This window comes from Takifugu rubripes, chromosome 18 (assembly GCF_901000725.2).
Source record: "Takifugu rubripes chromosome 18, fTakRub1.2, whole genome shotgun sequence".
NCBI lineage: Eukaryota > Metazoa > Chordata > Actinopteri > Tetraodontiformes > Tetraodontidae > Takifugu > Takifugu rubripes.
This window is the reverse complement of record NC_042302.1, coordinates 9,331,402-9,394,614: the sequence shown is the minus strand read 5'-3', so window position 1 is coordinate 9,394,614 and position 63,213 is coordinate 9,331,402. Positions and strand designations below refer to the sequence as shown.

Below are 63,213 nucleotides of genomic sequence, written 5' to 3'. Positions count from 1 at the left end.
CACCGAGGGAAAGTGCAAACAATGACCCATCAGCGTGACCGTACGTCCTCATTTCCCTTTTCCTGCCTGTGTGCGTGCGCGTGCGCGAGATAGAGAGAGAGCGAGGCGGAAGGACGGTAGAACCGTCTCTTTGTCTAAATGAAGACTTCCTGTCATTCAGTGTGTGGGGCGTCTTCCCGGAGAAAGGCCTTCCCTCTCCGGGAGGTAGGACGTCCTGTTACCGGGAATTACCAGGAACACAAACACACACGCACGCACATGTGCTCGCATCCTCTCTCGCGCGCGCGCACACACGCACGCGTCTGGAGAATGCATCTATTCCTGATCCTAAACCACCGTGTTCACCCGCCAACCTCACTAATTTGCTCTAGAGGAAAAATTCATTTCCAAATAAAAGCAAAGCAGGAATCGCGCGTGCGCACACACACGCGCGCACGTACTTAGTGTCACAGGTCTGTCATGTTTACACTCTAAAAGTAGACGTTCAAGGTTTTCATTCCTAAAGAAACAAATTAAACCACAACAGGATTTCACATCCTTTAACCGAGTTGATTGTGGTGCGTGTGTGTTTATAATGGGGGGGGGGGTGGTTCTGTTGGACCTCAAACAGTTCTTTGTTTTGTACCACTGAGTCATTTTTAAAACGTTGTCTTCTGCCAGCTTCAATCCGGAAGCACATGGCAATTAAACTGCGAAGTCCAGACAAACCACTAAGTCCACGATGATGTTTTTAAAGGAGCCGCGACTCACTTTTTCCACACGAGCTGGTGCACTAACCTATTTTCTGCGCGCCCGTGTGCTCAAGAAGAAGCATATTCATGGCTTCAGATTTTACGCACGGTTTTAGCGACTTTTACGCACATGTTACTCCGCTTTACGCGCAGTCAAAACCTGTTTTTCCAATTGACGGCTGCAAGGCGAAGATACCAGTTCCCCAAAAAGCAAAGATTAGATGATTTTACTTTTGAATCTTTGGTAAACAAATCTCTTGGAAGTGGTAAATATCCGGAAACCAGAAGTTGCACCTACCCCTCTGTCGGACGGCCGCCGCTCTTTCGTTTCTCTCCGCTCGGAACTGTATGTTTGCGTTTTACAGCAGTGCGAGTTCCTTACGACGGGGGCTCCATGTCGTTGCTGCTGCCGCCGCCGTCTGAAGGGGGTTCTGTCCGCTGCCTCGGAGGAAGTCAGGACGCGCAGACGGAGAACCCGCGCACTTCCTCCTCTGGCGCAGTGTCGCGACTCTCTCTCTCTCTCTCTCTCTCTCTCTCTCACTCTCACACACACACACACACACACACACACACACAAATATTGTATGTCCGCCTAGCGGGTTGACCCGATCCACATTGACGTCACTTCTTCCTGCAGAGCAAAGAGGGTTTCCTTTTCCTACACACATACACACACACACACACGTACACACACATGCACGCAAAATGATAGAAGGGTGCAAGATACATTTTTTACATTACGTTTGAGACAATGGTTCGAGCCGAGCACGTCGTATAAATAGATAAACACGCGCAACTTATCAGTGGAACATGTCTAAATAGTTATTGTAAATACAAAGCACATGGAGACCAAGAGTAAGACGTAACTTTTTAAATTGACTTCTTGCAGATTGTGACAAATTTTATTTCTGCACCTCGATATCGGACCATCACTTCAAAATCGGCGATTATCCTAAAACTGAATCCAAATCTCACTCCTTTCATCGTGCGTTGCTACAAAATTGCACAAAAATAATAAATATTTGAACCTTTGAATCGTGGGTTGCGCGCCTTTTCTAATTATGTTTGATTTTCATCCTAATAAATGAGTTTCGACAGTTTTCCTTTCCTCTCGTGAAAATCCCGCAGAGTGAGCTGTCACACCTCGTTTGACCTCTTTGGCTGAGCTTCCTTCGCCCCGCCCACACCATTGAAACGTCAACAGCGCCAAACTTCAGGATCCCAACAGGAAAATGAGCGCAGACGTCGAGGATCCGCAATGGAGGAAAGTCCATTCGGTTTCAGGAGTGACACCGCGGTCCAGACACGGTCACCGCGCTGTTGCTGTACGTGAGCTGATCATTGTGTTCGGCGGCGGGAACGAAGGGATAGAGGAACACCTCCATGTCTACAACACCGGTGAGCTAACGTTAGCTGGTAGCTAAAGAACTTTAGCCGCATAGGAGCTAATGTTTTTAGCATGTAAAGCAGCGACTGCAAACAAAAGGGGCTTTTACCCCGAGTGTTTGTTGTTAATTTTGTGGTCTGTGGCGAACATTGGTTTTGTTTTACCGCTATGCATTATTTATAAGTCCCATGTTGACTCCAAAAGTCCGTTTGCTAGCTAGCACCTGTACGGTCGAGTTTGCTTTGTCAAAAACATACGTTAACTTGCTATCTGAGATGCATATTCAAATTCAACGGTGCACATTTTGCAGTTTTGTGCATTCTGCACCAGTTTTAAAGTGAGGAACTATGTGAGAAGAGCAGGACTGAGTCTTTAAATGTCTGAAGCAGAGTCTAACCACGATGTTTTGTCTATTTTTCTAGTTTCAAAGCAGTGGTTTCTGCCAGCGGTGAGAGGTGACATCCCGCCGGGCTGTGCTGCCCACGGCTTTGTGTGTGAAGGTACTCGTATTCTGGTTTTTGGTGGCATGGTTGAGTTTGGGAAGTACAGCAACAGCCTGTATGAACTTCAGGTAATGTTATCACACGTCTGGAGCTCCGATTCTGGTCCAGGTGCCTTTGTGGACTTTTTTTGCTTTATCGCTCAGGCGAGTCGCTGGCTGTGGAAAAAGCTGAAGCCCAAAGCACCCAGGACCGGCGCGCCTCCCTGCCCTCGGATCGGACACAGCTTCACCCTTGTTGGTAACAAGTGTTACGTCTTTGGAGGCCTGGCCAATGACAGTGAAGACCCCAACGGCAATATCCCGAGGTCGGTCAAATATTTCATGTTTTTGGGGAGATTTCATACAAGACGTCCCCTCTTTAACAAGTAACTTTCATCAGTTTTCCCAGTAAAAGGTTTAATTAGGACGTATAGATTAAGAGTTGGAGCAAATAAAATGTAGCAAATGATTTAATCTCATTTTTCAGCACAACCATGAATGTAAATCACATGATTCTCTCTGCGGTTTACTGTCAAATAGTTTGGGTATAATCTGTACGCCGTTACGTTTGTAAAGCTTCAGAATTAAATAAGTGAGATTTTTCTTCATCCTCAGATACTTGGACGACTTTTACGAGTTAGAGCTGCAGGCAGCATCGGGGGTGAGAGGCTGGAGCATCCCAGAAACCAAGGGTGGCGGTCCCTCGGCCCGGGAGTCTCACACCACCGTCTCCTCCACCGGCCTCGGCTCTCCAAAACTCTACGTCTTTGGTGGGATGCAAGGATGCCGGTTAAACGACCTGTGGCAGCTGGACCTTGGTAGGCCTGTTATCAGCCTGTTATCAGCCTGTTATCAGCCTGTTATCAGCCTGTTATCAGCCTGTTATCAGCATTAACGAGGAACATTTGAAAAACCTTTCATCTTTTCTCCAGACTCGATGGTTTGGTCGGCCGTCCCAGCCAGAGGCTCGCCTCCGACTCCCAGAAGTCTCCACTCGGCCACCGTCGTTGGAAACAAGTGAGGCACTTCGGCGCGGTCGGTCTCCGTGGGTCCGAGTTTTGATCACGACGCCGTCTTTGTCTGCAGGATGTACGTGTTCGGAGGCTGGATTCCTGCTCCAGAACCAGAGCGGATCGACGATTTAGAAACGAAATGGATCTGCACCAAATCCTTGAGTGTGCTGCATTTGGGTCAGTGCAGCAACCGGCTTCTCTTGTGCGATGCTCCCGGAGTATTTGGACTTTTCATCCTGAGCTCATGTGTTCCCGCCACAGACACCCTGATCTGGCAGAATCTGGGCCCAGAGCAGCACGACGACACCGAATCCCAGCTGCACAGCCAGGGGCCACAGAGCGAAGACCCATATGCCTCCAGTCCCCGAGCCAGAGCCGGCCACTGCGCTGTCCCTGTCGGCTCCAGAATTTACATCTGGAGCGGCCGCGACGGGTACCGCAAGAGCTGGAACCACCCAGGTGTGACCCAGGTGTGCTGCAAAGACCTGTGGTACCTGGAGACAGGTGGGGAGGAGCTTTTCACACCCTCAATTCATCGCTGAAGATCGAGGACGCGTGAGAATCGTTTCCTGATTGTCGCCTTCAGACCGACCAGCAACCCCAGAGTCGGTGCTGCTCATCAGATCTACCGTCAGCATGCTGCACGTCGCGTGGCGCCCCCTGGCGGCAGCGGACTGCTACCTGCTTCAGGCCCAACCGGCGTGTCCCCCCAGGGCCGCAACCACCGAGCCGTCAGACAAACCAGTCAGTTCAAGTGGAGCAGAGGGGAAGGATGAGCACCCTGCAGGTGGGAGGGGGGGGGGGGCACATTTCAGGGTAATGCCTGTCAGGTCCTGTTTAATGGAACCTTTTCTCTGATCTTTCAGATTTGCAGATGCAGCCTGAAGGAAACGCAAATAAAGATGCCAAAAAACACGCAGAGGTAAATGTGAAACCTTAGAAAATCCCTAAATCCATGTTCGGTTATAAGAGCGAATAGAGCTGAGCGCTAACCGCCCCCGTGAGCCGGGGTTCTCTAACCTTACGGACACGCTGTCGCGGCAGGAAGCGCCAGTAAAATCCTCCAACGGCTCAGCGGAGATTCGAGCCCAGGGAGGGAAGAGCGGCGGGAGGGGGGCAGCGGAGGGCCGCGACACGCACCTCAGCGGTAAGTGGATCCACAAACCGAAGCGGAGTGAAAAAAGCTTCCTGTTGCGCTGGGTCTGACTGAGCCGTCTGTGCAGGCGGCGGCCAGCCGGCGGGCGCCAGCGGCTCTGCGCAGCAGCAGCAGTCAGGCGGTAATGACCAGTGTCGATGCCTCACCTGGCCTGTTGCTGCACGGTTAACCCGGCTCTCGCTCTGCTTCTACAGACGCGCTGCCGCCTCCAGCTGGGAAGAGAGCGGACCTCCGCCCCGACACGGACCAGGTCTGGAGCTCATCTGCCGACTCTCATGACTAATTTGTCCCGACCGGGGCTGTAAACTTCCCTCCGTGTCCCTCAGACTCCCGGTGAGGTGGTTTGGTTTGACGTGGGCGTCTTCAAGGCGCTGTACTCGCAGGTCAGCCACTACTTCTTTCCCGCTCCCGGCGACCAAACCGGCGCGGTCCCCAGCGGCCGGCCCTCACACACCAAAGAGGTGAGCTCGCGGCGCTGCCGCAGGCGCGTCGTCGCCCGCCTCTTCCGTCTCACTGTCTCGGCTTTGCTGCGCTGCAGAGGAGGCTGCCTGGGCCGCAGGACTACCGGGGCAGAGAGAAGCAGGAGCTGGCTCCAGGGCAGACCTACAGGTTCAGGGTCGCGGGCATCAACTGCTTTGGCCGCGGCAACTTTAGCCCCGTCAGCGAGTTCAAGACCTGCCAGCCTGGTTTCCCCGGAGCGCCCTCTGCTGTTAAAATCACAAAGGTGCGGATGTGAGCGGCGTTCCCGCCGGGATCTGATGATGGAATGATCGGTGCAGCAGAATCCAGTGATAACTTTCTTTTGACAGGTTAAAAGGTCTAGATGGTGCTAAATTGATAAGGTCCCTTTAAATTGGATATCATAAATGGTCGATAGGCTCGTTTAGAGTGGAGCAATCCTTCATCGTGTCTTCTTTCGTTCCCTGGACAGGCGAATGATTCGGTCCAAATCACATGGGAAGCTCCGTCCTCTCCCTCCGGCCGAATCCTGGAATATTCCATGTACATGGCTGTGAAGAAGAGTCGCTCCAGCAGCCAGGAGAGCCCGGGGCAGATGGCCTTTATTAGGATCTATCGCGGCACAAAGACTTCCTGCTCCGTCGGCCAGGCTCACCTGGACAACGCCCACATCGACTGCTCCGCCTCCAACCGACCCGCTGTCGTCTTCCGAATAGCCGCAAAGAACGAGCTGGGCTACGGCCCGGCCACCCAGATCCGCTGGGTTCAAGGTAGATGAATTTTCTCCGTTTCATCCTCTCGTTCCGGGTGTTTTTCCCAGCCTTCTCTTTTTTCTTCTAAGATCCCACCAAATTGCGCGGATCCGCGTCCAAAGCCGACGTCGGCGCCGAGGCCGACCCGGACGCCGCCGACAGGTAACCGCGATACCTGTCAGCTGAATTTTACGCCGTTTTTTCCCCTGTGAATTAATCTCGTCTCACTTTCTTGCAGCTCCAGTTGAAAAAGGAACCCGAGAACGATAATTCACCCACTCAGGAAGTTGGCCTCGTTCGCCATTCAGATGTTTATAGCCTTGATATTTTTTAATTTATTTTTTTATGTATTTAATCGTACCTGTGAAGGATCAACCTTTTTATAGGGATTTCATTGGGGAGGTGTTTTCTTGACTAATATGCCCACTGTTAAAGCTTAACCTTTGATAATAACTGATCTCTGCTGCCATTCTCTCACGGATCGTGATGACACTTTCGGGCTTTGCTGCAGTTTTACTTCACATTAACTCCGTTTAAAAAATCTGTTTGCCGACTTTTGTTTGGGTTTGAGTTTGTGTCACCCGAATCCAAACCGTTCACGTGTTTGGCGCCGCTCCCCATTTTATGAGCCTGAACTACGGTATGTCCGTCAGGCTTTTATTAAAGGCATCGCTCATATGAGACTACTGTTCCTGGAATGTAACACTGGTCTTTGTTTCTAATCCCACTGAAAATCTTAATTTGCAAAATTGTTGTGAAACAGTTGAAAATGCAGAATAGAATTATCTTTGACTCTTTCTCTTTTTAAACAATAACACAAACCAATAACGATTAACAAACCATAACTATTTGCAACCTGGAATGTAGCTTGAAACTGATGTCTGAGAGATGTATGATCTGAAATGCTTCATATTTTGTCCAAGTAATAAAATTTAGTTATGGACGTGAGTGGTCACCAGTGTAAGTTGTGCTGCGCCTCCAGCCAGCAGGGGGCGGAAGTGCTGTCGGTGGCGTCTACAGTACCGGAAGAATAGAAAGCGTAGAAGAAGAGTAATTCGGTGACAATACGAAGTTTAAACTGGCAACATTTATGTAATTATGCTGCGGTTTACATTTATAAACGAGAGCGTGAAGACATTTATAGATGTGTAAAATAATAATCCCCACGTCGGTAATAAAACGGTGTCCTTGCTGCTGTAAACAGGAACCAACTGGAATTATGGAGCCTCATTAATTTGCACTTTTATTCCCGCCTGGATTTGAAATCACGGCGCCATGATCAGGAAACATTTGGCGTTGAACACTTTCAGCGGATTCAAATCAAATAATTTCAGCTGTGAGGTGACAGGCTGCGTTTGGAGGCCCATCATGATGGTGAGCGGAGGAATCATTCCACTGTTTACTGACTGTTTACACTTGCAACCTGCTCATGCAGATGTTGCTTCACCGCGCTCGTTGCACTTTGTTCTCACTATTTGAAATGTTATTAAATCACTCAGCCGCTCATCTAGTTTTTACTCGGTGTTCAACTTCTTTCAGTCCTAAAAATTCTCCCGTTTAATCCAGCTGCTTCTGATCCAGGAGCACCGGTTGGTAAATGTGGTGCCGAGGAGCATTAAAGAGGATCTTTGGCAGCTGTTCAGAGATCGGAGGGAATCACTTGAGCTTGATTGAGCTCCTTGCTTGTGGTTGCAACAAGTGGCTGGGGCCCTCTGGGAGCCTCCATAGTAACTGACAACAGAGCAACGGGGCAGTCTGTTCTTTGACTGAGCTTTCATGCACCGCTGTTTGATTTCGGTGCAGGTTTCCAGTTTGGTTTCCTCGGATTTTCCTTCCCTGGAGATTTGACATGTCTTCGACCGCTCCGAACCAGTCCGCCCAGAACATGCAGCCTGGCCTGGGGCGGACTGCAGCCATGCTGGGCTTGTCTGCTCAGTTGGGGGGCAGAGAAGGAGAGCTTCAGAAGATGCTCATCGATGAGAGGATTAAGTCTGAAAACTTTAGGACTCAGTACCAGAGCTTAAAGGAGGAAACGACCAGGTAGAGCAAAACTGACCGGTATCTATCAGGATTTCTGTGGGTGGAATTTTTAATGTGGATCTTCAGAAGGTGACTCTTTGCTGTTTGGTATCAGGCTGCAGGATGAGTTCCTCCAGGCTCAGAATGAAATCAGACACCTCCTCAGTGACAAACAGACCCTGCAGCACCAGATGAAGCTGCAGGCAGCGGACTTCCAAAAAAGCCTCCTGGCCAAATCAAAGCGGCTGGAAGAGCTCCAGCAGCAGGTGAGTGAAGCTGGGAGACGTCTCCAAGACGACTCCTGTGAACAAAGTTCTGCTGACACCTGTTGTGGTGCTGCTCTGTAACCTAGACGATGAGCCCCCTGCAGCAGGAGATGCTCAAAGCTCAGATGCAGCAGGAGATGGACGCTCCAGTCAGGGAGATGCGTCTTCAACTGGAAGAGGTCAGCGCCTCTCCCTCGGCATCACATTCACAATGAAGCGTGGCTGGTTGTCATGGCAACCGCGGCAGGCCAACAACACGGGAAGAACCTCATCACTTAAAACGCACCCTTGTGTCCGTCTCTTCAGGAGATAGAGAAGTACAAAGCAGAGTACTATAAACTGCGCTACGAGTGCCTCCGCCTGCAGTCCCAGGCAGACCAGCAGAGGGAGGAACATGCTCGTGCACTGGAGTCCCAGAGGCTTCGCTATCAGGCTGAGGTATCCTTGTTGGAGCAGGAAGCATTTAGTTGTCTTCTCCAACACTTAATGAGCCTCTTCTGTTGTGTTCTTCTGTTGCAGATGTCCTGTCTGCAGACAGATAAGGAGGCGCTGGCGGCTCGCCTCCAGAGTTCAGATCAAAGGTCTAATGACAAAAAACTGGAGGCTCTGATGAAGGAAAGAGTCCAGCTGAAGGTGCGAATCCAGGGCCTGGAGGCCGAGGTGGCCGAGCTTCTCGCTCAGAAAGAGTCTTTGAGCCAACAAGCAGAGAAGACTCAATCCATCCAGAACAGGCGGCTCACAGAGTCTCAGGCAGCACTGAAATCTCTGGAGGTGAAGCTGTCGCTGCTTGGATTCTTTGACTGAGAGATTTGTTTTAGCATTCTTGAGCTGATCAGTCGTTTATGTGCAGGCAGAGCGCGAGTCGGTGCGTCTGCAGCTGGAAAAGATGCAGAAAGAGCTCCAGTTGAGCAATGAGGAGAGCTGCCAACTCACCAAACGGCTGCACGGAGCAGAGAGACAGGTCACCTCGCTCACCTGCCAGGTACCCTCATGCTGTCTCGCCAGGATTTTGCCTTCCTGCCATTTACTTCACATTATGGTGGTTGATTTTTTTTGGCTTTCAGGTCGAAAGCCTCAAGTTTTCCCACAAACAGGAGGTGAACAACATTAAACTGGAATTTACGCTCTCTCAAGGGGAGTTAGAGAAGGAAAGAAACAAACTTCAGGCTCTGATTGAAGGTAAGAATAAACTGTCACACAAAGTTTTTAGGTATATTTAGAGTTTATAGAACCACCAATGTTTCCCACCTATCACACGTGTGTGTGTGTGTGTGTGTGTGTGTGTGTGTGTGTCAGGGTTCCAGACAGAAGTGGAGCTGCTGAGAGCAGAAATAACCCAACTCAAGGCAGCCCTGGTGGAGAAGGAGAGGGAGATGTGCAGGAAGGTGCAGTCGGTCCGCGACGAGGAGTTCCGTAGAACTGTAGAGTTACAGGAAGAGAAGTCAGTCTTGTTCCCAGGGAGCTGCGCTCCACTGTTCCAGCCTCCCTGTTGGGCTCTGTGAAAAGCCTTTCTCCGTCGTCAGGTTGGAGCTGGAGCACCATCTTTCTTCGACGCAGCAGCAGACGTCGCTGAAGGAGGCTGCAGCGAGGGAACAAATGGCCGACTGGGAGGAGCGGCTCTCCAGCGCCAAACTCAGAGAAGAGTCGGCCTCCGGAGAGCTGCAGCGCCTCCGGCAAGTGTTCAGGGTGCTGCTGAGCTGACACCTGAAGAAGGAACAGACAGCAATGTTTGAGTGGAATGTCATGTTCAATGAGCCTTTTGGGTCTTCCAGAACCGAACTGCAGCAGCAGCGTTCACAGATTCTGGAACATCAAAGCCATAAAGTCCAGATGGGTGAGCTGCAGCAGGTAAAAGCACACGAGCAAAAAAAAGCAAACGAGCTTGGACGCCTGTAATCACGGCGCTTCACCTCACAGCGCAACAACAAGCTGGAGGAAGAGCTGAGAAACGTGTCCAACAGCCAAGAACAGCTGAGAGAGACCAACAAGCAGCTACAGGGAAGCTTGGAGAGAGTCAGGGAGGAGCTGAGGACCACACAGGTCCAGGCTGAGAGGAGCCAGCAGGAGGCTGAGAGGAGCCAGCAGGAGGCTGAGAGGTACCCTGGCTGCTCTGGTCACACACACCAGCGCAGCCACAGTCACACACACCAGCGCAGCCACACTCACACACACACCAGCGCAGCCACACTCACACACACCAGCGTAGCCACAGTCACACACACCAGCGCAGCCACACTCACACACACCAGCGCAGCCACACTCACACACACCAGCGCAGCCACACTCACACACACCAGCGCAGCCACACTCACACACACCAGCGCAGCCACACTCACACACACCAGCGTAGCCACAGTCACACAGCGTAGCCACACTCACACACACCAGCGCAGCCACACTCACACACACCAGCGTAGCCACAGTCACACAGCGTAGCCACACTCACACACACCAGCGCAGCCACACTCACACACACCAGCGTAGCCACACTCACACAGCGTAGCCACACTCACACACACCAGCGTAGCCACACTCACACACACACCAGCGCAGCCACACTCACACACTGCTTGCCCCCCCCCCCCCCCCCCCCCCCCCCCCCCCCCTCAGGCTGCTGCAGCACAGCCAGAACCAGAGTCTGGAGGAGAAGAGGAAGCTGCAGCAGAAATATGCTGAGGCCAAAGAGAAGATGCAGCGAGCAGCAGCCGCTCAGAAGAAGGTAGAGTTTCTTCATAAATGAGAATTGAAATGAACCAGCGAGAGAAGCCGCACGACGATTTAAGCCTATTAAAAACAGCCTCCAGACCCGTCTGGAGAAACCGGGTCATCTTTTGATGTGTTGTCCCAGAGAATGTCCCCCCCTCTAAAGCTCTAGAGCTGCTGACCCGCTACAACCTTCAAAGACATTTGCTTGTGTGACCTGCAGAGGAAGACGATGACGGAGACCAAGGAGAGGAAACTTCAGAATAAAGTCCAGCTGCTGGAGGCCAAGCTGGAAACGCTGGAGCTGGAAGTTTCTGCAGCCAAGAAGTAAAACTTTGTCTCTTCGCCACAATCGTGTCTGAATATTTTTGGGCTCCTCAGTCTTTTGTTTTGGACGTTTCACATGTTGCTCTGCGACGGTAGAATTTCACCCAACTGAACAACAATCTTCTCCCTGTTCAGAACTTTGTCCTTCTGTGAACAAGCTCATAAGAGGAAGCTGAAGGATCTGCTGCGAAGACATGGGGAATTTCAACGTGTCCTGTTTGAGGGGGGCTACAGCGAAGCCCCCGGGGTCGTGACCTCCACCGCAGCCTTTGTCTCCAGAGCCGAGGAGCTTCTAGCCAACATGCCAGTGAGCACGTCTGCATAGTTCTGCACCGATGATTGACTAGACCTGCCCCAGCCTCTGATGGGACTCAGAACATCTGGTTCAATTAATAGATAGAAAACTTTATTGTTTCTACTCCACGCGTTTGTTGTGCAGGCGGAGCAGCATCAGGACACGTCTGAGCTCTGGAGGAGGATGGAGGACCTGGAGCACGAGCAGCAGCAGCTGAAGGAGCTGAAGGCCTCAGCAGGAAACCTGTGACCGCCCCTCAGCAGGACCTCTGACCTCTGACATTTTCCTGCAGACGCCTCGTCGAGGTTGGAGGTCCTGACCCAGCCAGAGATTGGTGATGGTGGAACCACCCCAAAACGGGCCCAGGATCCTTCAGTGATGATGCAAGCAGCACCTCCCTTACGATTGCTACCAGACTCATAAAACAGATGCTTTCTGATGGACAAGAACTGTTTAATCTGGAGGAGGAACGCAGCTCTGATCAGAGCAAAACGTCCAGTTTGATGTTTAAATTACAGCCTTATTTATTTTGTTGTGGAACATTTCAGGTGAAAGTGTTATTATATGTTTGTCTGAAAGTTTGCTCAGTTTCAGATGTACAAGTTTGTTTTGTCAGTATATGGATGCCTTCCTCCAAAAAGTCAAATAAAAGGCCTCAGTGGAAGATGATTTTACTTCTATAACTCAACATAATCAAAATTCTCCTTTTGTAATCATGCTATGCGTTAATTTAACTTAATCAACTCCCAGTAAAACTCCAGCCGTTGCCCCTCACATGGTCCATAACACCATCCATTTATGGACCCGGGCTTCGGGAGGGGGCCGTGTCCCCTCCCGAAGCCCATCAGGCACAGACGGGACTCGAACCAGACGCGGCACCACTGGCGACTTACGGTCGCGCTCTTTCCACCACCAGGCTGTCAGGGCACGGGAGCTGATGTCCTCATGGGACTTTTGACATTCAAGTTGGACACTCGTTACTCTAAAAGTAGGAAGAGGGATTTGAACCGGGAACCTTCAGAAGCGCAGCCGTATGTTTAAACACCTGAGCTACACGCTCACGATGGTCCTCACCCCCCTGAGAGACTCTGACACCAGCTTTCTTCACAAGACTTCGGCTCCTTCCAGCAGCTTCAGCCTAACGACACATCTGGACAACTTCCTGTCCCACATCTGAACACATTTGAAAGTGATTCTTAACACGGTTGTTGTTCCTTAAATATTCACCCAAGTGCATCTTGCTTTGACGGGACGTGGACGGAATATTGATCGCAGCTCCATCGGAGGGAGAAAAGACATGAACCCGTTTTAATGGAACTCAGAGGGAATATGACAGCAGCATGGGGCGATTTTAAAACACTCATGTTTAAGACGTTTGTTCCAGGATAAAGCAAAGCAAAGGATTTTCTTTTTGTTAACTGAGGTCAAAGGTCAAGTCCTGAACGAGATAAAAGTGGAGGTTTTGTGGGAGCAGAGCCGACCGGGCCGCTTCCTCCTCTCCTTTGGTTTTTGTAAGATCCCGTTCACGAGTCCAGTGAACCCGGCGCCGCCCTTCTCTTCTGGATGAGGAGGGCCTCGACCAAAGGCAGCCGCTGGGGCGGATCCTCCCGCAGCTTCCTGTTGGCGTCCTGCAGGTGCAGGCGCATCCACGTTGACCCAAAGCATTTTGTTGGCTGTGATGGTGAAGATGGCAGACCGACCGACTTCTCTTTGGATCGTTTGGCCAGGAACCTGCAGATCTTCGTCGCTGTCTCGACTCCTCGTCATGGTTGAACTCTTCCACGTCCAACGTGATCTCGCCCGCGTTTGACATGCGCGGCGAGCCGAGGACCCGTTCCAGCTGCTCGTGAAACCTGTACTCCATCTTGGAGTTGGCTCTTTAGATCCCAGAAAGAGGAAAGAAAAACATTTTAGGGAATCCGAGGGCGACTCGACGCAAACGTGTGGTCCGTTTGACACCCACCTGTGGTTCTGACACGGCTCCACGCTCCGCATGTCGCCTCGCTCTGACATCTTCTGCGTGATCTGCGATCTTCAGGCAGCCCTTCAGAGCCCTCTGCACCGTGTCCTCCCCAGATGTCCAGCAGGTGGAGCGTCTCCTCCTCAGACCTCCAGCAGGTGGAGCGTCTCCTCGTCAGACCTCCAGCAGGTGGAGCGTCTCCTCCTCAGACCTCCAGCAGGTGGAGCGTCTCCTCGTCAGGCCTCCAGCAGGTGGAGCGTCTCCTCATCAGACCAGGGAACTTTAGCATCCTTAATGACGGAGCAAGATCCTTCCTGGGGGTCTAACACAGGAACAGGGAGATTAAGATAAAAAACAAAGATTAAAATCTGCTTTTTAGCCAATTTTACCCACAAATACAGCAGGTCAGCGGCACTTTTGGATTGTTTTTGACGTCTTTCTGCAACTGAAGTGACTTTTTTAGGTGTATTACTTGCACATGAGATTCAGTGGACTGGCTGTCAGATTACCACCCTGTACACTCTCCCCATATGAGATCAGAGCAGATTCGCCAGAATTCTCGTCATCCAGGGACGGATCTCTGCAATGGAGGGGGAAATAAATGACAGATTATTTCACTATCGATGCAGATTCCCCAGGTTTATTTGCAGTTGGGTTTAACTAAATGATGGCAGCAACGCTCCACGGTTTATATGGGATTCAATTTTCATGGTACAAAGAATAATCCAGGCAAAATTAGCATCTGAATTTCATTTTGAGCCAAATCCTTGAGAGCAGAAATATTCAACACAACAGCAACGAGCGCACCAGCTCCACAAAGTTCACCTCAGGTTCCTCCACCTGGTTAATGGTGTCCTGTCCTTCATCAAGGGAGGAGCAGGTCCAGAGGCAAGCTTTTGTCTTTACAGTCCACAACATCAAAGGGAAAAAGATAAATGTTTTAATGCACCATTTCCAATAATTCTAAGATTCCAACAAAGCCATTTTAACCTGTACGGGATTCTGCTTCTCAGCCCAGCTCCCAACACACTGAGCTACCAGCAGCACCAGTATTATACGATTAGTGGTGATACTGGAGCCACTCCTGGGCTGAGAGCAACTCTGTCAAGTTAAAATAAGCTCCTGGATTGAATGATGGCTTCAGGTCCTCCCAACAAGCCCAGAAATGTGGCTTCAAGGGGGGGAGCAGGCCCAGAAGGCAAGATCTGGGACACAAAGCACCCTCAGCTTTGGCCTTTGAAGTCCACAACATCAAAGTGAAAAGACATCAAGACAGCATAAAGTAACCTCCAGGTCTTTGTTACTCAACACCAGTGACTCTTTATTCGATTGATAAATGTCAAACAGTCAGGAAGCTAATAACTGAGTGGTGGAATTGCAGTTAACTGTTGGAGGGTTCAGGTTTAGTTTGGTTTATGTTGATTTTGATCTTAGCGTTGACCTTCATGATGTCATCTCAACCTCCACAAATCCTGCACCATGGCACGAGGACCGAGTGGACGAGTTTAACTGGTCACTTCAGGCTGAGAGAACAGGAGCTGCAGAAGCTGCTAAATGAGGAGAGACACAACTACAGAACCTTGAAGGAGCTAACTACCAGGTAGCACCAACGACCATCAACACTGGAATTATCATTGTTGCACATTAAAAGAATATATTGAAATTCAGTTTTTTCCCACCATGTTAGTACAAAAATCTGGGCAAATATTTCCTCTGGTAACTTAGAGCCTATATTTGGCTTTAGAAAATAAAATAACTTCCACTTTTATTAATTTTCATCCTTATAGTCCTAATTTCCCATCTGGGCTTTGATAAGAAACTGAAGAACCCAGAGAAAACATGCAAATGTGGCCATCCGTCAGTTTTAGGGGATCATTTGTGAGGGACGTTTATATGAGTCTGTTCATCAATTGTTCAGGCTGCAGGATGAGTTCCTCCAGGCTCAGAATGAAATCAGACACCTCCTCAGTGACAAACAGACCCTGCAGCACCAGATGAAGCTGCAGGCAGCGGACTTCCAAAAAAGCCTCCTGGCCAAATCAAAGCGGCTGGAAGAGCTCCAGCAGCAGGTGAGTGAAGCTGGGAGACGTCTCCAATGGGGCAGAACGAACCTTCTGGATCTGAGGACTCCTGTGAACAAAGTTCTGCTGACACCTGTTGTGGTGCTGCTCTGTAACCTAGACGATGAGCCCCCTGCAGCAGGAGATGCTCAAAGCTCAGATGCAGCAGGAGATGGACGCTCCAGTCAGGGAGATGCGTCTTCAACTGGAAGAGGTCGGCGTCTCTCCCTCGGCATCACATTCACAATGAAGCGTGGCCCGTTGTCATGGCAACCGCGGCAGGCCAACAACACGGGAAGAACCTCATCACTTAAAACGCACCCTTGTGTCCGTCTCTTCAGGAGATAGAGAAGTACAAAGCAGAGTACTATAAACTGCGCTACGAGTGCCTCCGCCTGCAGTCCCAGGCAGACCAGCAGAGGGAGGAACATGCTCGTGCACTGGAGTCCCAGAGGCTTCGCTATCAGGCTGAGGTATCCTTGTTGGACCAGGAAGCATTTAGTTGTCTTCTCCAACACTTAATGAGCCTCTTCTGTTGTGTTCTTCTGTTGCAGATGTCCTGTCTGCAGACAGATAAGGAGGCGCTGGCGGCTCGCCTCCAGAGTTCAGATCAAAGGTCTAATGACAAAAAACTGGAGGCTCTGATGAAGGAAAGAGTCCAGCTGAAGGTGCGAAACCAGGGCCTGGAGGCCGAGGTGGCCGAGCTTCTCGCTCAGAGAGAGACGAAGAGACAGCAAGCAGACAACGTTGCAAAAGTTCTGAACAAACAGCTCACAGATTCTCAGGACCTGGCGAGATCTCTGGGGGTGAGGCTGCAGCGGCGTCATCTGGGCTCGGCCTGGTTGTTCCCTCAACTCAACCGCTTGTGTTTTCTGCCAGACACAGCTGGAGTCAGCGCGCCAACAGCTGGAAACGAAGCAGAAAGAGCTGCAGCTGAGCTGCGAGGAGAACAGCAGGCTCTGCAAACAGCTACACGGAGCTGGGAGGCAGATCACGACAATCACCTGCCAGGTAGGCTGAGCACCTGCCACTTCCTGCCACTTCCTGTTGGGGCTGGCAGGCAGAAGAAGCAAACTTTGCTTTTTTCTCTTTCCAGATGGAAACCTTGAAGTCTTCCCACAAACAGGATGTGAACAGCCTCCAGCTGGAGTTTATGCTCTCTCAACAGGAGTTGGAGAAGGAGAAAGAGGCCTACAAGGGTCAAACAGAAGGTAACGAGCATGTTCATGTCTGGAGTCTTTCCAATGGGATTAAAACCAATGATCATTTCCTCCGTATGTGTGCGTCAGTGTTGCGGACAGAAGTGGAGCTGCTGAGAGCTGAAATAACCCAACTCCGGGAAGTCCTGATGGAGAAGGAGGAGGAGATGTGCAGGAAGGTGCACTGGGTCCACGAAGAGGGGCTGCATAAAGCTGCACAGGTGCAGAAGGAACGGTGAGTCTTGGTTTGGGCGAGCGTCACCAGCCAAACGCTCTTTACGCACCACCGTCGCCGTTGTCAGGTTAGAGTTGGAGAAGCACATGACCCAAACGGACGCTGCAGTGAAGGACCAACTAGGGAAGTGGCTGGAATGTCTTAACCAGGCTAAACACAGGGAGGAGTCGATGTCCAAAGAGCTGAAGGACCTCAGGTGCAGTTAGTCTTTCCCTAAGAACCTGGCTGTGGCTTAATTGTATTCCTAGAATTTCCCAAATGACAATAACCTGGAAATCTTTTGGGTCTTCCAGAACCGAACTGCAGCAGCAGCGTTCACAGATTCTGGAACATCAAAGCCATAAAGTCCAGATGGGTGAGCTGCAGCAGGTAAAAGCACACGAACCACCTCAGAGGCTCCACCTGAAAAGCAACACGAGCTTGGACGCCTGTAATCACGGCGCTTCACCTCACAGCGCAACAACAAGCTGGAGGAAGAGCTGAGAAACGTGTCCAACAGCCAAGAACAGCTGAGAGAGACCAACAAGCAGCTACAGGGAAGCTTGGAGAGAGTCAGGGAGGAGCTGAGGACCACACAGGTCCAGGCTGAGAGGAGCCAGCAGGAGGCTGAGAGGTACCCTGGCTGCTCTGGTCACACACACCAGCGCAGCCACAGTCACACACACCAGCGCAGCCACAGTCACACACACCAGCGCAGCCACACTCACACACACACCAGCGACAGTCTCACACACCAGCGCAGCCACAGTCACACACACCAGCGCAGCCACACTCACACACACACCAGCGACAGTCTCACACACCAGCGTAGCCACACTCACACACACACCAGCGACAGTCTCACACACCAGCGCAGCCACACTCACACACACACCAGCGACAGTCTCACACACCAGCGCAGCCACAGTCACACACACCAGCGCAGCCACACTCACACACACACCAGCGACAGTCTCACACACCAGCGTAGCCACACTCACACACACACCAGCGACAGTCTCACACACCAGCGTAGCCACACTCACACACACACCAGCGACAGTCTCACACACCAGCGCAGCCACACTCACACACACACCAGCGACAGTCTCACACACCAGCGCAGCCACACTCACACACACACCAGCGACAGTCTCACACACCAGCGTAGCCACACTCACACACACCAGCGTAGCCACAGTCACACACACCAGCGTAGCCACACTCACACACACCAGCGTAGCCACAGTCACACACACCAGCGTAGCCACACTCACACACACACACCAGCGTAGCCACACTCACACACACAGCAGCGTAGCCACACTCACACACACCAGCGTAGCCACACTCACACACACACACCAGCGTAGCAACACACACACACACACCAGCGCAGCCACAGTCACACACACACCAGCGTAGCCACACTCACACACACACCAGCGTAGCCACACTCACACACACACCAGCGTAGCCACACTCACACACACACACCAGCGTAGCAACACACACACACACCAGCGTAGCCACACTCACACACACAGCAGCGCAGCCACACTCTCACACACAGCAGCGCAGCCACACTCACACACACAGCAGCGCAGCCACACTCACACACACCAGCGCAGCCACACTCACACACACCAGCGCAGCCACACTCACACACACAGCAGCGCAGCCACACTCACACACACCAGCGTAGCCACACACACACACACACCAGCGCAGCCACAGTCACACACACCAGCGCAGCCACACTCTCACACACCAGCGTAGCCACACACACACACACACCAGCGCAGCCACTCTCACACACACCAGCGCAGCCACAGTCACACACACCAGCGCAGCCACACTCTCACACACCAGCGCAGCCACACTCACACACACCAGCGCAGCCACACTCACACACACCAGCGTAGCCACACTCACACACACCAGCGCAGCCACACTCACACACACCAGCGCAGCCACACTCACACACACCAGCGCAGCCACACTCACACACTGCTTGCCCCCCCCCCCTCAGGCTGCTGCAGCACAGCCAGAACCAGAGTCTGGAGGAGAAGAGGAAGCTGCAGCAGAAATATGCTGAGGCCAAAGAGAAGATGCAGCGAGCAGCAGCCGCTCAGAAGAAGGTAGAGTTAATGAGGGTAACGCGTTCATCTGCCTCCAGTCCTTCATCCCTGTGTGTCCTGTGTCCTCCAGAGGAAGACGATGACAGAACACAAGGAGAAGAAGCTCCGGAACAAAATCGAGCTGCTGGAGGCCAAAACCGAGGAGCTGCAACTCGAGGTTTCTTTCGTCAAAAAGTAATCCCTCGTTAACGTTAAAGTCAGTGGCGGCGTCGAGCGACGGCTTGTGTCTGAACGACCTTCCGTCTCCTCTCCTCCCTTCAGGAATTTGTCCGACTGTGAGAAAATGTACGAGATGAAAACGAAGACTCTGCTGCGAGCCAGGAAAGACTTTGAAAGTGTTCTGTTTGGGGACCCCCGCAGCAGCGATGTCAGGATCCTGGCCTCCTACACCGCTCCGTTCGCCTCCGCCGCTGAGCTGAGGAGTAAAGATTTCATTCCGATGCTTTATCCAACATCCGTCTGACTTTACATGAGCTAAATTAATTCAGATTCTGTGTCTGCAGCCATAAAGTGAAGGCTGAGCCGCATCAGGAGAGGGCGGAAGTCTGAAGGAGGCTGGATGATCGGGAGACCTCCAGCAGCAGCTGAGGGACCCCTGTGGTCTGAACAGCCCTGAACAGCCCCCACCTCACCAAGACCTCACCTCACCTCCACCTTCCTTACTAACAAAGCTCAACTGTACATCACAGTTATCGTCATTTATGACTTCATTTTATCAAGTTTGTCCTTCAGTGCACGTTTAACCGGGATTCTTCAATCATGACTCACTGTAAGTGGAGAAAAGAACATTTTAAAAAACCTAATTCTTCTGGTCTCGCTACTCGAACAGGCCGCGGAACCCTGGAGGGACCGCCAGGGGGCGCTTTGGGGCTTTTGAGAAAAATTCGATTAAAAAAGGAAAAATCATTTCTCAGCATTATATTAAAATAAAATTCTTAACAATATAATGTCCGAGCTGTCATGTTCCTTCTCATTACCTGCCTGTGAAAACACTTCTGACATTATAATCTGCATTGACCTGGTGGTTCGTTCCCACCGTCAAGCTTTATTGTTTGGGGGGGGAGAGAACCAAGGAGCCTCCAAACAGCCCTGGAAGACAGAGAGAAACCACTCAGAACATCTGGGCATAGAACCAAGCCGTGATCAGCCTTTGACCAATTTCCTGTAAAAAACAAAACAAAAAAACAACCTCAGGCTCCAAAGATCACCATAAATGAATAATACCCCGGTTGGGAAATGAAAGATGACGCTTTGAATAACATGAATACATATTTACCATATTAGAATGCAGCTTTTAATCCAGCTTGTGTTCCATGAGCTGGAACTACACACTACAAATTATTCAACATTGACAGCATAAACGTGTCTCTGAAAAGCTCTACAACGCATATTAATGCCGCTCGATGATTAGCACAAGTCAGCTATGTGATAAAGCATCAGCACCGACGCCACCAACACGTGTTTTCCCCTTTAACAGTTGCGTCGTAACACTCAAATACGTCACATAACTGTTAAAACATTGTCCACAACACATTCGCTTATTTAACATCGGCTTCTAATGAGAGGTGTGATTTTTCATTCTATTTCACAAACAAGCGAGAAACATGGCGACACCTCAGTTTAATTTCTGGGGCCAAACTCGGGGACCCAGAACCGGAAGCTGCAGCCTGCGTTTCTCCGGTTTCTCTTGTTCTGATTCCGTTTGTTTGCATTTTTCCTTCTGCTGCTGCAGCTGTTGCATCTGTGTTGAACAGCAGCATGGTTCCTCTCCACCAGTGGCCTCGCTACTTTTCCATATTGCTCTGTAGATTAATATCTATGTTTACGGCTCGCATTTTAAACGGTTTTATACCTCTTTGTTTAATACCGAGGGTGACCAGTAGGGGCGACATTTACAGCCCTTAATGTATTTGCTGCGTAATCAAATAATCCAAATGAGCAATAATCACTTTTTTTTAAAAAAAGGAATGTTTAACCAACATGTCATATCCAAAAGTATAAATCATAATTTCGATAGATTATTGTTTTTTCTAATTTGATTTTAAAATAATTACTATTTAAATAATGACTTTTCACAGTCAACATACCAGAATATCTAAAAAGAGTTAAATCTTTCTGCACTATAATGATTAACTGCACTATATAGTAAAAGACATGGGTTTAAAAGCTTTCACTTTTGCTTACACATTCAAGCTTTTTGTAAACTCGAGTTCAATCTAAATTTAACATCAGCAGTATCAACTGTGCTGTTCCGCTATGTTGAACAGCAATATCCAAAAATATGTATGTTGGGGACTTAGAATCATAGCAGATGTCATTTCATGTTTTTCTTTATTAGACAATCATACAGTGGAGATTTTTGCAGATATTTTTACAGCCTCCGTTCTGGAGAATGTGTTGCCTTCACTGACTTGAGCTGATGTAGATCTAAAATATGGGGCTGTTGTCTGGCTGGGTACACACACCCTCACACATACACACACCCTCACACATACACACACGCTTTGACAGACTGGGGTCCCATTCGGCCGGGCTTCCTGCCTCTTGCCCCAGTGACTGCTGGGATACATCGTGGTCAAACTCTCCTCTGACCCACGGAATAACTGGCGCTGGGCTTCCCGTCTGAGCCTTTATTTACCTAATTAAATACAATCCAGCCGCTCAGTTCCAGGAGCAGCTTTGCAGTCCATCAAAAGAGTTTCTAACATGATGCAGCTGCTCCACCAGCTCACTCGGTGCTCCGTTTTTGTCCAGTTTTTCTTTTATCTGCGGAGGAAAGATGGAGAAAGTGGGAAAGCGTTAAAGGTGACTGGACTCTAGAAGGCAGGGCTCCATAGTGGCCTCAACGCCCTTGGCTGACCTCAGTGAAGTACTGACGGATGAACTTGTAGAGCTCTCTGAGCGCGACCGAATCGTCAAACTCGTTTTCATGTTTCTGAAATGACAAAGAGAAATCAGCACCTGCCGATTCCTGCGGCGCCGCTTCCCCTCAAATGTTGCCCTGAAACGGGCGCGACCTTTGACTCCTGCTGCAGGAAGTCCTTGAACTCCGAGGCCGTGACTGCCGGCTGCTCCCTGACCTGCTTGTAGTAAGCCTTCACTTCCTGTTTGAAAATGGGGATGTCTCTGGCGTAGAGAAGCTTGTTGGTGGGTGCGTACTGGAAGAAGGTCACATTTAAGGAACTGTGGCACTCTCACCTGCGCTCCTGTGGTTTTGGGTGAGTATCTGGTGCCACGTTACCTTCCCCAGTTGAGTCTCGCTGAGAGAGAAAGAATCCATGAAAGCCTGAGCGATGACCGACAAGCAGCCGTCCAGATTTGGGGTCTTCTCCATATCGAACATGAACTGGGGGTTCTTGATGATGTTGACCCAGAAGCGGAGGGGCAAACTGTACCGAAGCAGAGAAAAGGGACTTTAGACTTCAAATGATCGGCTCGATCCACATCCTGCGAGGGCCCAGCCGCGCCTGTTGGTCTTCCAGATGTGAAGCACGTCTGGCTCGGTGATCCTCATGGCGTCCGCCTGCCTGTCCAGAAAGTCGAAGAAGTACTTGATGGCGTGCGGCGCCTTGGTGTAGGGCATCCCCCATATGGATCGGAAGAGGTTCTCCACAAACGAATGCAGCGCCACCTTAAAGAGTTAAAACCAGGATGCGTGATGATTAGATCAGAGGGTCAGAGACAAACATCAAAGCATCTGATTTGGAGAGTTTTATCTTCTATTGCACAAGCTGAGGCCCAATTTGCGATCTTTAGGAGCCATTTTGGGTGGGTTATTTTCAACTTTAGTGGCAGCCTGCTCGTGTTGCACGAGGAGGATATGGAAGGTGTTGCTGCTTTTAAAAGAACAGAACTGTCTTGAGGTTTGGCTAAACTTCTGTGAGCGGTTCCTCTTGCCTTTGTGGAGAGCAGCTTGGTCAGGTGCACTTCCTTTAGCTTCAACTTCTTCCTCTCCGGGTTCTTTCTTTTGTCCTCGTCGACATCTGGGTCAATCTACAGTAAAACAGAAAAAACGAAGTCATGATCGTCACAAGCGTGCAGCAATAGATGAGGTAAATAAACCACATTACTCCTCCACCAGGGTAAAACCTACCAAGTGGAAGTATTTCCCAGAAAAGTTCTCATCATCTGAATGAAGACATATCAAAAGAGCAGAAGTAGAAGTTGACACTGAATACATTAAAGTACAAAGAAAGCAAATAAGTTGCTGCTCTGTGGTGGAACATTCTGCTCGTCTCTCTATGACCTGAAGACGAACTTCCCCCCATTTGTGGTGTAAATGCTGAGCTGATGGTGTGTTTGGAGCCCAGATCTGAGCCTCTTACCCCTCACGCTTTTCTGTGGATGGAGGATGAGAGGATGAGTCTTCCCTGAGAGCACTTTGACGGTCGCTCCGTCGGGAACCTGCACACACGAGCGCAGAGACATTTGAGATGCAGAAATGTCAGTCTTGATACTCCCCCATTAGAAGGAACCATTGAAACATGCGCCTCAATTCTTATAATGTGTAAATTAGAAGATAAGATTGTCAAGTCGCTCCATGTTTTGAACATACAGATGAACTTAAATACCGTTTCTCTTCTCTCTAGCTTATTGTGCTTTAAAACTGAAATGAAAAATTAAAAAAATAATAGAATAACATAAAATAAAAATATAAATAAGGCAAAAAAGGGTAAATAAGTTGCCAAAAACATGAATGTACAGACAGTGCAATACAATGAAGTGAGGCAGGTGGCTAGAACAACAGTCAGTAATACAGAAATGTCCCTCTATGTGCTAATTTCAAGGGTTTGTGGAGTGCAATTGTATTTATCAGAGTTAAGGTCCTGGGGCAGTGGGCAGGAGCTGGGGGAGGTAGTGGATGGAGCTCAGCATCCTCACAGTCTGGTGGAGCGGGCCCGAAGGCCTCGGCACCTCCTCCCTGAAGGCAGGAGGCTGAAGTCGGGGTGTGAGGGGTGGGAGTCATCCTCAACAATGCTGATGGCTCTTCGGGTGAGGCGGGTGTGCAACATGTTTGTGAGGGAGAGCAGAGGAGCATTCACGATGCGTGGCAGAGCTTTACGGCAGGAGGCGCTGCAGCCTCCAGACCACACAGTAATGCCAGTGATGATGCTCCCAATGGTGCCTCTGAAGAAGGAGCCCATGATGGGGGGGTGGGGCATATAGGCGTGCCTGAGCTTTCCTGGCCAGCTGTGTTGTGTTAGTTGTCCAGGTAGATATGTGTAACCCCAGGAACTTGGAAACAGTTTCTCCTGGGGTGACTGAAATAATCTGTGTCCGTTTTAAGACGCTGCTCCTTGATTTAAATTAACTTTACGGAACAGGAAGACTGTCAGCAAGGCAGCTGAAGGTCTTTCTGGACTAGACTTGGTTAGTCTGCTGCTGACTAGACACCATTTTTAGTTTGAGAAGCACATCTGTGATGTGTTCCAGGCCCGTCTGAAATAATCAATAATCTCCTCTCGCTGTGATGCTCCCAAAAACAACTGATCAAATTATCAAGCAGTTACAAACCAATTTTCCTCCAGAAACTTCACTTCTATGGAAAAAAAAACTCACTGAAATGAATCATGTTGGTCCAAATTTGATTCTGGCCAGAGGAAATGTTGTGTAGAAAAATAACAGCCGTTGTCTTGTCCATCTCGGGGACAAGACAACGCTGAACAGATGATGTGATGCAGGAAACGTGAAAGGATCTGGATCTGGGCGTCTTCCGACCTAAATATTGGGTACCAGCAGACGAGATCCAGAAACTAAAACGTATATTAATCATGTGTTGGCCAGGGAAGCGCCAGTGTTGGCAGGAACAAACCTCCTGCGGAGCACAACTCCACCCCTGCAGGACTGCAGCAGGCCGACCAGCTGGTCATGTGACGCCACTGGTCACAACCCCCCGCGTCTCACCTTATAGTGCTTGAGCGTGTTCAGCATCGTCACGTCCCCAATCACCTCCGAGCTCGCGTCCACTTCTTGCAGAGGTACAAAGGACCCGTTTTTCTCATATTCTGGATGAGAAGGATAAAGGACATGAAATGGTTGAAGAGACGATCCGCAGCAACAGTCTTCACGAGCGTTGCTATTAGCTGCTGCTACTATTTCAGGGCTCGTTTGGAGAACCTGGCCTGTTCCTTACCCAGACAGAGATCCCTGAAGGTGGTGCTGTAGGAGAAACCAAACTTGGCCTTAAAGGTGGAGAGGATCTTCTCCTTGACCTGCTCCACCGTGTCACAGCTGAGGGCCTTGACCTCCAGAGGCTCGCTCACCTCTCCATCGTTGCCCACTGCAAACAGCACCTTCAGCTTCTGCCCCCAGAGAACAGAAAGACCAGATGTTTGGGCTTTGATGCCGAACTCGGTCATTGCCACAAGCATAAAAACCTTCTAAAAAGACTTCATTTCTGTTCTTTTCACAGTCACAATGGTTCAAACAAGAGATGATACAGGAGTGAAGGTGCGGCTGAGGCAAAACAACAGCATCAGTCTCCATCTTGTTTCTGCCACTAATGGAGGCTCTAATGGAAACATGCGATGGCGGTTAGCTTTAGCTCAGTTGTTTATAGGGTTAGGGTTGAGAGGAAACTGGCTTCTAATGGCCAACTGATGAAGGCGGACGCCTCGCACCTGCAGGTTGACAGCTTTTTTGAAGGAGTCGATAAACTATAAATATACACGTATTTGTAGTGTTTAACCTCCAAACACATGGTGGGAGTTACACTGAGTATTCTTCTTTGTGTGGTTATGAGGTCTATCTCATAACCACTCTGCTACTAAATGAGGTCTTGCCTATTGATGACATAAATATCTTATGGAATATTAACTTTTAAGTGCCTGGCAACAATACTTAATCAACCAAACTTGTTTTCACTCATTCTAGGCCATTTTAATTTGATTAAGTCACCTAGCTACACTCAAAAGACTCAAAAGATTCTTAAAATTCTGACTGCAACAAAACATGAGGCATCATTTTATTCCACCTCCAAACATCAAAAACACACACCTTAAAGTGGCATGTGTGTCAATGCATCACTTTGATACGTCGAAAGCAGGTGGATTTTTTTAAATAGTAGCATTTTCAGCCACCAAAAAGGGTCCCATCACATGCAGGACAGCAAGAAATAAGAGCACTGGACTTTGGTTTTAGGGCGCTCATGGCCTCGTTCCAGGGACCCCCCGGTGGACTGACTATCATGTTAGTGAGCAAAACACTGAAAACGCAACTGCTTTAAAGGACAAAGAGGGTGAACAAAAAGAGGAAGTGGTTAAGCACCAGTTGCGGCAACTCTCAGCTTGCCAATGTGTCTCGAACAAGGCGTCATAAAGGTGTCTGAGACTGACATTTTCTTTTCTTACTACTGTTGAGCAGTCATGGAAGGCTCGATGTTGCCTATATTGTTGTACCCAGATGCCCATGGGGCATCGGAACCTGTTACCTGTTAGATCAAAGACAAATCTGAGTGTCTGGGAAATGTGAAGATGTGTGTGTACCAGTGAGCTGAAGTCCTGGGCCTGCCACAGCAGCCAGTCCTCACTGAGGGTGTACAGCGCCTTCTCCGTCACACAGTCCACTGGGCCCTTTGCAATCTGCTGCGTGAGAGCGCTCACCATCAGGAACAACTGCTGGCCGACGCTCTCCTGTGTTCAGAAACCAGAAATCCTTTGTGAACTTCCTCATGTCAACTGCTTAACTTATATTTAGACAGAAACAAGCACTTCCTTAATTTCCCAAACACCACTTGTTGGCTGCCTAATAGAGCGTTGGCCCTGTAAGTTGACCACAGCAGAGCTGGAGTTTCATGGCCTCCATGACTCTGATCTATTTGTCCAACCAAACCTTCATATTCACAATTGGATTGTTGTTGTTGTGCAACTTTTACTTGTCTTCTTCCATGATGCTTCAAGAGGTGGGTATGAGGAGCGCAGCGAGGAGCTCAGACCCCTCGGAGCACAGCACCAATGTGGACGCAGCGACGCTGCCCAACGGTGACCTCCAGGGAGGGCGACTTACCCGGAGGAAGCCGTAGAGGCAGATGGCCATCCAGTTGGTCAGGAGCTTTTCCACAATGAACTCTGTGCGCCGCAGCAACAGTTTGGGCTGAGCACCCCTGTTCTGCTGCATCAGGTCCTTCAGCAGGGCCTCCATCACGTCCGTCAGGTACGACAACTTGTTGTGGAGCGCTACTGTCAGCAACGAGGCTAACGCGCACCTGGAGAGGAGGCGAGAGATGCTGAGAGACAGCACAGACGTGGCGGCGGAGCTACAGCCGTGCGGGTGACTGACTTGTCTTTGATGGTGAAGCTCCTCTGCTCCTCCAGAGCGTGCACCATCGACGTGAGGAAGAGCTGGTCCTGCAGCAGCTTGGATAATCCCTGGCAACACTTGTCAAGCTGGTTCTGCCTGGCGTCCTGATACGGACACAATCACAGCTCTGATGATTTGTGCTACCAACCTGGAACACAGCGGGGGGTCATCCTCACCTGGCCGATGTCTTTGATACACGCCTTCATCAACAAATCGTTCTGGGGGGGGGGAAGGGAACTTTTCAATAGTTTGTTTCACAGTTGTGAACGTCACTTCAAGATTTGCTGCTTTGCTTCACCTCAGGGAAAAAGATCCTGGAGGCAAAGTGTTTGTAGTCTAAGAAGGGAATCGTGCCGACATTTTCCATCAGATCAGCTTTTTCTGTCTGCAGATCCACAAAACCTGGGGGGGGGCAGCGAGGTGAGGTGATTTCATGTGTGTGTCTGATTGTGTGTGTGTGTGTGCGTAAGTCAGACCTTGTCGGATGTCGTTCCTGACGTCCAGCTCCAGCTCCTCCATACGCTTGTTCATCTGAGCCGTGAGCTTCTTCTGTTTATTGCAGTAGACGATGGCGACCACTGAGGGACGAGTCCAAACAATCAAACAGAGCCTTAGAAGTGGACGGCCGGCGTGTCTCCCAGTCTCTCCCAGTCTTCACACACTTACGGACTATGATGAAGGGAATCAGCAGGAGGACGAGCAGTATCGGAACCCAGCTAGCACTCTTGAGAGTCACCGTCTTCTGCCCAAACTTGATCTGTGAAAGATAAACGGAAACTGTAACAAGGTCACCGGTTTGGGAACTTTTCCAAGCTCACACACTCAGGCGTGTTGTTACCTTTAACTCCTTAAATGCAATAGTTTGTGGTGTTTGAATCTCACAGATGATAAAGTCGTTAGTGCTCTCCGTGGTCTCCATCTCACAGGGATGCTCTTTTCCTTCATAGATGCCCCACACGGACAGCTCCTCTGGCTGTATCTCCAGCTTGTCGGCCTTTTTCTAAACACAAGGTGAGCTTTTCAAGTCTTGCTGACCTCTGTTAGCGTGAGCTTCAACGCGCTGGCCGTTACCTGCATGGTGACGCGAACCCCGCCCTGTATATTTACGGTGGTGAAGCTGGTGAATTCGGGGTCTGGGTGGTAGGTTATATTAGAGCAGGGCAAGGTTTCATTGACAACTCTCAACAGCACTTCTCTTGAGGGGGCCCCAAAACTTTCATGTGTGTGGTACGTTAGGATCTGCGGGAACAGATTGAACAGAAACATTTGTGAACGAGTCTAAAGTGACGTATGACAAGAGACCTGCAGGCTCACCTGGAGGCTGCTGTTGATCTGAGGGTGAACATCCAGTGGAACGCCTCTGTGCATGACCCCATCCACAAACTCCAGATGGGAGCCCGTCAGTGTGATCACCCTGTTCCCGCTACATCACACACACACACACACACACACTATCTCTGATTGCTTGTAAAATAAAAACAGACTTTATAATAAACAAAGCTTCAGTTATTGTTCGTATTCTAACGCTGCTTGAACAATAATGTCAGCGGCCGCTTTCACACCTGACCCAGCTGCTCTTCGGCGTGATGCCGCTGCAAGATGGCAACGACTGGTACGTGATGGTGGCATCGCCGTGGCAACTGTTGTCGCTGAGGACGACGCACACTTGGACGGCGCCTTTACTGGCTGCGCTGGGAATGCGGAAGGTCAGACTGGTGCCTGTGTTACTCCAGACAGGAGATCTGAGCATTAGAGAGGGGAGCAAACGTTGTAAAAAGGTGTCTTTATGCTCAAAAGTTCCTGTTGGAGCGACCAGCTTTGATTGTTATTACGTTCATATTTGTGTGAAAATCCGACTCACTCCTGCCACTTGCAGTCCATGTTGGCCTGAATCCTCACTCTGGTCACTCCGGCGAGGTTCCGACCCGACAGCTCCGCGTGGTTTTTGCCATAGAAAGACACGACGTTCGGGGATATGGAGAAGATCTCTGGGCCCTGACCATGTCACACACAGATCGTCAGTTTGAACCCAATATTGCCCAGTTTCTGCTGAAGGTGAGCGACACCGACTCACAGTGCTGTTCAGCCCTGATTCCACCTTCTGACAAACACTCTCCTGCAGGGAAAAGTGGGCGAAGTTCATCGGATCAGCATAAAATCAGACAGACGGTCTCACTTCAGAGGTCTAATTCAGTGAAAACTGTGTATTTACGTTCCGCTCTCCTGCGTTTGCCCAGGTACAGCCGTTTGGACTCCAGCTGCAACCAATCTGAAGACACTGGCGACACCTGAGAATGGAGAACATGACGACCAGACCACAGTTTAGGTAATGCTGGCGCACGCCAGCGACTCTTCAAAGGATCAGGGCTAGCGTTGCTGTTTCATAATAAGCCAGTTTCATTTCCTGCTGTGGTCGTTGCAGCAATGCACTTTAGAACCCGTCAAAACAAGTTAAACAAGTTATTGGATAGTTCAACTCGATGCATTTTCAAGTCAAAAACCCACTTAAATAAGGATTTTTTTTCTCCGACCACATACGTTCATGCTACGTTTGTGGGATTCTTTTGATTTAATGAAATGAGGCGTGTGTATTTTGCACTCACGCAACAGATGCTGGAGGGTCACGGATGTTTGTGCAGTTGAATATATTTATGTGCTCCTCCAAACGCGTCGTTCCAAATGTGATCTCAACCACCACCGGAAGACCTGCGCCAGGAATACAGAGCGAGGTGGAGTCTTCCTTTGCTGCCATTTAACAAATCTTCTCCATCACCAACCTTCAGCAGGAAGCTCGCCCCTCGGAAGGGTGCAGTTGCATTGTGGGAACGTCGGAGGGGTCTTGCAGCTTAACTGGACGGAGTTTGTGGAGAACCGACAGGTGAAGTCCGACGCTGCGCGTTGGTTGACGGTCACCTGAGCCAGGACGGTGATCGTGATCTGAGGGGGGAAGGATGTGAGTGCTGAACAGAGAAATAGGCAGAAACCCAGAGTCTGACCCCAGTGGCTGGAGCAGCTTCCTTTTTCCAGGAAGAACCCTCGAGAGGAACCAGGCACAAGGAAATGAGCTCCTGAGTCTGTTCACTATATACCAAAGAGGTACAATGTTAAAAGAGTCACAAGGACCTCATCAGTGGTCTTCACAACTTCATAGGACACCATTTTGTGCTGGGATTCTTCGGGGATGGACAACCAGGCTGAACCTCCACAGGCTTCTTCATAGGTGCAGCTGTGGAAAGAAAATGTTGCGTTTTTCACCACCAAAATGCAGCTTTTCAGTGAGTCTGAAGGCCAGGCGTCGTGTCTCTAACCTGTTTTTAGAGCTGCACCACACGCAGTAGGGATCCTGTGCAGACCAGCAGTCCTGCAAGGTGGTGTACGAGCTACAGGTGGACACGGGGACACGTTTCACCTGAAAACACCAACCACTCTTTGAGACAATGCACCAGAGATCCAATGATACCACCTCCATGGATCCACCTACCTGGTTTGAAAAAGCCATGTAGAGATGTTTGTGATCCACTTGATCCAGGTATATTTTGGGAAACACAGGGCGGTCGTCGTTGGCTCTGTACAGCACCTTTGGACAGGCCGCGTGGTAGCGTTTGTCCACAGCGAGCTGGTGAGGAGAAGTTAGTTCTGGCTCTGAGAGTGGTCGGAACTGTGAAACACTGATGTGAAACACTTGGAGTGACCAAGGTTAAAAGTGAAGTTCCTAACAGTGTTGCTGCTTCTGGAACTTTGACTCAAGATAGAGAGTTTCATACAGGAAGTTTCAGGAGATCACACCGATGAAACACACAGTTAATAGGATGCTGCTTTCTATTTGTACATGGAAATGTGTGGGTGGGTGTGTGTGTGTGTGTGTGTGTGTGTGTGTGTGTGCCACGTCCACTTCCTCTATGTAACCACACAAAGCTGCTGTGATGGGATGTTTTCAGCTTCAACCAACCCAGTTTCAGATATTTTCATGTGAATACCCACCCACCCACCCACACAGGTTCGGGTGCTGTGGACAGTCTAATGGTTATCTGCTAATGCTGATAGGGTTATGGTTATCTAATGCTGATAGGGTTAGGGTTATCTAATGCTGATAGGGTTATGGTTATCTAATGCTGATAGGGTTAGGGTTATCTAATGCTGATAGGGTTGGGGTTATCTTATGCTGATAACCTACAACAGCATCATCCTCATGCCACTCTGGCTTAGAACGACTCCGTTGTGTTGCTTTGCCCACCTGCCAGACCGATGTTAGCAATCTGCTCATTTAGGATGATTTCTCGGGCTGATTATGGTTGAATAGCATCCCTTTCTTCTTTGATGAGTTCTCTGTCCAGCATAACGAGCATCTGTTGCTGTACATGCTGCATTTATCAGTGGGAAGGCACATTTGTCCACTTTGTCCTGATGATGTAATGCTCCCTTTCTAAGATGGAACCCAGCTTGAAAGAGGCTATTACTGTAAGGAAAGTGCTAAAGTGGAGTGTTCACAGACTTTAGTCACATTGGGAGGGGGGGGGGGGGGGGGGGGTGCCAGTTATTGTTTGAGGTCAGTAAAAGGATGGTAGGAGACGATGTGATGGAGAAATGGAAGAGGAAATTACAAATGGGGAGCAGGCTGGTCATTATCCAGCTACAGTAATGCAGGGACATGGTTTTTTTCTGGCCAAGAGGACTTCCAGATAAACGTCAATTTGCTGCACTTAAACACATCACAGTCATATCGTGGCTCCAAATTAAAGTTACTATGGAGGCTTTTGAGAAGAGCTTTGGAGGAACTGCAGCTTCGCTCTGCAATATGTTCTGTTAAAAGGAAAAACCTGTCCCCTGCGAGCCGAAACGTCTGTTCCTTTTAATCTAAATGTTGTATTTTATACTCACCTTAATGAGCTGCCCATCTTCCGTCCCAATGAAGAAAACCACCCAGGCCTTCTGTCTCACGGCCAGCACAGAGGTCATGTGCTTCTGCCTGAAGAGGACCCTCACTGGCATCAGGGGCTTTGGCTGTCAGACACAAACACAAATATCAACTCAGTATCTCTCAGCTAGGCTTCGTCCACCAGTTCCTGACTCTGAAAACATGCCTCAGTCAGCAAAATCCACCTTCCTCCCTCACTCACGCTGTATTTCACCTAATTGTGCAACTTGTAATCATGCAATCACGCTTTCTTAAGGTTTGACGTTGTGTAGAAACTTCCTTTTAAGCATGTTTTCCCTCTTTTATGGCAAACTGCTGTTTCAAAATGACGTTTTGATGTTGCAGAACAAACATCTTCTGCCTTCCTTTTACTCACTTCATCTTTTGCTTTATTTCCTTGGATGAAGCAGAAGTCTGGATCTTCGAACGTCGTTTCTTTGAGATCGGGGCTGATGTCAAACAGCACCAGTTGGGTCCCCCCTCTCCCCCCGCTGAACACACCGGTCCAGAGCGTCCGCGGTCCACCCGGGACCACGGAGGAAGCCACAAGTCTGCTGCCTTGATCGGCCGCAGACACCTCGAGAGTGGCTCCTCTGAGAGACTTGAAGATTTCCGTTTTTCCTCCTTCACCCTTCAACCAAATCAGACGCACTTTGTTGTTCTTGTCTCCTGAGGGCACGTTAGAGAAAAGGTAAATGATCCAGCCCCTCTGAAATCCATCCACAAACTCCACGTTGTTGTTAGTTTTGATCACAGCGCTGCCAAGGTCGTCATTTGGTGAAAAGATACCCCCGTATTGCCCGTCGTTCGTGTTATGAAGGCTCACGGCCTCTGTTCCAGATGTGCAGCTCGTGGTTGAGGATTGGTTGCGTTTCTCTACGGCACTCAGGATATAAGACTCGTTTTTATCCTTCTTCACATTCACCAGAAATGCCACGGACGCGCTTTTGCGCCGCGGGGGCCCCAACAGGAACGCTTCTCTGTGGACTACCTTTGAAATGTCCCGCAGGTCCAGCACCTCGCAGTATCCATGCGTGTTGTCAGTCACTCCGCAGGTGACCAGGGTGTTGTTTTCAACATAGGGCACTAAAACGTTGACAGTGAAAGTTGCGTTCGCGCCAGCCGCCCCAGAAACCCGGCGAAACAGCTCGTCCTCCACCCTTTCGGCTTTCTCCAAAGTCCCTCTCTGGGTCAGCGTCTGGATCAGGCGCAGGTCGTGGCTGAGCTGAAACAAACTGTCCTCTGTAGCGATGTACACGGTGTTAGTGGCAACAGCGTAGTGGCGAATGTCTCCATCAAATGTAAACCCGCCGCAGCAGCGCGGTGCCCCCCAGAGGATGAAGACCAGACCGGCCACCAGGACCAGCATCTTGCGGTGCCGGCAGCAGCAACAAACAGCCCCAAAAGTCGCGATCCTCGACGCGCTCTGCGCTCGCCGCTCCGCTGCGCGTAAAAGCGCGCTGAGACTGACGAGAAGTACCGAAAATGGGAGGAGGTGCACGCTGAAGAGGCGTGAGGAAGTCTGTACTTTCACTGTCAGGCAGAAAGGTGGCTCAACTGTTCATGTCTGTAGGATCCCAACCAGGCGGCGGCCACTCCAGTTTTGTATAAATTTAACGCATCTCCAGAAGTTTCGGTCAGTTATTGGATATAAAGTCACGTTAACAGGATGGTAAAGGACCCAACCTTTTTAGGCGGGCGGGATGTGATTGCTTAAACATCCTTTTTGCATACAAAACCGTGTGAATGACACTTTGAAATGACATATTTAAATGCTCCAGAGCGCTGCTTCCTTCCTTATATGGGTGTGCAGATGTCCCATGAAACGCGCTCACGACAAACACATTATAATCGATTTATAGATTCATTCTGGTTGTGGTGTTGAAGAAAGTGGAAAGACTGCGGTCAAGCCAGCCAACACTTCGGCAGAAGCAGCAGAGCCAGCAGACCCGCGAATTCCACTTGCTCTGTGTATACGAGGCATTACGGTAAATGTTGAGCACAACGCCATAGAGAGATAGAAGCGGCTTTCTCTTGGATTCATTTCGTTCCGTAAAGATAAAAATTTAATTTTCCTCTCCGTGCAGTTCATGAATGAAACAGCAGGTGGCGCTTTCAGGACCACAGTTACTTTAGGTCATTTATTGCCAGCAGTCTGTACTTTACTGTCTGTCAAAATATGTAAATTCAAGCCTTAATTTGACTCTTTTGTGGTTGCAGATGTTAAAACAACACAATTATAGATTAAGGGTAAAGATTAGATATTGTGTAATGATCCAATAACCATAACAGAAAATGTCTAACAGTAGAATTACAAATAAAATTAAAATCAAATCCCTCCACTGAAAGTGGTTCTGCTCTTGCTTCCGACTCTTGACCTGTGGCCCCACCTGCTGGCCCCTCAGCAGCACGTCCCCTGCTGGCCCCTCAGCAGCACGTCCATGTTGACAGAGTCCTAATTGACTTGATACTCACTTCTCTAAATTGAATAATTATATTTGCACAGATATTCCTTGAACACTAGTTCCGTTCTGCCAAAAATGGTAATGCAGTAAAATTATAGCAAGTTTGAAAAGGTTGTGTCAGAAGTGGGATTCGAACCCGCGCCCCCAGAGGAGACTGCGACCTGGACGCAACGTGTTCGCACGCCGGATCGATCCCGACTGTTCCCAACAATCACAATCTTACCATTTATTTGTTTCCCAAACGTAAATAATATAAGGAATAATAGCATCTAGCTGCGGGCGGATTCATCATAAGCTATGGATCGAACTCCGAGCGTAATCTCATGTTTATTTAAATGAACTACGGACATATTTTAATTGGATGCATTAAATAATCCATCACCAGTGGAGATCATTATGTGCTTCCCACATAAATGCAAGTGGCATTAAAATTGATACGTTTTAGAGAGAGAGAGCGAGAGAGAGAGAGAGAGAGAGCGAGAGAGAGAGAGAGAGAGCGAGAGAGCGAGAAAGGGCCGTGTGTGCGCGCGTGCGTGCGTGCGTGTGCGTACACCATCAGTTTGGGCTCCGGCGGCAGCAGAGCGTCGGCGTCCTCCTCCACGCCTCCTGCGTCTCTCTCTTCCCCGGTCGTCTCCGTCCGTCTGTTGTCGAACCATGTCGGCCAGATCGGGATTCTATCGGCAGGAGCTGAACAAGACGGTGTGGGAGGTTCCGGAGCGGTACCAGAACCTGACGCCGGTGGGCTCCGGAGCCTACGGCTCGGTGTGGTGAGTGTTCGCGTGCGCCCGTGCGCGCAGGGCGAGGCTGCTGCACATTCTTCTGCTGGGCATAATGCAGCAACGCTCCGCTGCTTGGCTGGCGTGGTCCTCCCAGCCATCAGCGTCGGAGGTTCCGGTTTAAACTGGATCATTGGACTGTCAATGTTTACATTTCAGTCATTTATTAGAGTCATTTAATGCTGTTTATCAGTCAATACTGTTTTATCTCTGGAGAGAGTTAGATCGCAGTAATCTGCCTGTCTGTCTGTCTGTCTGCCTGCCTGCCTGTCTGTCTGTCTGCCTGCCTGTCTGTCTGCCTCTCTGCCTGTCTGTCTGTCTTCCTCTCTGCCTCTCTGTCTGTCTGCCTGCCTGTCTGTCTGTCTCCATCTCATGTCTCTTCCTGCTCTTACGTCATTCCTGAACCTCAAACGTAACTTTTCACTCTCAAACATAAAATTAAGGGGATCCGAATTTTGGCCCAACGCTGAGCAACAGTCCCAGTGCCCAACCCCCCCGTCTGTTAATATTCGTCTTTAATTTAAATTTAAATGGCCGCAGTATCCCAGTCAAACCTGTTCGTCATGCGTGAGGCTTTGTCATTTCCTGCCGCTCTTATGATGGAGTGGACTGTGCAACATTTACCAGCGGCACCATGGAAACCTACAGATTTCTCTAGTTCAGGAGTCAGTCGTGTCATTTCACAATTTTGAACTCAGATTACGATATTCGAGTCACTGACGATATCGGGGCCTTTTCCTGTGCTGCATCCCGCCACCAGGGGGCCACCGAGCCAGCTCACATTGATGTTGGGTCTCCTGTCAGCGTCATATTAGTTTGGCTATTGATCATATTCTCCATTCAGTGGTGGGAGCCTGTTGCCATGGCGCTATGGCGGCGGCACCAGTCGGTATCAGTTCAAGACTAATGGCAGAAGGCACCAGGGCGCCGGCGTTCCCTGACGGAGATCAGCCGCAGCAGCCTTGGGAACGGAAGAGTGAAGGAGTTCTGGGATGAATCAGCAGCTCCGGGAATCACCGATGCTGGAGCTGCCCTCCGAGCCTCGGAAGCCGTTGGAGGAACCATTCAGGCCGGATTTCAACTTAACCTGGTGACCATGTTATCAGCCCAAGAAGAGACCTGTTATGGAGCCGCTCTGTGATATTATGGTCTGTGTTTTCTCTCTTTGGGACGCCATTGTTAACATTCATCTCCAGCCTTTGTGGGCTGGGGGAGGGGGCCCTCGGAGTGGGACATAAAGAGGGGTGAAGATCGCCCCGCATGCTTCCTCTGGGGGTGCCCAGTGAAATAGACCCTGTCATTGATCTCCAAGGGTGGCGGACCTCGTAACGACGGTCTAATCCTTTAATAGAGCGGCGTTTGGAACCCCGCCGCCCGCCGAAGACCTGGAAATCAGAGCCGGCTGGTTCAGGAGAGGAAGGGAGATTCTCCAGGAGACGCAAGAGGCCGTTTAATCATTTAACACGCATCTGATTGAGTTTTGATAAGAGGCGCGAGCACACATCCTGCTCCACAAGCTCTGCTCCGGGTCCTGGGAGGACATCGGGCTTCCTTTTGGTTCCGGCTGAGACCCAGACGTGAGGAGACCCTGCTGCCGACGTTCCCTCGTGCCTCCTTTCACCCTCCGGCCCCGTTGTGCTGCCCCGTCTGAGGGTATTTGGAGGCGACACATGGAAAACGGCTGCGCCGGTGGACGACGTCTCCCGATGTGGAATGACAGAACGCATTCGCTCGTCTGCCATACGTGCGCGCGCCTCAGAGAGGGAGGCTGTGGCGCTCCTTTGCTCTCGAACAAACATGCGAACGGGGCGTCGGATTCAGCCAGGAACACCTTCGGAGAGCAGATACGTATTCCATTTGGCTCCGGATCTAAAAATACATCCGGAGACAAATGATGAAAAGCAAAAAATCGGAGCTCTGATGAGGTGGCGCCGGATCAGAGCAGATCAGCGTCGCGTCTGTGGAGGCGTCTGCCGCCTCAGCAGGAGGTCACGTGCACGCGCACGCGCGCACACGTCTGGACAGCGATGTCTGCTTGTGCGTTTGGGTCAACAGGAAAGGAACAAACGGTTATATTAAGGTTAAACTGGATCATTTTCCCTCTTCCTTTCCCAGCCGTGTCATGTGACCCCGTCAGAAACTTCAGCTTCTCTTCGGCGGCTCCGGTCGGTGTTTTTGCTCTCGGTGGAGGATTATTTCCTGATAATCAGCTTCCTGCCTTCAGATATGCGCTCGGTGCCCTGAAACTTCCACTCTGACCCAGCTCGGTTTCGCTGACTCAGCACAGCTTGGGCACATTTCGCAATCAGCCGCGTTTCCTTCCTCTTCAGCGCCGATATTGGCGACTTGTGACAGCAGGTCGTGTTCTGACGGGGACATTTACATATTGTACATATCAAAGATGAGCAGGGGAAACCAAGCCACGGCACTATTTTTGACGTCTTTCACCCTTTCCTCTACTTTATCGTGATTTATTAATAATTTGAACTTCCTTATTTGTAGTCCAGTTATCCGTTCATTAACCATGTCGCTAAAAACGCTGCCGTCACTCCAAAACTAGCCAAAACGATTTGAACCTCCAGTTTTTGATCTTTTTGAACCTCTGGTCTCTGCAGCTCCGCCTACGACGTGGTTTTACGGCAGAAGGTGGCGGTGAAGAAGCTGTCCCGGCCTTTCCAGTCCCTCATCCACTGCCGGCGCTCCTACCGGGAACTGAGGCTGCTCAAGCACATGAAACACGAGAACGTGAGTGCTCGCTGCACGCAGACGGACACACGGACGGACGGACGCACGGACGCCGTCATTGATCCGCTCCCCTCGTCTCTGCAGGTCATCGGGCTGCTGGACGTCTTCACGCCGGCTGCAGCGTTGGAGGACTTCAGCGAGCTGTAAATTCTCCACGTTTCCTGTTCACCATGCAAATATGGCGTTAAACAGAGGGGGGGGGGGGTCCTGGGGGAACGCATGCTCGTTGAGATGTCTGGCTGTTGCCATGGCAGCGCCAATATGTGCTCCTCTGAAGTGCAGCTGCCCCACCCCCACCCTGACCCGCACTCTCTTTTCCTTCCAGCTACCTGGTGACGAACCTGATGGGCGCCGACCTCAACAACATCGTGAAATTCCAGAAGCTGTCCGACGAGCACGTGCAGTTCTTGATTTACCAGCTCCTGCGAGGACTCAAGGTAACGCTGCTCCGTGGAATACGAGTTCTGGTGCACGTCTGGTGCCGCGTCGCCATTAAACCTTGAGGCCACGCGTCTGTTTTTCTTCGTTTTCATCATGTTTAAACGTTCGTGTGAGTTTTCCTCCGAGCTGGTCCCTGGTTTTCATGGATGGGACTAAAGCCGCCCCCCTTTAGGCAGAGACTAATGTGTTGAGCTGCACGATTGACCTCTCTCACCCTAACCCCCCCCCCCCCCCCACCAACAGTACATCCACTCGGCAGGACTGGTCCACAGGGTGAGTCTCTTCTTTGGCCTCCTTCTCTGCCCGTTGACCACTTCATTCTGACCGTTCCTCTTTCTCCCGCTACGCCGCCCGTCAGGACCTCAAGCCGAGCAACGTGGCGGTTAATGAAGACTGCGAGCTGAGGGTGAGAGCGTCGAGACCCGCGGGGGCCTCATTAGCTCATTTGAACTCACCATTGACGACAAAGTCTGTCCTCCCGTCCTGCAGATCCTGGATTTTGGGCTGGCCAGACAGACGGACGACGAGATGACGGGTTACGTGGCGACGCGGTGGTACAGAGCGCCGGAGATCATGCTGAACTGGATGCACTACAACCAGAACGGTGAGACGTTAGCAACCAGAACGGTGAGAGGTTAGCAACCAGGTGAGACGTTAGCAACGGTGAGAGGTTAGCAACCAGGTGAGACGTTAGCAACGGTGAGAGGTTAGCAACCAGGTGAGACGTTAGCAACCAGAACGGTGAGAGGTTAGCAACCAGGTGAGACGTTAGCAACGGTGAGAGGTTAGCAACCAGGTGAGACGTTAGCAACCAGGTGAGACGTTAGCAACCAGGTGAGACGTTAGCAACCAGGTGAGACGTTAGCAACCAGAACGGTGAGACATTAGCAACCAGGTGAGACATTAGCAACCAGGTGAGACATTAGCAACAGTGAGACGTTAGCTCTGTATCTCAGAAGACGTTAACACATTTACACCCCTGCGGCGTCTCTTCCAGTTGATATCTGGTCAGTGGGATGCATCATGGGAGAGCTGCTGAAAGGAAAAGTGCTTTTCCCCGGAACTGACTGTATCCTTCCTCAGCGCGCCGACGCCTGCGTGCAGCGATGATGTCATCGACGTGGACAGTTGTGTTAGATTTAGTGGGATTCAGACGCCGACTGGGTGGGAGCGTTACACTCGTGCACTGCTGTGGTCTTTAACTCGTCCCCCGTCAAGACATTGACCAGCTGAAGAGGATCATGGAGGTGGTGGGAACGCCGACGGCCGAGCTGCTGAAGAAGATCTGCTCTGAACACGTGAGCGAGGGCGGCAACGACTGACGGTCGCTGAGGCCGACGGTCGCTGAGGGCGACGGTCGCTGAGGGCGACGGTCGCTGAGGGCGACGGTGATGGTCGCTGAGGCCGACGGTGATGGTCGCTGAGGCCGACGGTCGCTGAGGCCGACGGTGATGGTCGCTGAGGCCGACGGTCGCTGAGGCCGACGGTCGCTGAGACCGACGGTCGCTGAGACTAATGGTCGCAGAGACTGACGGTCGCTGAGACTGACGGTCGCTGAGGCCGACGGTGACGGTCGCTGAGACCGACGGTCCCTGAGACCGACGGTCGCTGAGAGCGACGGTCACTGAGACCGACGGTCGCTGAGGCCGACGGTCGCTGAGGCCGACGGTCACTGAGAGCGACGGTTCCTGAGACCGACGGTCGCTGAGACTAATGGTCCCTGAGACCGACGGTCGCTGAGACCGACGGTGACGGTCCCTGAGACCGACGGTCGCTGAGAGCGACGGTCACTGAGACCGACGGTCCCTGAGGCCGACGGTCACTGAGAGCGACGGTCACTGAGAGCGACGGTCCCTGAGACCGACGGTCCCTGAGACTAATGGTCGCTGAGACCGACGGTCGCTGAGAGCGACGGTCGCTGAGGCCGACGGTCACTGAGAGCGACGGTCGCTGAGGCCGACGGTCCCTGAGACCGACGGTCGCTGAGCTGAATCTGTGTTTGCAGGCGCAGAAGTACATCCAGTCTCTGCCGTCCATGCCTCCTCAGGACATGGAGAAGATCTTCCGGGGAGCGAACCCTCTGGGTGGGTGGCGCCTCTGCTCCGGTCGGGACGAACCCCGAGTTGTTTCAGTAAGTTTGGGTTTTGACCTCCTCCCGTGTCTCCGCCAGCCGTCGACCTCCTCAAGCGAATGCTGATTCTGGACTGTGATGGGAGGATCTCTGCCAGCGAGGCCCTGGCCCACCCCTACTTCTCACAGTACCACGATCCAGACGACGAGCCTGAAGCCCCCCCTTACGATCAAAGCCTGGAGAGCAAAGACCGGACTCTAGAGGAGTGGAAAGGCAAGATGGCCGACGGCGTTGTCATAATGGTGGAACTCCCACTTTCAGCCCCGTATTTTAATAATCAAGAATGAAGTTGGCACATTTAACTGATCTCTGATGGTGATTAATGAGAAAATAGACCAAACTGAGCAGCTCCACGTGTAAGACGCCACCATTCTGGCTCTGACCTTTGACCTGACCTTTCCTTCGTTTTTGTGTCCTGTGAACAGAGTTGATATTTAAAGAGCTGAGCAGCTTCAAAGTCTCCGGCAGCAAGTCGGACAGCCTCCCGGTGGAGCAGTAGGCCCGCGGTAGGTCCGGCACCAGGGACGCCACAGCCGCCCCCCATCAGCTCTGACCGCCTGTTTTGACTCCACAGGGTGCGACTGAGCTCTGCGGCGAGCGGGAGGAGGCCAGAGCCGCTTCTTCTTTACGTTTCCCCTCCGGAGGCTCGATAAGGGGAACCGTGTGGACTTTACAGAGCGGAACTGCACTCACACCCATGCGACGGTTCAATGGGTTCTGGAGGAAGGAGGAAGTGGGAGAAGGTTACGCCAGAAACGGCCGCAGCTTTCATGTGGCGTTGCTACTGGAAGGCTAACACTTTAGCTTCAGCCTCCCACATCACTGCATGAGTCCTTTTCATTGTGAGCAGCGTCCCTGGTGCTGCTGGAGACCCGCAGACCCGATGGACGTCCTCCCCGCCTGCCTGCAGTACTAAACACCGACTGTGCTTTGAATTAGCAACATAATCAATATCCGGTCCGCCAAAGCCGGAACAGTGTTTACAGTGTCACTCCCGCTGCTGACATTAGCATCTGTGCTCCGTCGTCATCCACTAGCTTTGCTGGCAGTTTATTAGCAGTCTGGAGGGAGAGAAGTCCTCAACCTTTCCCTCCACCCAGAGCGATGGGACCACACTCCTCAAGCTGCCTTATTTGGTTGCTTCTGTCCCCCCTTCTCCCATATTTTAACCACCGCCTGCAGTTTTTACTTTGTTTTCTAGTTATCAAAGGTTTAATTGTTGCATGTGCCGGTTATATCGTTAAACTTCCTGTTTAAACCCTCCTGTTTGAGAACAAACGGAGGGTTTCCTGAGGGAAGCCACTAAAGATGGTGGACTCAAAGACGTTAGCTTGTCCTGTAGCCTGAGGAGACCTTCGCCATCCAATAATGCCCCCGAACGAGAAGCAAAATGACCAAACACGTGCCCTGCTCTTTAAAAATAGGGATCGTCTTCTTAAATAATGGCTGCTTTTATGGTATTAAATGTTTGTATCCATTGAATTTGATATCTAAGAGGATTGACATCGTGTATAAAAGTGGAATAATTTGGGGAATAATTGCCGCTGAAACCTTCTTTTACCATTTTGGTGAGATTTTTTATTGTTTTCCTCCCAGTAAAGGCTGGAACGCTCCATGTAGCATTTGTGTGCAGAGATGCTAATCTGTGAACGTCACGGTGAGTGACGTGTGCATTCTGGCTCGGTTGTGCACGTGATGCATCTGAATATGTGACCACAAACAGAATGTAAATGTGACCTACGTGCGCGTGCGTGGTGAAGGGCGGAGGAGCCGCTGAGGAATAAACACGCCGGAACCACTTTTCATCTGTTGCTTCTTTCACCGACGTGTTCTGCTGCACCTGAACGCACCATTCAAAGAATCATTAGCTGCTCAAATCACAGCTTCCGGTATAAAACAGCAAACTCTGTGTGTTCGTTGTTATTTTTGAGCTCCAAAATATTCCTTTTACTAGCAAAGTGAGGACATTGTTGCACAGCGGAGACATTTAAGTTCCTATTAAAGATAATTAGATTAATAATGATGATGACTTGCCGCCGTTGCTGGGATCCAAAGACACGACCGGCACCGGATCCAGAACCTGATCCAGAACGGGACCCAGAGAGGACAAAGCTGAAATGCTGTAGGACGAGGGGGGGGGCAAAACCAAGTGGTGCTGGGAGCAGACGAACACGCTCAAACTGGAGATCAGGTTCAGGTGTGTGTCGATCACCTGCGGAAGGGGGGGGGGGGGGGCTGGAAGCTGCTCCGCCCAGCCTGAGAACAGACAGACAAGACACAGGTGGAGGGGGGGCGAGACTCGGGACTCCTAACACCGGAGGCCTCTGGTACCGTCAGCAGCCTCTGGTACCGTCACCAAGTGTGGCCCAAACGCGCCGCAGGAGCACCAACATCAGAATTCCAACATTTGTTGGCTCGTAAAATACAGAAAAGAAATAATAAATATCGGGACAGATGCGTTGATGTTAGACCAGGAGTGTTGGACCCCAGTCCTCCAGGACCACGATCCTACCGGAATCTGGATCCTACCGGGATTTGGATCCTACCGGGTGGAAAACTGGCGTTTTCTGCCCTGAATGAGGCCGATTCCCACCCGGGAGGATCCAAATCCCGGTAGGATCGTGGTCCTGGAGGACTGGGGTCCGTCATCCCTGTCCGAGACACACCCCGGGCCTCAGTGTGTGTGTGTGCGCGCGCGTGTGAAATGTGTGTGACTGGTTGGACCGAGTTCGTCTGAGGTGGCCGATGCTGTCTGTGAGTGCGCGCGCGCGCGTGAGCGATGGGGGCGTTTTTGGTGCGCCAGCGCTTCATCTGGAGGAATTTCCGCACCCGCAGACGCTTGTGTGCGGGTCAGGCTGCGGTTCTGCGGGTCATTGTTAAAGGAAAAGCCCGTCTGGGTTCGGATGAGACCGAGCTGAGCCGGGTTAGTCGCTGTTTATGGCTCTGCGCTCCAGGACCGGGTTCTATCGGCAGGAGGTCAACCGAACCGTGTGGGAGGTTCCGGAGAGGTACCGGGACCTGAGGCAGATCGGAACTGGAGCCTACGGAACCGTGTGGTAAGAACCAAGTTGACTTTTAATCATCTGATGGACAAATTTAAAACAAAACGTGTCAAAATTTCCTTTTGTGCGCATTTTTTTAAAAAGTGCGCACAAAAGTTTTTCCCCACAAAGAAACGTCGGAAAATCAGGAGACTTTTGTCATTTAGTCCAACTTTTATTGGACCCGAGTCGTTCCTGCCTGTGGGGGCCCTCTGCACCGCTGGCCCGGAGGCCTGGGATGCATTGTGTTACGGTCAACAAAGAACCCCCCCCCCCTTCAGTCTCATTGTTGGGGGAGGATCGACCCCCCATCACAGAAAAGTGAATGTTTGGAGGTTTCCACACGTCCACAGCAGGAAGGAAGAATTAAAACGATCAGAATTCCCCCCCACTCGCGCAGATCTGGATGAACTGGCGCCCAGAATAAGTGAAGCTTTCCATGAATCCGTGTTTCCTGAGTATTCCTGCCTCCTCCAGCTCAGCCTGGGACCGGCGCTCGGGGTCACAGGTCGCCATCAAGAAGCTGCAGCGCCCGTTCCAGTCCAAGCTCTTCGCCAAGCGGGCGTACAGGGAGCTGCGTCTGCTCAAGCACATGAAGCACGAAAACGTAACGCTCCGTCTCATCCTGCTCCGCCTCATCCCGCTCCGCCTCATCCCGCTCCGTCTCATCTCATCCCGCTCTGTCTCATCTCATCCTGCTCTGTCTCATCCCGCTCCGTCTCGTCTCATCCCGCTCCGTCTCATCTCATCCCGCTCCGCCTCATCCCGCTCCGTCTCATCCCGCTCTGTCTCATCCCGCTCCGCCTCATCCCGCTCCGCCTCATCCCGCTCCGTCTCATCTCATCCCGCTCCGTCTCATCTCATCCCGCTCCGTCTCATCTCATCCCGCTCCGCCTCATCCCGCTCTGTCTCATCTCATCCTGCTCTGTCTCATCCCGCTCCGTCTCATCCCGCTCCGCCTCATCCTGCTCTGTCTCATCCCGCTCCGTCTCATCTCATCCCGCTCCGCCTCATCCCGCTCCGTCTCATCTCATCCCGCTCCGCCTCATCCCGCTCCGTCTCATCTCATCCCGCTCCGCCTCATCCCGCTCTGTCTCATCTCATCCCGCTCCGTCTCATCTCGCTCCGTCTCATCCCGCTCCGTCTCATCTCATCTTGCTCTGTCTCATCCCGCTCCCTCTCATCCCGCTCCGCCTCATCCCGCTCCGCCTCATCCCGCTCCGTCCCATCCCGCTGCTCCTGCTGCTCTCATGTCCGTCTTCTCCCGCAGGTGATCGGGCTGCTGGACGTCTTCACCGCCGAGGTGTCCCTGGACCGCCTGCGGGACTTGTGAGTGCGAGCGTCCCCGGGAGGACGGTCGGCTGCTTTTGTCCTGACCCGTCCTGCGTTCCCTGTCTGCAGCTACCTGGTGATGCCGTTCATGGGCACCGACCTGGGGAAGCTGATGAAGGTGGAGCGGCTGACGGAAGAGCGGGTGCAGTTCCTCGTCTATCAGATGCTCAGAGGACTCAAGGTGACGCGACCCAGCCACACACACCTGTTTATTTATTGATGATGCTTTGTTCTAAACAGGTGCTTAAAGCTTAAAGCTGGTTAGTTTGGGTTTAATGTGCCTGAAACGGAACCATCGGGTTAGTTTGGTCTCTGTTAATCCTGATGTTGTTGGACTGACTTCACCTGTGTGTGTGTGTGTGTGTGTGTGTGTGTGTGTGTGTGTGTGTGGGTGTGTGTGTGTGTGGGTGTGTGTGTGTGTGTGGGTGTGTGTGTGTGTGGGTGTGTGTGGGTGTGTGTGTGTGTGTTCTCTCCCCAGTACATCCACTCTGCAGGGATCATCCACAGGGTGCGTGAACCTTTCAGACACATTTGTGGGGGTGGGGGCTTTTGTTCTCTCTTCTTTCATTCTGTTTCACACAGGCAGGAACAGAGAAAAGAACAGAATTCCATCAATATTGGTGTGGAAACAGACTGGAATTGTCTTTCTTTTCCTTCCTCAGGACCTCAAACCAGGAAATCTGGCCATAAATCCAGACTGTGAGCTAAAGGTATGCTAAATTAATGAATATCAAAGGTGGCCGCACATTCAAGCCTCTTTTTTCCCGCTATTCCAGATCCTGGATTTTGGGCTGGCGAGGCAGGCGGACGCAGAGATGACCGGTTACGTTGTGACCCGCTGGTACCGAGCGCCTGAGGTCATCCTCAACTGGATGCACTACACACAAACCGGTAACCTTTCCTTCATCCCAGTGCAGTAGCATGTGTGGGAAGAGAGTCAAAACTGGGCAGATCCATCCCATAATGGTCCCTCTTTTCCAGTGGATATTTGGTCGGCTGGTTGCATCATGGCGGAGATGCTGCTGGGAAGGCCGCTGTTTAAGGGAAACGACCGTATCCTTGGACTGGAAGTAGCCAGAACTTGTTGATCAGAACCCTCTCATCAGTGAGTGAGAACACTTGACCCAAACTCCTCCCAGACCTGGATCAGCTCCGGGAGATCATGAAGGTCACGGGAACGCCGACGGGTGACTTTGTGGTGAAGCTACGGAGCCAAGATGTGCGTGTTTATTCCTCCAGCATCCAACCGGATCGAGTCACCTTAAACTGGTGGAATCATTTAACACCAGCTGCAAATCTCAGAACCAGTCAAGGTTCCAAATGAGCGGAAGTCAGCCTGGAAAACTGGAATTAACTAGACTAGTTGCTTAGCTTAGCCTAGCTTAGCCGTCTGATATCAACTGGCCACTATAGCCATCTATTTTAAAGGTTCAAATAAAAAAAACAGGACAGATATGAAGAATCGGTGCTTTAAGTGCTCCAGAAATCCAACAATCTTTCCGTCACTTCCTCTCCGACAGGCTAAAAACTACATCAGGAGTCTTCCCAAAGTGCCCAAGAAAGATTTGCACTCCATTTTTTCAAAATCCAGCTCAAACGGTACGTTGAGATCCTGGTGCCGACCCAGTGGTGCGCTGATTTCCATCCCGCTGACCTCCGTGTGTGTGTGTGTGTGTGTGTGACCTCCACAGCCGTGTGCGTCCTGGAAAAGATGCTGCTCCTGGACCCCGAGGAGCGGGTCAGCGCCTCCGAGGCTCTCGATCTCGATTTCTTCAGCGAGTTCAGAGACGTTGATGAGGAGACGGAAGCGCTGCCGTACGATCAGACCCTGGACAACACCGACCTGCAGCTGGACCAGTGGAAACGTGAGGAGACGCGGCGCCCCTGTCGCTGCAGTACCGGGCCCGGCCACAGGGGGCGCTCGAGAGTTGAGAGCGGGGTAAAGATGAATTACATTTTATTCCTGTTTTGCAGGTCACACGTTCACAGAAATACTGACCTTCAGACCAGCCAGAGACTCCAGAGAGACGCCCCTTTAACAGCGAGAGTGCACACGCACGCACGCACGCACGCACACACACATCCCTGCACACGAGACTTGGGCAAATAAATACTGGCAGCAGCAAACCTTTTCTTGGGTGATTAATTAGGATTAATGAACTACATTTCGTAATTTGTAGTTGTTGATGTTTCTACTTTGAATAAACCCGATGTGTTGTTAATTTGCCTTTCAGCCCATGTTCTTCTTACTAAACTGACAGCTGGTGTGTGCGTTTTGATGATTCTCTCTGACCGTGGCTGTTTCCACAACCAAGAACCACGCGTAGCTTAAAGATATGGAAAACTTCTGACCCAGGTTGATTCATTTATTTTACGAGTTTTAACATACCTGCAGGAAAAGGCTGAAAAGGCATGTTCAGGGGAAGACGCAGAATTTCGAGCCCACAATCTTAACGGGCAAGAGACACCGGACCGCCCACCAAAACACACGCACGCACACTTACAGTTTCACTTACACCTGGCGGCGGTTCTAACTTTAAATTTGGATTTTACCTCAATTCAGCCGTTTCTGCAGTGCGACATCTTTCTTTTTGAGTAAAGAATGCGGTGACATTTCGTCAAGCATTTAAATTTCGGCCGGTGTCTTTAAACCCTGCTTGATCTTACGCTTCATCGGGAATCTCATTAATTTAGTTAAACCACAAGTTTAAATGTGAATTTATCGGGACGCAATTGTAAAGTTACTTCCGGGGTTTGTTGCAGTACCAGTGTCCCACCACACGAGGGCGGTATCGGTCGAGTTTGACTTACAGAGCACGTGATCAGCTTGCTCGAAGAGAACCTTTCCTTAATGTATATATTCTTAAAGGAATCACAGCGTCTCCGTGGAGAAGCTCCGAACAATCCAACTTTGTAAACAAAACAAATATACCTTTATTCAAACTTGAACATAGCTGCATATTTTCACCTATAAAATCCAAACGTCACAGCCCGTACTTCTTCTGCAAGGCTGTGACGACTGATGCTTCCAGTTCAGCCTGGCGGAGGAAGTCGAACAGGTCTGAGACCACTGTGGGACGGAAAGAGCAGAGCAGATGAGGCTCGATGAGGAGGAGAAAAACAAGATGGCTGCCGAGCGAGCGAGCGCGCCAGAGGAACTCCACCTTTTCTCTCCGCAGACGACATGAACATGACGGCCATGTCGAAGCGCCCCACCGCGGCGAGGCTGCGCAGCACCTCCAGGGTGACGGCCGGCCCTTCGCTCCTGCACAACACTGCTGTTAACGCACAGGACCCGTAGGCGAGAGGAGCGCGCTGCCTCAAACTCACCTCAGATAGAAATCCCGCAGAGTCCTCAGGATGTTGTGGAGCACGTCTGGTTCCAGAGAGTTGCGGAAGATGTTTCCATACTCCTCCGGCTTGATTTGCTGCAGGGAATAATCACAATGCTGCCTCATGTGTTTCCATCACGAGCTTTTCCAGGCCGGCTTCAACTGTGCTTGTGTCAGATAATTCAATGCTCATCTCTTGGATCTCCAGTGTCTGGAGACGTCCGTTACAGCCTGTTCTGCTCACCCTCAGATATCTGTAAACCACTTCTGGCTGGTTTCCAATGGTGTGGAGCTGAGCCTCCAGCTGGAAGCTGTTGCTGGGTGGAGGAGGCGGCTCTGCGTCGGTCGGAGAGGGAGCGGGATCCACTCCTGCCTCCTGCGCTGGTCCTTCTGACCGAGTGCCAGAGAGAACGCTGGGAAAGAGGAGCGAAGGACGTGTTTAGCAGAGGAAATGATGGAATTTATATCCTCAAAATAACAAAATATGATCTCAGTCACGACAGATGGGCTGAAATATTTGCTGCTAATATTTAGCGACACGCTAAGAGTTCCACTGACGGGTCAGGTGACCGTGAGGAGACTTCTGCAAGCTCCCCCATCTTGATCATCTTGGCGGTGGGTGACATCGACAGCGGAGACGAGCGCTCCTCCGCCTCCCTCGTCTCGTCCTGGATGACCGACCTCGGCCCAGCCGGCAGGTGCTCGGTGCTGCCGCTCACTTCCACAATCTCCATCCTCCTCAGTGGTTTCTGAAGGACGTCACACATTCAGCAATTGACACCTAGTAAATCCTAAATTATATCTAATTATATATATATTCAACCACAGCCACAAACCTGAATTCGGAAGCTCTCTATTGCCACCTGCTGTACAATTGCAGGTACTACAAATATGGATTTTTGCTTTCTTTCATTCGTGTTTTTTTTTAGCTTTAATTAAAGGTTTTAGTCCAAAACCTACTTAAGTCTTTTTACGGGTCTAATAAATAAGGTTTAAGCTGGGAAAGTGATGTTAGAATGAAGACTCACAGCAGAGCGCAGATGTGCTGGTTTGTCTATAGGCTGAACTGTCCTCCTCTGGGTGCCGTCAGGAGGCTGAACATTGCTGGAATTCAGTGCCTGACAGAGAGACACATGAGGGACAAAGACATTCTTCTCCATTGATCATTTTTCAGTATCTTTAAAATGGTTGCTGCCCTTTGTAAACTTAGCTGCTCCTTTCCCCCACATTATCAGAGCCAATATCCCACTGGGAGATTACGGGATGCACAAACGTACGATCTGCACTTTCTGGAGCTCGTTCAGGGCCTGCTTGTTCCCTGGTTCCAGCTTCAGCACCTCCTCGAAATCTAGAACATGCAACCATGCAAACTCAGGTACAAACGTGATCCATATGCCCCAGGGCAGCACTGTTTAGGAGCAGACCTTGTTTGGCCTCCTGCAGTCTCCCTAAAGCTGCTCGTGCGGTGCCCCTGCGGGCGAAAGCCTTGGAATAGGAGTCGTCCAGGCAGATGGCTCTGCTGCAGTCCTCCTCCGCCTCCTCGTACCTGTGGCACATGGTGGCTCTTCTTTTAACAAGCACCTGTCGTTTCAAAGAAAGTCCCCCTGAAGATCACATGCTGGCGCTGACCTCTGCAGCTTGAGGAAGGCCATGGCTCTGTTGGCAGGCAGAAGGATGTTCATGCTGTCGGCCTCCATTCCTTGGCTGTAGCACTCGACGGCTGCCTCGTACTTGCCTTCCTTGAAATAAGCGTTTCCCTGACAGGAACAGGATCAACACCCGGGTCACCTTCGATGTTTAAATGTTAAAGGCGCTTTTCACTGCGAACCGCTGCTTTAGTGCTCGCCTTCTACAAGCTTTGATTGAGTTTAAAGGAGTAAAAACTGGACCCAGTGAAGCACTTGAGTAACTGTAGTTAATGACATTCAACCACTGATGAAAGCGACTGTGAGCATTAATATACTAAAAATGTACAGGAATTACAGAAAATGCAGCCTTCACACCACAAAGGAGCCAAAGTCTGAGTGTATATTGACCTGTACTGGGGAAAAGAGGTCGAACACATCCAAGCCTACCCTGTCTTTATGGAAAACCGCCTCCTGCTGTCTCTGCTGCGCTTCCACGCGGCTCTGCTGATCAGGATCCAGAGCGGGAGCCTCCGGAGGCTGTGCTGCTCCACTCACACCGGCTGGACCCTGGCATCCAAGAATCTACAACCAGCAGGGAACCAAAAGCCATTCAGGGAAAGGAACCTTCAGAGATCCCCCTCAACAGGGCACAGGCTTCACCTCTTTGATCTTCTTCACTTCACACAGCGCCTCCATGTTGCCGGGGCTGAGCTTGAGGACCGTCTCGTAGTCTGAACAGGAGAAGATGTCAGGCGGCGCTCCGCATTTCAGACGCTCTACCTGTTTCACGGAGCGTCACCTTCTAGCGCCGGCTCGTACTTCTTCAGGGCGAGGCGCGCCGCTCCTCTCCGCGCGTACGCCTTCACGTAGCTGCCGTCCAGGACTACGGCCAGGTTACAGTCGGACTCGGCCACAGCGTACCTGTGAAGGACAGCCTCAGTGCAGTGCTCCGTCTCTTTCCACGTACCTTCACCAGCCACGGCGCCGTCCGTTCCGCTCACTTCTTGAGTCTGAAGAAGGAGGTGGCGCGGTTTGTGGGGAGCACCGGGTTGTGAGGGTCCGCGCCCATGCCTCTGGTGTAACACTCAATGGCCTCGTTGTACCTGCCATCTCTGAAGAACGCGTTCCCCTGAGAGCAAAAGGATCCTTTGTTCTTAGGCAGCTTCACACATTATTCTGGTTTTGCAGAGTTCTCCGCACCTTTTCTTTCTCCGCGAGTGCCTTTTCCCGATCAGGGGCAGCTTCCTCGGAGTCGGAATCATTAGAATCCGCTGGACTGTCCTCCTTATCCACCTCGGACAGAGCTTTGTCCTGTAAACATCAGATTTTTAAAATCAGTCCAGGAAGCCACAGATTTCAGTCACTGTCTAAAATCAACACACACCACATTGAACTTTTCCCATGAGCTATAGTCGTAGGATTTTATCCTCGGATCTTTTTTGTTCTCATCCCCTTTTGCTTGTCCATTGGCTGCTGGTTCGCTCTTCTTTTTCTTTGCCTTCATCTTTGATTTGTAGTCTTTGTTGCGCACAGGCGGCAGCTTCTTCTAGACCAGACACCAAAGGAACACCTTAGGTTCATCCCGAACATACAGCACATGATGGATCATGGCAGCACAATCCAACCTGTCCCTCTTGAACCCTTCCTTTCCGCAGCTCCTCGTCCTTCTTCTTGATATCCGTCTCCCAGCTCTCCAGGTCCTTCATAAAGCTCACCAAATCCTCAGTATTTTGCCGCATCTGAAGATGCAGATCCATGGCTTTGTTTGTCCCGGACATACTAACCCCTGTGAAAGACACATTGGTTTTATTGATAGTTTTTGCTACTCGCTGCAGTGGGTTCGGTGCTGAAACCGAAAGGAAACTGTTGAAACCACACAGTTATACTTCTGCAGCTAACTAACCAGCTAACGGAGATTCAAAATTAAAGAAAATGAAGTGAAAATGGAGCGACGCCGTTCGCTGTGTTATACCTGTAGCGTCTTTCTATAGATATCAGATATACGGGAAACGTACCTTAAGTTATTCTCGCTTTAAAGTCCCGGGAAATCTGCCGTTAGCTACAGCGACGTGTTTACGGAAGTAGCCATGACACCCCGACGACCAGCATCCTTTGCGCAGTGTTGCGCAACACACTCCTCAATAAGCAGCGTCGCTATTGGCTGTTGCTGGAGGTCGCAAAGAGACGCAAATAAACCGATTTAACCTTTGAGAATGAAATAGGTCCACTTACAAGCGTTTAATTCTTAATAAAAATCCACATCCACAATAAACACACTACCCGTTAAGATTGGACACACCTTATTTATTGGTTTTTCGATTTTTCGTGGCATTGTATGTTCTCACCAAAGGCATCAAAACTAAGTTCCTTGAGCTTCACGGTTTGTTCAACCTTCTTCTGATGCAGCTCCATGAACAAGGCAAAACATTCCACGTATTAACCTCGATAAAGTACACAAGTGACGTGAAAACCATCTCACGCGACCGCCTCATGACACTCATCCAGAGGTCAAGGGTTTGAAACCCTGTCATCACAGCAAAGGGTGTCTACTGAAAGGAATCCAAAATGTTATATCACATTTTTCCTAAAATAAAATAATAAAAATAAAGAAAAAACATTGAATGAGAAAATGTGTCCTAACTTTTGGCTGGTAGTGTGTATGTCCATACATACAAATGTTCTATACCAAGAAAGTCATGGACAAACACCAGCAATTAATGTTGTGTTTTCTCCCTGCGTTTCCTTTTAGCCAGGGACAGAAGCCTAGTTTGAATGGTAAATTCACAGGTTAACATACCACTAGAGACACGGAATAATGTGCAACTTGTGCTTCCTGGGGAGGCACAAAGAATCAGGTGTCTCATGGTGCCAGAATTTTACCCTGTATTTTGTATTTCTAGAGTTGCCCGGGGTGACTAAAGATAGTCGATAGCAGTCGTAACACTGTTGTCACATGTGTTGAATCTGTTGATGGTAAAATGATCAAACACCAATTAATTTGAGCCTGTGATATCTTGACCTTAGTTTGAGTTTCTAATTTCCTGGATATCAAATTGTTCCCCCACCTGTGTGTTCCTGTCCCAGGTCTGGCTGTCATACGTTCAGGAGCCCCTGAACCATGTTGGGCTTCTGGAAAATGTAGATTTTATTTAAAAATGGCACGTATGCATACAACAACTGACTGCATGTGGTCGCATATAATTAAAACAAAGCCAAATATTCACCGTCGTCTGAAACTCGACTCGAAGTTAGCGGTCTGTTCTAAATAGACGATCTTCGTTGTGGCGTTCTTTCGTGCAGTTTATTTTTTAAATTTAACTCAATCCTATTTAAGAAATATCCAAATTGAATGCAACGCGTGTCTTTGTTTTCTTGTTCTAATAAACATTTGTATTATTCCACCGTAAATCGTCACCTTTGACCTCTCGCCCGTCCTGTGATTGGCTGAACCGCGATGTCCTCTCTGTAGCTCCCGATAGCTAACCAGGGCAACTTATGCTAACACTGACGGTTCCACTGGAAGCCACGATGGACAAGAGTAAACAAGAAGAGGATTACGGTTATCACTTGTTCCCTACGAGGAATAAGGAGAAGCAGACGAAGACCTCGCTCTCCGAGAGCCTGTTCACCTTCAATCACAAGTGTCAGGTCATGCTCAGGTTTGCAAAGGAAACCAGTGAGTATTGCAAAGTTTCTCCCCCCGTTATCATCAGTGCACATTGAATATGGGGAATGTTATCGGCAAACATGCCTATAGGGACGTAGACGGGACTAGAGCGTCGTGTTTGCAGCATTTAGCATATGCTAAGTCAGTTAGCATTAGCTCCTGTCAACAATAAAGAGCTGCTGTCATGGTGGTGTGCACGTTCCTCAGGTCCGTATGCGCAGCTCCTCCTCAGTGCCATGAAAAGCTCAGGATGGTATGTATGCTTTATGTTTAATAAATTACCCCGCGCTTGATTTCACACTTTACCTTTGCAGGACTTGTTTATTCTTGCAGAGACTATCTGCTGTAATAATAATAATAATAATAATAATAAACCAGTCAGTCAAACGCTGCGTGATGAAGACCTCTAAGACTCTGTCCCCCCCAACACAGCAACGTGTTGAATGACCGACACTTCACCTGTGAGGAGTGTGATGGGACGGTGAGCGGCGGCTTCGATGCCGCCTCTTCGCAGGTGAGAACCAAAGTCTGGACCCGAGACCCGTGGCTCCGTCACGGATGATTCACGTGCCCCCTGCTTGCAGATCGTCCTGTGTCAGAACAACATTCACCAGCAGGCCCACATGAACCGGGTGGTCACGCACGAGCTCATTCACGCCTTTGACCACTGCCGGGCCCACGTGGACTGGTTCAACAATTTCAGACATCTTGCTTGTTCGGAGGTGAGTCCCGCGGTTTGTTCAGGTTCTGTCCTCCACGGAGGTCCTTGTTCAGGTTCTGTCCTCCACGGAGTGGAGCAAATGTCTTCACGCCCCCGTTTCAGATCCGAGCCGCGAACCTGAGCGGGGACTGCGCTTTCAGCAACGAGGTCGCGAGGTTCAACTTTGGTTTGAAGGAGCATCATCAGGTAGCTGTGCGTGGACGCCTCCGGTTGGTCTCTGGGTCTCCTTCTCTAACGTCCTCCCCCTCCTTGGACAGGCGTGCGTCAGAGGCCGGGCGCTCCGCTCCATCCTGGCGGTGAGGAACATCAGCCCGAAGAAGGCGGAGAAGATCGTGGACGAGGTCTTCGACACCTGCTTCAACGACCACGCGCCCTTCGGTCGAATCCCCCACAGCAAGAGGGACGCTCACTTTGCCTACAGGGATTACGAGAACAGGAACCGGTACTACGCCAACCTCTAGCGCCGCGTCCCGGGCCGCCTGGACGGGCCATCACGTCGCTCCAGGTGCCGTGGAGGTGCGGCAGGAGCCGCCCTTCACTTCAGCTCTGTGCTCAGATGTGATCGATTCATGTTTAAATCAGCGACTTGATGTCGAATTCAAAGGTCGTTTCTCATCGGAGAATCGGGACGGGGCAACGGAAGACTGAGAAGATCTGAGGTTCTTCAGAAACGGGGCGGATCGGGTGATAAAGGGGGCGACAGGCAGAGAGGGTCTGATTCATCCTTCCATCACACAGCTGCAGTGAAGGGGGGAACTGTCCTCCCTGGTACCGGCGCCAGCGCTGAGCTGCTGGGGTGTGTCGGTGTGTTCTGGTCGACCCTCGGAGACGCGATCACGTCCACAACTGTCACGTCGAGTTAATCGTGCTCAAATTAAACCGCCTGTTTGTCCCAGTTGGTGCTTTCCTTCCATCCCGAGTGTGAAAACGTGTCTCTGACCTTGTGGGAAGGGTTTTATTTAATTTGGGGGGGTATTAAATGGGCAAAAAGTTCCTGAAAATAACGTCGGCGACTCGATTCACGTCTCTGAAAATGTCACCGCTGACATCTTTAGTGGACATTAGCATTTAAAGAGTCTCATATCCCCCCACAAAGATTAATGAGGGAAAAGTTATAAGGGAATTAGCCTCATAATCCCTCCTCTTCCTCGTCGCTGCCTATCTCAAAGACAACAACCTCTGCATGGTAATTGGCGAGTCTGGGAGGATCTGCTGGCGGAGTGTAATGTCCCTCTTATCTCCACGCTGTCCTCTTCAGAAACGAGCCAGTGGGAGGGACAAACAAAGAGGATTATGTTCATTTTTGAAGCTTAACAGTAAATACTGGGAAATATAAATAAATAAACCCCCTCAAGGCGGTTACATTAATAAAAGACGACAATATAACACCAATAATAGAAATGATGTTTGTCTTCTAACTCTGGAAATACAATTAAAAACACAAGAGTGGACGTGTAAGATGATCCGTCCACGTTTACAGACGATCACTGCTGAAATCCTGGAATTATTTGTTGTCGAGGGCTCTTTAAATGTCCTCTCGCTCTGGGAATTAAAGTTTACCCAGTTGTTCAGCTAAATTCAAAGCTATTTTTGGTGCTCGCCAGGTAGCTTCTGAATAAACACACAATTTCTATCCTTCCTCCAAATGAACCTTTACAGTAAGTCAGCAGCACACAGATGCTTTTACATCTTTTACTTCACGTTTCACTACATGAAAAGAAAATATGTCTTTTTCTGTTTGTCTCTCTGCAAAATATTTAATATTCTCCCCTGGAAGAAGAGTCAGTTACTATGGTTACATGCAGCAAGACAATTTCAGTCATTTGCTGTAACTCCTCTGATTTCCTGGTGTTGATTCAAGATTGCAAATACACCCCCACGCACAGGTTTGAGCCATAATCCCCCCCCCCCCCCCCCCCTTTAAAAATATGAGTAGCAACATTTGATCCGAGGTAATAAAACAGCTATAGCCTGCAGTACCACCTCTATGCTGCGGGTGGCAGTGTTTCCCAACAAAAGGCGCCTCCCTGCTGAACTGATGCAAAAGACTGAATTAATTGAGCAGCTCTTCCAGGTGATGCTGAAGGCTTTTTCCTCTCGAGCCGGAGCAGTAATCGGAGACGCTGCTGCGAAGAGTGACGACTTTTCATTATTCCACCTCCGTAAGCAGGCAGCGCCCACTGTGATCTAATTACTGGGCTCCAGAAACGCCCGTGTCTTCGCACTAATCTGCTGTAGGACAACACATTAACCCTGAGAGCACTAATGAACTCATTTCATTAATTAAAAAAGTGCCAAATTTGGCTTTAGCGTGGGGGGGGGGGGTGAGGACATCAGCTTCTCGCAGCATTTTAAAACACGTGACTCACTGGTAATGATTGCAAACTAAGTTCAAAACTTCCTGTTGACCTGGTGTTTCTGACACTTGGGCGTCGAAGTTGGGACGTGTGACAATCAAAACATGGCACCGGAGGTGGGTTATGATGGACGTTCGTCTGTGTTTGGGGCCCGTTAAGAGTTAAGAGAACCAACATGGATGAAATGGTGACAGTAAATATTAGCACACACTGCTCATCATTAAATATGCACAAAACCATCAACTCACCCCCAAAAGATGACAGGTTCCTTATTTATTAGCACTTTTAGTCCCGATCCATTTCATTTAAAAGAGGAAAACGCTCCACATGGCTCAAGATGTGGAGCTGTGCTTTATATTTAAAGGCAAGCGTGAGATTCACATTCATGTATTCATCGCGCCGTCAGAGGGAAAGAAGAGAAAATCATTAGAATTCACAGCACAAATCTCCGCTGGCAAACTGTCTAACCTGACAATTAACTTCCGCTGCGGGGGATCACAGTTTGACTCAATCTGTCTGTGTGTGAATTAATTATGTTAAAACGGAGGATTCATTAAGGCGTCCCCATCTTTACACTCGGCAGAGATCATCGTGCACAGCAACACACAACAGGTTCCAAATACTCATAATACGGGCACCTCCCGGTTTTATATATTTATTCATAGAATTGCTCCTCCTGCAGGACAAGTTGCTCATTTAAAATATTAAAATGCACAGACAAGAATAATTTAGCCAACTTGGAAGTCACTCATTGGTTTGTTTTGTCACGGAGATAATGTCCTCACAAATATAGAAAGTTTAGTCTAGGGGTGCTTTTCTAGATCGTCCTATTCACATGGATCATCACACACACACACACACACACACACACACACACACACACACACACACACACACACACACACACACACACACACACAGCACGAGGAAAGATTTTCCAAGTTTACTAGTTGTCATATTTCCTAATTGTATTTCACTTTATATTAAAACTTAAATTGTGTGATTTTCTCACTTTGTCAAGTAAATTAGAAGTGCCAGAAGGTTAACACTCGCCGTAGAGCTGTAGATGACTTCCACACCAGTAATTAATGCAGGCTGGCATTTGAATCTTCATTACACTAATGATATGCATGATATTAATTAGGCCTAAGTGATTAACACAACAACTGCTGGACAATGTCCTGGGGTCTGAAGAGGACCGACTTTCCCCTTTTATTAACACTCCCCAAAGCTACACGCTCATTAATAAGCTGCACTGACCTTGACGAGTGCTCTGAGGCGTGTTGAAAGTAATTGAGTACATTCTGTAGGCAGCAAGAGCTGAATTCTGTCTCCAAGTAAAGTAAAAGAAAAACAAGGTGGAAAACTGAGCTCCAGGTGAGGCGAGAGGCCAAATGAGAGACGAGGAAGGTCAGGAGGAGATAAATGAATGGATGGGAACTAATGAACACAAAAGCAGGTTTAATTGAAGTCATTTCATGACTTGTTGCTGATTCCACGTTTGTTTGTTGGAGCTGATTAGATTCTAATTTAAGTGGGAGAAAATTGCGTTATTGAATATTAGTGTTGCACTTCCAGATTTCGCCGCAGGGGGGCAGCAGGTGAAAGACTGAGTTAGACTCAACCAGCAGAGAGGGGGCGCTATTTTCTGTGCCTCCACTGTTTCGCCGGTAAACACCAAATTAGTGTCATTACTGGACCCTTCAGTCAGAACCACCCTGAATCGGCTGGTCCAACGAGGCGGACAAAGTGTCCAGGATCCAGTGCTGCAGCCTCGTAAACCCCCCAGGGACGAATTCCTGCACTGCCCTTGAATTCCCATCAATCAAAACCCTCAAGAACGGGCAAAAAAAGATCACCTCATCTGTCCCATTTATCCAAGATAGTGGTTAGCCCGCTCTGGGCCGCCTGGGACTCCCCCCTCATTGGAGGGAGGAGCGGCAGAGATCGCCCGGAGGCCCGAGCCGCTTCGCCGGTGAACCAGTTCAGTGCAACCTCCTGCACCGCGCGTCACGGGCGCAGATAGCCGCCCCCCCAATCTGGCGGCTTTGTCACGGTTGAGCTCTGGCAGCGGCGGCGCCGGTCATCCCGAACATCCGCAACCAGAGGGATTAGCGCGACTTCAGCGCCGATCTGAGAGGAGATGGATGCAGGTTGTGCTGCGACCATATGGCTCCGGCGATAAGTGGCGAGGACGCTGGGAGGCCTGCGCTCGCACCCATTCCTCACTTTTAGGGGGGAAAGTGGAACAGAGGAAGTAACTGGCTACCGGAGGAAGAGAGCGGCCCCTTCTAACGTGACGTGAGGCTCGGCTGGACCTTCTACACTGGACCGTCTCGGAGAGCATTTCTTATTACTGCTGCCGGGCCAAACTAATGTGGCCTCAACCACAAGTCCCAGAAACCCAGAAAAACTCCCTCCCTGAAAGTTTCCATCGCAGCACCTACTGCGTGCAGCCTGCGCCCCCTACAGGCCTGAGTAGCCACTCCCACGGCGCCATTTTACACTGGCGTACCCTGTTTAGGACACTCGGTGCATCCCATAATGCAGGGGGGAAAGTTCAACAGAAGCTCCCTAACTGAGCAAAACCTCCCATCACCTCTCTTATTACAGCACAACGGTCTAAAGTGGTTTTGGACACTTGGACGATAGGTTTGGACGTTGGCGGTGACCGGTCAGGTGAGCTGGCAGGTCGGGGGCGGAGCTGACCCCGATTCTTGAGGCGCATCACCATCATTCGTTAGCAGCTTTGAGCACTTGACGGCTCCTGATGGAAGCAGATGAAACATACGGCAGGATTTGCATAAAACACCCATTTAGCCTGCGCAGCATCGTGAAAAGCTCCGAGACGGCGTCGCTGAGGAGACGTTTTGATTTCACGTGATTAGTTGCTCGCTGCTTATTCAGATTCTCTCTCCCCCCCATCATTACGTAAATGTTGCAAATCAGACATTATTGCCACATTAGCTTTGGGGGTCTATAAACGCCCCCTCTGGTGCTCTCCATCCCACAATTATCCCCTCTTTAGAGTCGAACTCGCTGTGGCCGCTAGAGGGCGCTCGGGAGCTACCCCCGACGCACACAAAGAGCCCTCTAAGCCCTTTTTATTGGCCTTCATCCAGTTTATGAACCTGTGAGTTAACCCCCGGGACTGACAGCGGTGTCGCTGGGTAAACACGGCTCGGACCCTGTGTGACGCAGCTCAGCCACCAGCTGATCGAGCTGGACACATTTAAGAGCGAAGGTGAAGTCTGTTACTCATAAACCAGCCAACGGGCCATATATTTCCCCCCACGTCCGCGTTTAACCCCCACGCTGGAGGATCTCAAAAAGAGCCGTCATCTCAAGAAACCACTTCTGATGGAAAATGCAGCTGTTTGCAAGTTTAGCTGGGGATGGAAAGACTTGTAAGGCACGGTCCAACGGTGCTGCCGGCCTCCTGGCAGACTCACACAAGGACGCGGAGCTGCGGTTTCACGTGGTTCCACAAGCTGCATGAGTCACCGGCCAGAAACACGTCTCCGTGCACGGTGGAACTGGGTGACTCTGCAGCCTGGTGGGCGCACGCCAAAGACAACAGGCCAGGCTCGGCCTGGAGAAACATGTGTGAAAGATGCTGGAACTGGGGATTGTGCGACACGAACTGGGCTAAAGAACAGTCTCAGCCACTTTTATTAACATTGGACTTGAAATAAGAAACTCAATATTCAGCATAACTGGTTTATTTGAACGGTGGATGATTACAGGGAAGCAGCTAATCCAGCTAACAACGCCTGTGTTTCCCAACACAGGCTAATTTAGCACCATTTAGCTACGATTAGCTTTATATTATCTGGAGGTTGCCTCATGCTGACGTTATTATTGCTCAGCTCACTGAGAAGAAGGAAAAAAATAAACTCACAACTTGTTGTGCTGTTTGTTTCCAACTGGTCCAGCGAGAGATCGTTAGTCTGGAGGACTAGTCATCAAGGAACCGGAGTAAAATGCAGAATATCCTGGATCATATCCAACTTTTCTCACATTCAGGTCTTTTGCTCTGAGCTGTTGGTGTTCAGATGTCATGGCGCGGTGATTAAAATCAGGTGTGTGTGTGTGTGTGTGTGTTCATACTGGCAATTACTGATCTTTGAAAAGAGGTGGAATTTGCCTTTTGATGTGTGTTTGCCTTCCTTAAAGAAGGAAGAAAGGAAACGAGCTGGTTAGACAAATAACTGACAGTAGTGTCAGTGTTGATGCAGCATGAAATTCCACTGATTAAAGACGTGATTCTACCCTGGAACCCTGCAGAGAGCCGCACTGGACCGGCACAACCTTTCATTTGCATTGTCAGCTTTTAGAAGAATGTTAAGCATAAATGTGAATGTTTAAAGAAAATACTGCAAATGTTCCCGGAACATAGAAAATGTGGTCAGAGAATATTATAAGAATATTATAGCAGGCTGCTGTTCTGCATTTAATACCTAATAAAGTGTCCAGTGAGGATTATCAAGCCTCAGACTCCACTCCACTCCTCTCCTCTCCTCTCCTCTCCTCTCCTCTCCTCTCCTCTCCTCTCCTCTCCTCTCCTCCTCCTCTCCTCTCCTCTCCCCTCCCCTCCCCTCCTCTCCCCTCCCCTCCCTCTCCTCTCCTCTCCTCTCCTCTCCTCTCCTCTCCTCTCCTCTCCTCTCCTCTCCTCTCCTCTCCTCTTCTCTCCTCTTCCTCTCCTCTCCCCTCCCCTCAAGTCCAGACATGTTCCCCAGAATATATTTGAAAGGCATTCTGGGAAATGTAGTCTAGACTGCAGGATTTGTTGCCCCCAAACCATCAAGTTTAAACAAACAGATCATTTGCATCAGCGTCACAAGAATTCCATTTGCTGGTGAGTCCCAGGATTCCCAGTCTGAGAGCAACATCTGGCTGGTTTTAAGAGTCATGGACAGTTTGCTGCAGGTGGTGGTTGGTGAGGGGGGTGGGGGTTATATGGGTTATATGGGCCATGGAAGTTTAAAAGGGTCAATACATGTGGATCCCACCCTTCTGTGGTGGAGGTGTAAATGGGGAAGAATGGCAGGCATTCATGACAAGGCTGTAGCTCGTCACATTAAACTGAGAGCCTTCACAAAATGAAAGATTTAAACAGGCTGTGCGCTTAAAAACGGCGCTTTATCAATCTTAGCGCGGTGGAACGTCCCCAAACGGCGGCTCCTGCAGCAGGAACAGAGGGAGAGCCCTCGCTCCGAGGCCTGATGATCACGTCGCTCGCTATCGTGAAAGAAAACGCTCGCCGGCAATTTGTCCACCTGCAACGCTGAGCAGCGGGTTTGGTAACAATTACTGGCCCAGGAAAGAAAACATTACAGAGTCATTACAATAATGATAGTAATTCAGGCCAGCAGAGACATACGTGCCGCAGGCCTGCTCTGCTCCTCCCTTTCCCAGCCTGACTTGTCATCCATGATCCCCGGCTGGATCACGGCTTTCTTTAATCATCTGCTGTGACTTTGGTCAATAGTCCAACACGTCCTCTTTAAGTCCGAAATATTCCAGGTTCTGGCAGATTTAGATGCAGCCACAGCTTCAAAACATTCACCTTTTGTCTGCAAACCGGGGACGTGAATATCAGCGGTCCTGGCCGAGCAGGAGGAGGGACGGGACGCTGCCAGGACCTCGTCCAGGACCTCGTCCAGGACTCCGACGGGGCCACGCGGAGGCTGCTGCCATCCAGCCTGGAAAACATTTGAGGCTCTTGTTATGAGAAGAGCGCGAGGATGCCCGGCTCTCCGTGCCGAGGGGAAAAACACGGCCCGTTTTCCATCTGGCGCACGTGTGCACGTCTTCAGCGCGACAGTGCTGACGATAAAAGGCCTTATGAAATCAGACAAATGGCTGCGCTGGCTCTTCTGGGTGGCCCCGTGACATATTCAGCCCCAGACGGAGTCTTTTTCTAACCCTCAGCGGTATTTTTTTTAAAGTAGCAGCTTTAGTTTGACTGATATACGCAGCCATTAAATATCAATCCTCCTTAGATACGAGGTTCTGCCGCCTCGGCGACGATCATTTAATGTGGGTTTTGAGCTGAGCGTGATCAGCTGAATCGTGTGAAAAGCTTAACGAGGCTCAGCAGCGCCGCACAGCTGCACCTCGCTCGCTCCGTCTGTTTGGATCTTCCCACAAACTCTCAGGCTGGAGGTTTAACACAAATATACAAATCAAACCACCACG

General features: G+C 50.4%; 9 protein-coding genes and 2 long non-coding RNA genes across 20 annotated transcripts in view; 6 read left to right on the top strand and 5 right to left on the bottom strand.

Moving 5' to 3' along the window:
• The window catches only part of elk3 (ETS transcription factor ELK3), a 6,005-nt gene extending 4,764 nt beyond the window's left edge, over positions 1 to 1,241 (bottom strand). For all 3 annotated transcript variants that reach the window (XM_003972973.3, XM_029825264.1, XM_029825265.1), the window contains exon 1: positions 1,030 to 1,241. The gene's annotated coding sequence lies outside the window, so the exon portion shown is untranslated. The remainder of the gene's footprint in view (positions 1 to 1,029) is intronic.
• A 136-nt stretch (positions 1,242 to 1,377) lies between these two features.
• Positions 1,378 to 6,922, top strand: hcfc2 (host cell factor C2). 2 transcript variants are annotated; one of them, XM_003972972.3, is made up of 17 exons: positions 1,378 to 2,129; positions 2,541 to 2,689; positions 2,765 to 2,925; positions 3,215 to 3,417; positions 3,532 to 3,616; positions 3,686 to 3,789; positions 3,874 to 4,116; positions 4,199 to 4,399; positions 4,479 to 4,534; positions 4,657 to 4,759; positions 4,836 to 4,889; positions 4,963 to 5,018; positions 5,095 to 5,229; positions 5,307 to 5,492; positions 5,700 to 5,997; positions 6,069 to 6,141; positions 6,218 to 6,922. In XM_003972972.3, the coding sequence occupies exons 1-17, from the start codon at positions 1,964 to 1,966 to the stop codon at positions 6,225 to 6,227; spliced, it is 2,283 nt and encodes a 760-aa protein (XP_003973021.2). In that variant the 5' UTR covers positions 1,378 to 1,963; the 3' UTR covers positions 6,228 to 6,922. The 2 variants fall into 2 exon arrangements, with proteins under 2 accessions (XP_003973021.2, XP_029681116.1); XM_029825256.1 differs by lacking the exon at positions 4,836 to 4,889.
• A 109-nt stretch (positions 6,923 to 7,031) lies between these two features.
• Positions 7,032 to 12,253, top strand: LOC101068935 (centrosomal protein of 83 kDa-like). The gene is made up of 16 exons (XM_029825257.1): positions 7,032 to 7,353; positions 7,783 to 8,019; positions 8,114 to 8,264; positions 8,351 to 8,443; positions 8,571 to 8,702; positions 8,784 to 9,035; positions 9,115 to 9,246; positions 9,329 to 9,443; positions 9,561 to 9,705; positions 9,788 to 9,937; positions 10,037 to 10,112; positions 10,182 to 10,360; positions 10,875 to 10,983; positions 11,191 to 11,294; positions 11,430 to 11,601; positions 11,734 to 12,253. The coding sequence occupies exons 2-16, from the start codon at positions 7,829 to 7,831 to the stop codon at positions 11,836 to 11,838; spliced, it is 2,106 nt and encodes a 701-aa protein (XP_029681117.1). The 5' UTR covers positions 7,032 to 7,353; positions 7,783 to 7,828; the 3' UTR covers positions 11,839 to 12,253.
• Positions 12,254 to 12,870: 617 nt separating this feature from the next.
• On the bottom strand, positions 12,871 to 14,682 carry LOC115246541 (uncharacterized). 2 transcript variants are annotated; one of them, XR_003885666.1, is made up of 5 exons: positions 14,540 to 14,682; positions 14,375 to 14,449; positions 14,022 to 14,129; positions 13,553 to 13,871; positions 12,871 to 13,466 (listed from the first exon to the last, which is right to left on the bottom strand). It is a non-coding gene; the product is annotated as an uncharacterized lncRNA (long non-coding RNA). The 2 variants fall into 2 exon arrangements; XR_003885665.1 differs by lacking the exon at positions 14,540 to 14,682 and having other exon boundaries at positions 14,375 to 14,513.
• Positions 14,683 to 14,700: 18 nt separating this feature from the next.
• LOC101080251 (centrosomal protein of 83 kDa-like) lies at positions 14,701 to 20,091 on the top strand. 3 transcript variants are annotated; one of them, XM_029825259.1, is made up of 15 exons: positions 14,701 to 14,842; positions 14,984 to 15,149; positions 15,468 to 15,618; positions 15,731 to 15,823; positions 15,951 to 16,082; positions 16,164 to 16,415; positions 16,489 to 16,620; positions 16,706 to 17,043; positions 17,111 to 17,239; positions 17,337 to 17,412; positions 17,499 to 17,656; positions 19,055 to 19,163; positions 19,234 to 19,337; positions 19,425 to 19,585; positions 19,667 to 20,091. In XM_029825259.1, exons 2-15 carry the CDS (start codon positions 14,995 to 14,997, stop codon positions 19,675 to 19,677), a joined length of 2,001 nt encoding a protein of 666 aa, XP_029681119.1. In that variant the 5' UTR covers positions 14,701 to 14,842; positions 14,984 to 14,994; the 3' UTR covers positions 19,678 to 20,091. The 3 variants fall into 3 exon arrangements, with proteins under 3 accessions (XP_029681119.1, XP_029681120.1, XP_029681118.1); XM_029825260.1 differs by lacking the exon at positions 14,701 to 14,842 and having other exon boundaries at positions 14,891 to 15,149; positions 16,706 to 16,820; positions 16,899 to 17,043; positions 19,667 to 20,090; XM_029825258.1 differs by lacking the exon at positions 14,701 to 14,842 and having other exon boundaries at positions 14,891 to 15,149.
• A 1,386-nt stretch (positions 20,092 to 21,477) lies between these two features.
• plxnc1 (plexin C1) lies at positions 21,478 to 34,069 on the bottom strand. The gene is made up of 31 exons (XM_011613516.2): positions 32,753 to 34,069; positions 32,340 to 32,462; positions 30,943 to 31,077; positions 30,770 to 30,870; positions 30,585 to 30,687; positions 30,239 to 30,398; positions 30,065 to 30,167; positions 29,674 to 29,749; positions 29,536 to 29,577; positions 29,323 to 29,456; positions 29,024 to 29,203; positions 28,776 to 28,884; positions 28,533 to 28,700; positions 28,300 to 28,461; positions 28,128 to 28,218; positions 27,938 to 28,039; positions 27,760 to 27,863; positions 27,638 to 27,679; positions 27,441 to 27,565; positions 27,168 to 27,366; positions 26,648 to 26,794; positions 25,297 to 25,465; positions 25,068 to 25,168; positions 23,489 to 23,567; positions 23,257 to 23,291; positions 23,061 to 23,156; positions 22,631 to 22,794; positions 22,405 to 22,552; positions 22,181 to 22,321; positions 22,024 to 22,098; positions 21,478 to 21,929 (listed from the first exon to the last, which is right to left on the bottom strand). The coding sequence occupies exons 1-31, from the start codon at positions 33,743 to 33,745 to the stop codon at positions 21,825 to 21,827; spliced, it is 4,512 nt and encodes a 1,503-aa protein (XP_011611818.2). The 5' UTR covers positions 33,746 to 34,069; the 3' UTR covers positions 21,478 to 21,824.
• A 1,312-nt stretch (positions 34,070 to 35,381) lies between these two features.
• mapk11 (mitogen-activated protein kinase 11) lies at positions 35,382 to 42,737 on the top strand. Its single transcript, XM_003972950.3, has 13 exons — positions 35,382 to 35,608; positions 38,233 to 38,362; positions 38,447 to 38,505; positions 38,688 to 38,799; positions 39,047 to 39,076; positions 39,162 to 39,209; positions 39,293 to 39,407; positions 39,801 to 39,872; positions 40,022 to 40,101; positions 40,809 to 40,887; positions 40,974 to 41,147; positions 41,360 to 41,440; positions 41,509 to 42,737. The coding sequence occupies exons 1-12, from the start codon at positions 35,496 to 35,498 to the stop codon at positions 41,431 to 41,433; spliced, it is 1,086 nt and encodes a 361-aa protein (XP_003972999.1). The 5' UTR covers positions 35,382 to 35,495; the 3' UTR covers positions 41,434 to 41,440; positions 41,509 to 42,737.
• LOC115246542 (uncharacterized) lies at positions 38,842 to 42,775 on the bottom strand. Its single transcript, XR_003885667.1, has 3 exons — positions 42,676 to 42,775; positions 39,259 to 39,393; positions 38,842 to 39,164 (listed from the first exon to the last, which is right to left on the bottom strand). It is a non-coding gene; the product is annotated as an uncharacterized lncRNA (long non-coding RNA).
• Positions 42,776 to 43,561: 786 nt separating this feature from the next.
• Positions 43,562 to 47,529, top strand: mapk12b (mitogen-activated protein kinase 12b). 2 transcript variants are annotated; one of them, XM_011613515.2, is made up of 12 exons: positions 43,562 to 43,990; positions 44,453 to 44,582; positions 45,246 to 45,304; positions 45,377 to 45,488; positions 45,786 to 45,815; positions 45,970 to 46,017; positions 46,084 to 46,198; positions 46,289 to 46,360; positions 46,447 to 46,526; positions 46,828 to 46,906; positions 46,999 to 47,172; positions 47,282 to 47,529. In XM_011613515.2, the coding sequence occupies exons 1-12, from the start codon at positions 43,872 to 43,874 to the stop codon at positions 47,344 to 47,346; spliced, it is 1,083 nt and encodes a 360-aa protein (XP_011611817.2). In that variant the 5' UTR covers positions 43,562 to 43,871; the 3' UTR covers positions 47,347 to 47,529. The 2 variants fall into 2 exon arrangements, with proteins under 2 accessions (XP_011611817.2, XP_029681126.1); XM_029825266.1 differs by lacking the exon at positions 44,453 to 44,582 and having other exon boundaries at positions 43,870 to 43,990.
• Positions 47,530 to 48,217: 688 nt separating this feature from the next.
• rpap3 (RNA polymerase II associated protein 3) lies at positions 48,218 to 52,434 on the bottom strand. 3 transcript variants are annotated; one of them, XM_011613513.2, is made up of 17 exons: positions 52,283 to 52,434; positions 51,893 to 52,053; positions 51,652 to 51,813; positions 51,468 to 51,578; positions 51,269 to 51,396; positions 51,067 to 51,188; positions 50,928 to 50,998; positions 50,715 to 50,849; positions 50,269 to 50,396; positions 50,064 to 50,185; positions 49,917 to 49,987; positions 49,668 to 49,757; positions 49,198 to 49,388; positions 48,884 to 49,052; positions 48,638 to 48,735; positions 48,472 to 48,572; positions 48,218 to 48,377 (listed from the first exon to the last, which is right to left on the bottom strand). In XM_011613513.2, exons 2-17 carry the CDS (start codon positions 52,043 to 52,045, stop codon positions 48,292 to 48,294), a joined length of 1,938 nt encoding a protein of 645 aa, XP_011611815.2. In that variant the 5' UTR covers positions 52,046 to 52,053; positions 52,283 to 52,434; the 3' UTR covers positions 48,218 to 48,291. The 3 variants fall into 3 exon arrangements, with proteins under 3 accessions (XP_011611815.2, XP_029681121.1, XP_011611816.2); XM_029825261.1 differs by having other exon boundaries at positions 51,652 to 51,810; XM_011613514.2 differs by having other exon boundaries at positions 52,288 to 52,400.
• Positions 52,435 to 53,584: 1,150 nt separating this feature from the next.
• Positions 53,585 to 55,552, top strand: atp23 (ATP23 metallopeptidase and ATP synthase assembly factor homolog). Its single transcript, XM_003972949.3, has 6 exons — positions 53,585 to 53,943; positions 54,142 to 54,187; positions 54,367 to 54,448; positions 54,519 to 54,656; positions 54,758 to 54,841; positions 54,913 to 55,552. Exons 1-6 carry the CDS (start codon positions 53,763 to 53,765, stop codon positions 55,114 to 55,116), a joined length of 735 nt encoding a protein of 244 aa, XP_003972998.2. The 5' UTR covers positions 53,585 to 53,762; the 3' UTR covers positions 55,117 to 55,552.
• Positions 55,553 to 63,213: the final 7,661 nt, after the last annotated feature.

What these genes read in the sequence shown, in the direction of transcription:
- hcfc2 (XM_003972972.3), top strand. Translation starts at nt 1,964, where the DNA reads ATGAGCGCAGACGTCGAGGATCCGCAATGGAGGAAAGTCCATTCGGTT. An exon ending in CTTGAGTGTGCTGCATTTGG is followed by an intron (nt 3,790 to 3,873) that starts GTCAGTGCAGCA and finishes TTCCCGCCACAG; the next exon opens with ACACCCTGATCTGGCAGAAT. An exon ending in CCGCGACACGCACCTCAGCG is followed by an intron (nt 4,760 to 4,835) that starts GTAAGTGGATCC and finishes CCGTCTGTGCAG; the next exon opens with GCGGCGGCCAGCCGGCGGGC.
- LOC101068935 (XM_029825257.1), top strand. Translation starts at nt 7,829, where the DNA reads ATGTCTTCGACCGCTCCGAACCAGTCCGCCCAGAACATGCAGCCTGGC. An exon ending in TCACCTCGCTCACCTGCCAG is followed by an intron (nt 9,247 to 9,328) that starts GTACCCTCATGC and finishes TTTGGCTTTCAG; the next exon opens with GTCGAAAGCCTCAAGTTTTC. An exon ending in ACTTCAGGCTCTGATTGAAG is followed by an intron (nt 9,444 to 9,560) that starts GTAAGAATAAAC and finishes TGTGTGTGTCAG; the next exon opens with GGTTCCAGACAGAAGTGGAG.
- LOC101080251 (XM_029825258.1), top strand. Translation starts at nt 14,965, where the DNA reads ATGTTGATTTTGATCTTAGCGTTGACCTTCATGATGTCATCTCAACCT. An exon ending in AGCCAGCAGGAGGCTGAGAG is followed by an intron (nt 17,657 to 19,054) that starts GTACCCTGGCTG and finishes CCCCCCCCTCAG; the next exon opens with GCTGCTGCAGCACAGCCAGA. An exon ending in CAGCAGCCGCTCAGAAGAAG is followed by an intron (nt 19,164 to 19,233) that starts GTAGAGTTAATG and finishes TGTGTCCTCCAG; the next exon opens with AGGAAGACGATGACAGAACA.
- plxnc1 (XM_011613516.2), bottom strand. Translation starts at nt 33,745, where the DNA reads ATGCTGGTCCTGGTGGCCGGTCTGGTCTTCATCCTCTGGGGGGCACCG. An exon ending in CCAGGATCTTTTTCCCTGAG is followed by an intron (nt 27,680 to 27,759) that starts GTGAAGCAAAGC and finishes CCCCCCCCCCAG; the next exon opens with AACGATTTGTTGATGAAGGC. An exon ending in TCCTGCAGCAGGAGTCAAAG is followed by an intron (nt 22,099 to 22,180) that starts GTCGCGCCCGTT and finishes TTGTCATTTCAG; the next exon opens with AAACATGAAAACGAGTTTGA.
- mapk11 (XM_003972950.3), top strand. Translation starts at nt 35,496, where the DNA reads ATGTCGGCCAGATCGGGATTCTATCGGCAGGAGCTGAACAAGACGGTG. An exon ending in GGAGCCTACGGCTCGGTGTG is followed by an intron (nt 35,609 to 38,232) that starts GTGAGTGTTCGC and finishes TGGTCTCTGCAG; the next exon opens with CTCCGCCTACGACGTGGTTT. An exon ending in GACTCTAGAGGAGTGGAAAG is followed by an intron (nt 41,148 to 41,359) that starts GCAAGATGGCCG and finishes TCCTGTGAACAG; the next exon opens with AGTTGATATTTAAAGAGCTG.
- mapk12b (XM_011613515.2), top strand. Translation starts at nt 43,872, where the DNA reads ATGGCTCTGCGCTCCAGGACCGGGTTCTATCGGCAGGAGGTCAACCGA. An exon ending in AGCACATGAAGCACGAAAAC is followed by an intron (nt 44,583 to 45,245) that starts GTAACGCTCCGT and finishes CTTCTCCCGCAG; the next exon opens with GTGATCGGGCTGCTGGACGT. An exon ending in CTGGACCGCCTGCGGGACTT is followed by an intron (nt 45,305 to 45,376) that starts GTGAGTGCGAGC and finishes CCCTGTCTGCAG; the next exon opens with CTACCTGGTGATGCCGTTCA.
- rpap3 (XM_011613513.2), bottom strand. Translation starts at nt 52,045, where the DNA reads ATGTCCGGGACAAACAAAGCCATGGATCTGCATCTTCAGATGCGGCAA. An exon ending in TCCTTCTTCAGACTCAAGAA is followed by an intron (nt 51,189 to 51,268) that starts GTGAGCGGAACG and finishes TGTCCTTCACAG; the next exon opens with GTACGCTGTGGCCGAGTCCG. An exon ending in ACTGCAGGAGGCCAAACAAG is followed by an intron (nt 49,988 to 50,063) that starts GTCTGCTCCTAA and finishes TGCATGTTCTAG; the next exon opens with ATTTCGAGGAGGTGCTGAAG.
- atp23 (XM_003972949.3), top strand. Translation starts at nt 53,763, where the DNA reads ATGCTAACACTGACGGTTCCACTGGAAGCCACGATGGACAAGAGTAAA. An exon ending in GCCATGAAAAGCTCAGGATG is followed by an intron (nt 54,188 to 54,366) that starts GTATGTATGCTT and finishes CCCCCAACACAG; the next exon opens with CAACGTGTTGAATGACCGAC. An exon ending in GTTTGAAGGAGCATCATCAG is followed by an intron (nt 54,842 to 54,912) that starts GTAGCTGTGCGT and finishes CTCCTTGGACAG; the next exon opens with GCGTGCGTCAGAGGCCGGGC.